Source organism: Lygodium microphyllum, chromosome 3 (genome assembly GCF_053477565.2).
Source record: "Lygodium microphyllum isolate KBCC chromosome 3, Lygodium_microphyllum_v1.1.10, whole genome shotgun sequence".
NCBI lineage: Eukaryota > Viridiplantae > Streptophyta > Polypodiopsida > Schizaeales > Lygodiaceae > Lygodium > Lygodium microphyllum.
In genome coordinates, this window is record NC_141137.1 from 79,528,581 (window position 1) to 79,600,669 (window position 72,089).

Below are 72,089 nucleotides of genomic sequence, written 5' to 3' on the forward strand. Positions count from 1 at the left end.
CATTCATTCATTGGTGTTGAGATTGATAGAGGCAGAGACGGAGTGAGGAGCAAGCATGCTCTTATCTTCTTCATTCGTTCATTCTATCATAACCACAACACAAAGAGTAAGTGTATACAATAGTACTAAGGTTTGTAGGACCATTCACACTGGGTCTAAGACCACCGACTTATTTTATGTCCCACACTTGTTGATACAGGTGGACAAGACTAATGTCGGTCACACATACTATGAGCTTGATATTCTAACACTCCCCCTCAAGCTCAAATCATCTGATGAACTCCAAGTAGCTATCTAAAACTACTAAACTTATCTTTACCCAAAGACTTGGTAAAGATATCTGCAACCTGTTCATCAGTCTTCACATGCATAAGTTCTACTCTCCCTGCAGCAAGAATGATCTCTATGATAAAATGGTAGTGTACCTCTATGTGTTTTGTCCTGGCATGGTAAACTGGATTCGTTGCCAGGAGTACACTACTGAGATTGTCACATAATAAGGTCACTGGAGCATCCACCTGAATATCCAAATGAGCCATAAGCTTGAGCAGCCATGAAATCTCACATGTTGCCAATGCAGCACCCCTGTACTCTGCCTCAGTGCTAGACAATGCAACCGTTGGTTGCTTCTTGCTGCTCTAGTTGATCATGCCACTTCCAAAGCCAAAAGCATAACCACTTATAGATCTGCGATCGTATGAGCATCCTGCCCAATCCGCATCTGTGTATCCAACCAGTTTCAAGAGCTTATCTCTCATATAGAACAACCCATAATATACAGTGGACTTAACATATCTCATAATCCGCCTAACAGCATCCAAATGTGGCTTCCTGGGCTTCTACATAAACTGACTTATGAGCCCACAACTGCATAACTCAAATTCAGCCTAGTGATGGTCAAGTAGATCAGACTTCCAACCATCTGCCTGTACATAGTCACATCCTGAATTTCAGCTGCAGTGCTAATGTCCAGCTTGACATTCTGATCAAGGGGTGTATCTAATGGTTTGCATTCAGCCATGCCATACTTCTTCAGCATTTCCATGGCATAATGTTTCTGCATCAGCCATAAACCATTTTCAGCCTTGATTACCTCAATACCCAAAAAGTACTTCAATTCACCTAGATCTTTCATGTCAAATTCAGATTTCAGCATCTTCATTACATGCTGTATGCCCAAGTCATCATCACCAGTGATTATCAAATCATCAAAATATATGACCAACACTACCAAGCCACTGTCAGTTTTCTTTGTAAATAGGCTGTGATCAGCCCTACCAACAATAAATTCCAACTTCTGCAAGTAGTTACTGATCCTAGCATGCCAAGCTCTCGGAGCCTGCTTCAGCCCATACAATGCCTTTTTCAACTTGCATACATAATGCTGAAAATTAGGGTGAACATACCCTTCTAGCTAAACCATATAGACATCCTCTGCTAAGTCATCATTAAGAAATGCATTCTTAATGTCCATCTGCTGTAATTTCCACCCTCTAGCAGTAGCCAAGGCAATCACAGTGTGTATGGTTGCCATCTTGGCAACATGGCTGAATGTTTCCTCATAATCAAGTCCATACTGTTGGGCATACCCCTTAACAACCAACCTGGCTTTGTACATTTTCACACTGCCATCCAACTTACATTTGATTTTGTAAACCCATTTGCAGCCAATGGTCTTTTTCCCTTCAGGCAGTGGCACAAGATCCCATGGCTTATTTTCAGCCAAGGCATTCATTTCTTCATCCATGGCTGCACACCAGTTCTCATTTTCCACTGCTTCAACATATGTACCTGGTTCTTTGATCTCCATCACTTTTGTCATGTAAGAATAATGCTTTGCAGTGTAGCCACTATATGTCGACCTGTCAATAGGGTATTTGACCCTCTGTGAGGGTCTAATCTGTATAGACAGTCGGAATACCAAGTTCACTGTCTAAAGTGTCAGTAGACTCATATCCAGAAATCATTCTACCAGGTGTCATCATCCCAGATACATCCTCAGTAACTTTTTCTTTTCCTTTGTCCGTGACATCATATCTCCCCCTCATTGACATACTGGTGTCAGTGGACGGTGAGCTCCTCAATCTCCCTGTCCATGGGGATACTGTCTGACTACTAGGTCCTATCATAGCAGTGCTCTGCTGCATATCAAATGTAGATACATGAGTGGAAGGCATATCCGATGGCACTGTTGCTGGTGATACATACCAAGAACCCATCTCATAAAAATAACATCCTTGCTCACCAAGGTCTCCCTGGTAGAGGGATCATAGCATTTGTACGCCTTCTTCTCCTGCGAATATCCAATGAAAACACACTTATGCACTTTTGGATCCAGATTCTTCCTTTTTTAATCTGGAATATGCACATAAGGAAGACAGCAAAGACTTTCATGTGACTTAAATCCGGCTTATAGCCATACAGCTTCTCAAACGGTGTCATCTCATGAATACCTGCAGTGGGAGTCTGATTCAAGATATACATGGCTATCATAACTGCCTCAGCCCAATAATAGAGCGGCATCTTCTTCTCATTCATCATGGCACGAGCAGCTTCCATCAAAACCCTGTTCTTTCTTTCAGCTACTCCATTGTGCTGAGGAGTGTAGCTACAGGTAAGCTGCCTGCGTATGCCATTTTGAGCCAAAAAATTGTCAAACTCATTTGATACATACTCCCCACCGCTATCTGATCTCAAGCAAGAGATATAACAGTCAAATTCCTTTTCAACCTGCTTTTTAAACTATTGAAAAACAACAAACACCTCATCCTTTGTCTTCAGAATGTAAACCCAAGTATAGCGACTGTAATCATCAATGAATGTCACGTAATACTTTGAGCCTCCCATGGATGCATTATGGGCTGGCCCTCAAACATCAGAGTGCACTAACTGCAGTGGACGTGTACTCTGCCTTACATGCCTGACAAATGGCAATCTCGACTGCTTACCAAATTGGCAAGCATCACATACATGACCAATATCTGAATATTGGAACTTGGGTAAACCTGTAACAAGCTGTTTTTTTTGCATAATTTGTAGCCTTTGCAAATTTACATTCCCCACTCTCTTGTGCCAAATTTCCAAGTCTCTGATAGTGCCAAAACCATGAGCAAACATAGCTGAATTCAGCTCTGGCAAGGTAGCATCAAGAGTAAACATTCTGCCATTCCTGTGATTGTGAGCTGTCAACTTGCATCCATTACCAAACTCTTCAATAAAGCAACCATGCTTGTTGAATCTAACCTGCAAGTTCTGCTCCATCATCTGACCAACAGACAGTAGGTTCTTCATAATTGAAGAAACATGCAATACATCATGCAAATTTTTCTTTTTTCCATCATGAACCACAAGAGGCACTTTGCCTTTATGTTCAAGGCTATGCTGCATGTCATCACCTGTACAGACATATCCATTTTTTTTCAGCCACCATATCAGTGAACCAATCACCATGAGGAGTCATATGGCTCGGTGCCCCTGAATCAATGTACCAAACTGCATCATCAGTGCATTTTTCAGCAACTCTGTCTTTTACATACTTGATGGCAAACAATCTATCTCCTGAAGTATCATCTGCCTGACTAGATGTAGCAAAATGCCCATGTTGTTTGCCTTTCTGATTGCCCTGCTTCTTCCAGCACTCCTTGGCAATATGCCCATACTTCCTGCAGTAATGAAAATCCTTGTCCTTGTTCGGATTGTTAGATGGACGCTGCTGTTGCCAGGAGACTCTACCTCTAGGGCTAGATCTCCCCCTGCCTCTAAAGTTTCTACCACTTCTTGCATTTGATACCTGCTGGTAACAATTGCCATAGGATGCATTTTGCTGGCCTCCTCTGCCAAATCCATAGCCTCTACCACGGTTTCCACGGCCACGTTGATTGGAATAGAAAACTACATCCTTGTTTTTAGAACTGCTAGATCCTGTAGCCAAACCAAGCTTAACCTCTTCATGGATAAGGAATGCAACCAGCTCATTGAAATCAGGCATTTCAGCCCGCACAGACACAGAAGTGTCAAAAGACTTATACTCAGGCCCTAAGCCATTCAAAGTCATAGCAACCATGTCTTCATCTTCAACTTGTGAACCAACAGATGCCAACTGATCCGTAATGGTCTTAACCTCTATGAAATAATTGTGTATAGATCTGCTCTTCCTCTCCATGTTGTTGAACTTCTGCTTCAACTGTATCTTCCTGGCACTTGTGGTTGTGCCATAATACTTGACCAAAATGTCCCATGCATCCTTAGGAGAGATGCAGTTCATTATTTGCATTATCATGGCATCTGAGATACATAAAGAGAGCCAATGCAAGACTCTACAAGCTCTTTCTGTCCAAGCTCGATGTAATCGTCCTTGATCAGCCGTAGGTCGATTTGGGAGCTCAAGTTTAGCTTCCGCTCCAGTTACCAACTCCCAATAGCCTTTCCCTATTAAGAAGTTCTCCATGCGGAACTTCCATATGGCATAATTATTACTGTCAAGCTTTTCCCCCACTATCTGGGCTATGTTGTCAGTCCTTTCTGCATTTGCCATATTGTACCAGACACTATTTAGTCACTGCCTGACGTCCTGCAAGCCAACAAGTATGAATGACCAAGTTCAATCCTCAACTATTTATGATAGTTTTCTACAAGTAATTGCAGTAAAAAACTAGGGTATTTCAGCCCAGTGACAGCTCAAAATAGTCCACAAATCAGTGGTCTAACTCATAAGTATACCACTCAAGACATATGCTTTGGAGTTGCTTCAGCTTAAACTCCTGCAACCTCATTGCCAGGATAAATACATACAGTCTGAAAAATTGTAAAATGTTAGTGACCAGTAGCTTATTCAAAGCCAAAACTGAGTCATATCCATGTCATACATGTCTTAAACCTTCATAGACAGCTACTAGTACATGTAGCAGTCCAAGCATAACCATACGGCACAAAATAGTGCATATCCAGCAAGTACAAGTGACATAAATCTGCTCACAGATTGTATACAACCAATAAACTATCAAACCAAGATGTATTTTAGTCCCCAAGAGAACCTCAAACCACTTCATACATATGCCACTGTGTGTACAGGTCAATACATGACCAAACAAGCATCCGCAGACACTCTATTTGTAAGAGGCAATGTCATATAATGCATTCACTATTTATGACCAGCCAATACCCTATGAATACATTTGTTTCCAGATTTAGAACCAAAATGTGGGAGCCTTCTTCTGCCATAGTCGTGTTGTCGTGCTCCGCCAAGTTGTCGATCAGGTTGAGTGGATTTGTCAGATCTGCATCGTTGACGCCACCTACTTGGTCCTACTTCGCATGTTGATGGTTTGTCTACGTCTTGGGTCCTCTCCTACTGGTGGGTTCCTTGAGTGGTTTATCTAAGTGAGTCCCTTCAGTTATTGAATACAATCCTCAATTTATGGTCACTTAGTGTGCGTGTCGCTCCTAGTGCACTTGTGCTCAACCAGGCTTTCAATTTCTTTAAGTGCATTCGAGTGCGAAAATTCAAGGTGAGTGCAGTAAACAAGCTCAAAGCATCTTATGCTCTCCCGCTTTGTTTCGGGCCTGATAGGCTTGTTGGTCAATTTTCTGGCCGCCTTGACAGGGTTCAGGGTCTTTCTAGTATGTTGCCTCGTTTGTTCTTGGCCAAACAGGTTTTAACTACTCAACGCTTTGCGTCTAGGTCTCTAGGTCTTGCTGCTCCCTACTTCAAGCTGCCAAGCGGCTGCTCCCTACAATTCCATCTATTCCACATGCCAGAATCAAGTTCTGAGCATCAGAAGGACTTTCGACAGTTTGCGTTGCTGCGGGTCAGGTCAAATTTATGAGAATGTGATAAAAATTTTCACTCGGCCTAGATGGTCCGAAATTGCGGGGTCCGAGTGGGTCACTCGGACGGGCTGAGGCGCACGGGCCGAGGGCCGAATTCGGGACTCGGATAGGGTAGTTTTGAATGGGACAAGGCGCAGACTCGGACAAAGTCGCTTGGACGAGGTCACTCAGATGAGGTCACTCGGACGACGTCACTCTAACGTGGTCACTCGGACAGGGTCACTTGGACGGGGTCACTCGGACGGTTTGGCTCGGACGGCCGAGGGCCGAATGGTCCGAATGGTTGACTTGGACGAGCCGAGTAGGTCTGGGCCAAGTGGACTGAATACAAAAGGGTTGAGGGCCGATTCTGGGACTCGGCCCTGAAGTGACTGCTCGGATGGGCCGAACGCGGTGCAAGGTCGACAACGAGAGTTTGATTTCTCTCGTTTCTTGTGATTCACTCAATTGTAGCAAGCACCAACCTCCAGATCCTATCTAGGGATATGGAAAGGGGTTCATATACCTGAATAGAGTGGTAGGCTTGTCAATGGTGCGATTGGATCGAATCGTGCATGACTCTCTCTCTCTCTCTCTCTCTCTCATTGAAATGGTCACAAATGAGCTCTACCTTGGCCTCTTGGCTTTTATGCCCCTTTTTGGGTATGGTGTTGATTCCCCCAATCGCTCATTTGCCAATCTTAGGCATCACAAGCGAGCTTTTTGCCAAGTTTTGCACGATTTTTGCCCTGTTTTGCCCTGCTTTGCAACAATAAACCCTACCCTTCTCCGGTGCAATTTCCTAATTCTAACCTACTCTAAATGCAACAATAATCGAAAGAAAAAAATCAAAATAATTTCTCCACGTTTCCCAATCATCAAACAAACAAAATATACCAAAATACTTACTTGTTTTGAAGATAAAAAACACCCAAACTTCCTACCTATCTCAAGCTCCGTTTCGGGGACGAATTCCTTACTTCGATGCTCGATGTGAGGCGCGCAAGTGCTCAAGCTTGAATTTGTTTGTCCCGACAACGGAACCAAAATGTGGGAGCCTTTGCTCAACCACTAAGACCCACGGACCACTTATTGCTTCAAGCGTTTCAAGCAAGCTCTAATGGCTATCTCTCACCTAGCCGACGCGCCGTCGATCCTATGAGTGTAGTGAGCTTACCTTGATGCCGATATGAGTTGCCTCCTCTCTTACACTCCCCGGTAGCTCTACAATCCTAGATGCGAGCTCAAGCATCCTCAAGCCTCCTCCATCTCCAAGCTCCATCCTCCATAGTCGCAAGCGCAAGTAAAGAGAAGAGAGGAGAAGAAGCGAAGAGGAGATGGTAAAGAGCTTCACCCTCTTGATCCCTCACCCTCACACACTCACTCCCTCACACTCTCACATACTCTCTCTCAAGAGCACACACAAGCAAGAAGATGAGGAGAAGAGAAGAAGAAGAAGACTCTTGTTAGCCACACACCAAAGAATGAGCTCTCATTCACTTTTTGAACTTTATATATACAAACCCTAAAATCCCATGGGCACCAATTCCTTTTTTACATGACCGGCCCTTGTGGCAAGGTCTTTTTTCCATTTCCCTCTTCTAGCCTTATGCCTCTAGCCTACACCCATCTAGTATTTTACAATTGGCACAGGAGGGAGCCTGGCGCTCTTTTACAAGAGTTTTTTGAGTTTTTTGAGGCGCCCTTCATTTAAAATTGCACTTTTTGTCCCGGCTTAGCTTTGGAGGTCGCGTGCATGTCTTTGCTCTTTTTCCATGTTTTTTCTGCTTTTTCCTTCCTTTTTCCGCCATCTCGACTTGGGGTTAACAAGCGGGGATACGATAGCCCACAATGTGCTGCAATCTCAGTTGTGGTGGTCCACCCTATTTCGGGATGCTGATAAGTTCGTAAAGCATTGCGATGAGTGCCAAAGGACTAAAGTTCTTGCATGAAAGGATAAGATGAAGTTGACCCTTGTCATTGCATGACAACCCTTTAAGAAATGGGGAATCAACTTCATTGGACCCATTAGTCTTGCAACAGAATACTTACAAGCTAGATACATCATTGTAGCAATTGACTATCTTACGAAATGGGCTGAGGCACAAGCCACGAGGAATAATGATGCTAGGACCATAGCAAAGTTCTTGTGGGAGCAGGTTATCTCACGATTTGGTTGCCTTATCAAATTAATAAGCGACCAAGACACTCACTTTATCAATGAGGTGATTGCCCATCTGCTCTCAACCTTCTTAGTCATCCATAGGAAATCCTTACCCTACTACCCTCAAGCAAATGGTCAAATAGAAGCCATGAACAAGATCTTAGTCAATGTCCTTATGAAGGTAGTTTTTACCTCGTGAAGTGACTGGGACAAAAAACTTATGCCATCATTATGGTCTTATCAGACAACCTATAAAACGGCTGTGGGATAGACACCCTTTAGGTTGACCTATGGGATAGAGGCAACCTTGCCATTATAATTCTTTGTCCCTAGCTTGAGTATAGCAGTATAGGAGAGATGGGAAGGGAAGGAAGCTTGGACCGACTGTCTCATGAAATTGGAATGACTCTCTAAGACTCGTGACTCATAGCTACCCACACTACAAGATATAGGCCTTATACCGACATTAAAAGTGACGAAAATGTAAATAGCAAAATTTGCCCCCGTCATCACAAAAAGCGTCGTTATTAGCGACTCCATAGAATAGTCGGTATCAGCATCATTATTGGTGTCGGTATCAGCGTCACATTTGCGACGCTGATACCGATGCCAATAACAACACTGATACCGACGTTCTGCGACAATAATAACAACGCCAATAATGACACGAGCAGTAAATTTGCGACGCTAATAGTGACGTTAATAGGGAAAAAAAAATTGTGGCAGGGTAGCAAGCTGCCTTGCCACATATAGCACTGTGTGCTTTATTTGGGCCATACAAAATAGTTTTTGCACTGTGTACAATGCTCGTGCAAACAAAAACAAAGTATATTGAAATCATAACACTGATACATGAAATAAATACATGATCACATAATGAAAGTGACTAGTACAATCATGACAAGATATCACTAATACATAGAAAATGTCTACACAGATCAGGTGATAAAAAAAGAGAGGTGTGTGAGCTCCAAGGATCCAAGGGTGAGCTACATATCCTCGCCATCCGAAAGCTTGTCTCGCCGCAAAGGAGTATCGAACGGACTGTGCAAAAAAAAAAAAAAACAACACATCAATCCACCATACAATAATGCATTCTAATTAAACATGGTAACTACAGACAAGAAAGATGAGTGACTTATAGGGCCGCCACGTCTATACAATCAGTCGATCAATGCAGTGCGACTGTGCCTCTCTTCAAGGCCGGTCAGATCACGATTTGTAATGGAGTGTTGCAAAGAAAACAAAATACTAATTGTTAGAAACATGATTGTCAGTACAAATGATATTGCAAAAAAAAAAACAAGCAAAAAAAAAGAAAAACTTACAAAGTCCTCCAAATATGTCATGTGGCCGCCCGCCACTCCCAAGATGATGGACCACTCCAGCCTCGAGTCGTGCCCTCGCCACCTCATGCTGCTGACTCCAACGTTCTGGAGAATCTATAGCCTCCTCCCTCAGTCGGCACCAGTCATCCGCATCTAACCACTCGTGCTTTGCACCCCCACTCTTGAGTGCCTTGTGTGCTTCTGATCGTCTGTATGATATATATGCACGCATGCAATCCGTCATCCAGCCCGTAGAAAATCTATCTACTGAGGCTGGAACCGGAAACTCCTCATGCAAGGATGCTACTATGTAGTCCTTGCTCCCCTCCGGTATGTACTTCCAATGATCTAAGTTGTGTCCTTGATATACCATCTTCTTCATGGTTCGTGACCTTCGGGAGTCTAACTGTGGCCCGCACAATGGACATGCATGATAACTTGAGGTAATCAGACCTGTTCCAACACCATGACCCAGTGAATACAAGCTTGAACGAGATAAAATATAGATATTACCAACGAGAACGGAAGATTATTTACCTGAGCACTCTCCGAATCCTAGAAAGTCATGTATTGTTCACATGAGAATGGCTTGAATATTGGCAGACCGCCGACCATCGCGCTTGCTCATATCTTGCATGGTGACCCCCTTGTCCCACAAAATCTTAAGCTCATCGACTAATGGACGAAGATACACGTCCATATTTTTGACTTTGTAGTGGTGGCCGGGGACGAGTAAGCTAAGGATGAGATGTCATTTCTTCGTAGAAAGCCATGGAGGGATATTATAGTTGACAAGGACTATAGGCTACACACTGTAAGAAGTTGACCGCAGACCGAATGGGTTCATGCCATCCATTGCAAGATCGAGCCGAAGATTCCTTGGCTCTCGAGCAAAGCCTGGGAAGGTAGAGTCAATGTGGCTCCATGCACGTGAATCCGCTGATATTCGTTGAACTCCATCCGTGGATCTATTCTGCGCATGCCACGTTGTCAAGCTCGCCATGCCGGACGTACAAAACATGTGGTTTATGCGGGGGATAAGCGAAAAGTGTCTGAGAACTTTTTGAGGGATGGTTTACCCTTGCAAGTCCCATCGATACCTGTGAGCACCACACTTTGGACATGTCTCCATAGTCTGGTATTCTCCTCGAAACAGTATATAATCGTTGATACATGCATGGATGTTGTTGTAGTCCATGCCAAGCTTTCGTAAAACATATCATGCGTCATCACGAGACTCAAGCATGGTATTTGTAGGTGGTAATATATGATATTTCAATAACTTGAAAAAAAATCATAAAACACCTTGAAAAAGCACAAATGTTTTTAATAATAGTGTCGAAAAAAAATCAACGAAGCGTATGTACAAGGTACCTGAACAACTCGGTCACACTTGCATCGCTCCACCCGTATTTTGCTTGCACACTTAAGAGTGCAAGAAGTGTCTTTAGGCGAGATACTCGACACCCATCATATAATGGTATGGATGCTTCCTCTCTAAGCAGATCATAAGTCTCGACATCCATGGGAATCAATGCATCGATCATTGCCTCCATCTCAGGCTCCAAGATTGTAGGTAGGTCTGGAAGGCTGCGTGTCTCCTCTGGCATTGACAGTATAGATTGGCCTTGCAAGTGGTGGATTGGCTCATGCACTCCATCCATCGCATGCCCATGAACTCTTCTAATTGGCTGCAAAGGTGCACTCCTCCTTGGGACGAGACGTCACCTCCTTGGATAGAAAATTTGCCAGCCATACCCAATCTTATTGTATATGGTATTCAATTAGCTTGCGAGTACAATGCATGAATGATATTAAATTTTCTTATCGTTTGCTGAAAATCTGCAATCGCCTGATCAATGATCTCAAATTGAAACTTGCCAAATTGTCGTACGTGTTCTATAGACAATCGATGTTTTCATCTAATTGCCAGCTTGCATTGAGAGCAAGGACATGGGATATGCTGATTAAGATACACCTCGCGATCTTGAACAACAGGGCCTTCATCGTTTTCCATTTTGTTTATGTTACGACAAACAAATTGTTTTTGTTATCATTCTTTTTTTCTTTCTTAAATTGTTCTCCTCTCCTTCCATCTCTCTTTTTTTTTTTCTTTCTTAAATTGTTATCCTCTCCTTCCATCTCTCTCTCTTTTTCTATGTTATGACTATGACCATGACCACGACCACGACCACGACCATGACCACGACCACGACCACGACTATGACCACTGCCATGACCATGACTACGACTACGATGACCACGACCATGACCATGATTACGATGACCACGACCACGACCACGATTATGACTATGACTACGACCACGACCACGACTATGACTATGATCACGACCACAACCATGACTACGACTTCGATGACGATGACCACGACTATGACGACGACCACGACTATGACCACGACTACGACTATGACTACGATCACGACCATGACCACGACTACGACTACGACTACGACTACGACTACGACTACGACTACGACTACGACTACGACTACGACTATGACTACTTATATAGAGATAAAGAGAGAGACAAGAGTTGAGAGAAGAGAGAGGAGAAAGAGAGAGAGATCTGACTAGAGCATTTGACACCCATAGTCAACACACAGTGGAAAACACAAGCACAAATTGACATTGAATTATGGCAAGAAAATCCACCACAAAACAATAGTTATAATACTTGAGGTAGGATTTCAAAGCCTTATTGATTTCAATCGGTCATGGATGCCATACTATGGGTAGGTTGCACTCACTAAGAATAGAATTGGCGATTCACCTCATCTTCTCTCCATCGTCAATAGAATCCTCCTTTACCATTTACAACTCACCTACCTTCTCTCCACACTATTGCACACCACAATCTCTATGAGGGCATGAGATTGGGATCTCCACAAATACCAAATCATGATCTCTAGCTTGATGGTTGCATATATACTACTACTACTCGTGGAATAAACCTTAAAATAGTTATTATGCTCAAATATATGCTTGTTAGAGCAAAAATTTGTTCCTAAGACTATTGTAAGGAAGAAAGAGGGTTAATGATAAAAGAGTATCCTTCCTTGCAAGTGATTTTATATTATATTTATTAATTAAAATTGATAGTTGAGGGTGAGTTTCCTAAGAGATCTTGTGGTGATGTTGTTTTAGTTTTGCGAAGCATATGAATGATGATGTTTTAGTTTTTTGTATTTGTCTTTTTAAGAAGAGATTGATTTTTATGGAATATCCAAAGTTATTTTTGGATTTACATTATAAAAAATGAATGTTTTTCATACTGATTGGTTGATTGCTTTCGTTGTATACTTGCATGGTGGAGGCTAGGACAAACCCCATGTATGAGAGGTCTCTTTGCAAGAAGAACATTATGCTAGGAGGCACAAGTATGCTAGTGCTCTCTAGCCATATATCCCTTAGGTTTGTTGAGGATCGGCCTAACCCCTATGAGCCTAGGATGAGCTTATTGTAAGGTCTTATTTACTTTTCTCTCTTTCTCTTCCTCTCTCATTTCCTCACCTTTCCTCACCCTCACCCTCTCTTTCTCTCTTTCCCTATTAGGTTTAATGATTTTTCTCTCATTTTTTCTCTCTCACCTCCCTCTCTCATTTTTTCTCTCTCCTCTCCCTCTCTCATTTCCTTTTCTCTCTTTCTCTCTCTCTCTCTCTCATTTTCTCTCCCTCCCTCACCCTCACCCTCTCTCTCTCTTTCTCTATTAGGTTTAATGATTTTTTCTATTTTTCTCTCTCCTCTCTCCTCTCTCCTCTCTCATTTTTTCTCTCTCCTCTCTCTCTCATTCTCTTTCTCTATTAGGTTTAATGATTTTTTTCTCTTTTTCTCTCTCCTATCTCATTTTTTCTCTCTCCTCTCCCTCTCTCATTTCCTTTTCTCTCTTTCTCTCCCTCTCCCTCCCTCACCCTCACCCTCTCTTTCTCTCTTTCCCTATTAGGTTTAATGATTTTTCTCTCCTTTTCTCTCTCCTCTCTCTCTCTCATTTCTTTTTATCTCTCCTCTCCCTCTTTCATTTCCTTTTCTCTCTTCCTCTCCCTCTCTCATTTCCTCTCCCTCCCTCACCCTCACCCTCATCCACACCCTCTCTTTCTCTCTTTTCCTATTATGTTTAACATCTTTTCTCTCTTTTTCTCTCTCCTCTCCCTCTCTCATTTCCTTTTGCTCTCTTCCTCTCCTTCTCTCATTTCTTCTCCCTCCCTCTCCCTCTCCCTCTCTCATTTTCCTATTATGTTTAATGTCTCCCTCCCTCTCTCTCTCTCTCCCTCTCTCATTTCCCTATTATGTTTAATGTCTCCCTCTCCCTCTCTCATTTCCTCTCCCTCCCTCTCCCTCTTCCTTTCCCATTTCCTCTCCCTCTCCCTCTCCCTCTCTCTCATTTTCCTATTATGTTTAATGTCTCCCTCCCTCTCCCTCTCCCTCTCTCATTTCCCTATTATGTTTAATGTCTCCCTCTCCCTCTCTCATTTTCTCTCCCTCTCCCTCTCCCTCTCTTTCTCTCTCTCTCCCTCCCTCTCCCTCTCCCATTTCCTCCCCCTCCCTCTCCCTCTCTTTCTCTCTCATTTCCTCTCCGTCTTTCAATATACACAAATTATACAAAAAAAAGTAAAAGAGAGAGAGAATGTACTCTCCCTCCCTCTCCTTCTCTCATTTCATCCCCCTCCCTCTTCCATTTCCTCCCTCTCCCTCTCCCTCTCTTTCTCTCCCTCTCCCTCCCTCTCCCTCCCTCTCTCATTTCCTCCCCCTCTCTCTCCCTCTCCCTCTCCCTCTCCCTCTCCCTCTCCCTCTCCCTCTCTTTCTCTCTCATTTCCTCTCCCTCTCTCAATATACACAAATTATATAAAAAAAGTAAAAGAGAGAGAGAATGCACACTCTCTCCCTCTCCCTCTCTCATTTCCTCCCCCTCCCTCTCCCATTTCCTCCCTCCCCCTCTCCCTCCCTTTCTCTCTCATTTCCTCTCCCTCTCTCAATATACACAAATTAAACCCTAAACAAGTAAAAGAGAGAGAGAATGGACTCACCGTAAAGATTTGAAGAAGGGTTTGGCGGCTCCTCTTCGCGACGGCGGCTCCTTCTCTTCTTTGCGAACGACGGCAGTGGTGGTGGCGAGAAGCATTCTTTCTCTCTTTCTCTCCCTCTAAGCAAAATAGTCACTCTCTCTCTCTCGCTCTCCCTCTCAAAAACTTTCATGAATGTGCGAAATGAAACGCGCTCGGGTTTCGGCCCACATTTTTTTTCTCTGTGGAGCATCCCTATTAGCGTTGTATTTGTGACGTTAATAGCGATGCCGCTATTTCTCGTCGCTAATCGGCATCACTATGGCCTGATATCCTTGTAGTGCCACACCTTAATTTGTGAGAAAGCATGACGGAATATGTGGTTTGACAAGCACATCAAACAACACGACTTTGGGCAAGGAGACCTTGTTTTGCTCTACTTGGTAAAGGACCATAAGCAAAAATTGAAATTTCGAGGATTAGGATCTTTCCGAGTGTGCACCATTAGTAGGACGGGAAACATAGAGCTTGAAACCCTTGAAGGCGAGGGCACAAGCTTATTTAATGGCAGTCCCATGAAGAAGTACTACTCTCCCACACATCCATTGCATGAGCCCCTATGCTAGAAGCTCCTGTCAATGTCCACGTAGCCACCATCACCAAACTAGAGGACGAGGATGAGGAGGTAGTAGCACCAATATACTTGCACATCACAACCATCGCTCGGTGCATGCACACATTTGATGCCTTGATCGATGAGGGAGCTGGCTTCAATGTCTTGACGCATGCTCATTGGACCCTCATTGGTCAACCATAGTTACATCCCACCAACACTAAACTTAGCCCATTCGAGGGCAAGTCATATGCACTTCTCGGGAAGTGCAAGATTGCAGTCTCTATCGAGTCTCTGAGAGCCTATTAGTCATCTTCTATGTATTGCCAAATATGAAGGATGCAGGTTAAGAATTGCTATTAGGACGCACTTTCAATAAGCAAGCACATTACAACGTAGATTATGATATGAAGTGTATTTACCTTGCCCCACTGGCAATGTTCGAATCATGACAGCTTTCAGCAAGGGCAGCACAACAAGGCTCCACCAAAGCCTGTTATGCCATTGATAGAGCTACCTAGGACCAAGCCTAGGGAGGGGGGTTGTGACTCATCACAACCCACCTAGACTACAAAACCACCACCAACTAAGGCCATTCCCAAAGCTGTAGAGCTGAAGCTTAAATGGGTGCCAAAGCACCAAAAGTGACCTACTCCTAGCCAATTACTCGTAGCCAATAAACATAGTCCCATAAGACTAACAACTGTCATTCGAAACCTAAGAGGCCGACCCAACCCTATCGACGTAGGCACATAATCAAGCCGTGATGGATCCCCAAAGATCTATTGCAAGGCCAAGGATGCTATGAAGGCAACACCTGGATATGGGTGCCCAAGAAGGGAAATCCTAGAAGCATAGCCCCAACCATGATCATCGCTTGCCACCCCATCTCCAGGAAGCCACACTCTTGCTAAGGCAGCAAACACCTAGGAAACCTGAGCTGAAAAGCCTAAAAAACCATGAAGGTTTCCGTTAAAAAAACCCAACCAATCTTTTAACCAAAATAGTAGTTTGATACCCCGGAATCATCTAAGTCCAAAGAGCTCGGCATCCTAGTGGCTGCGCAAGAGGAAAGCAATGCACCATCTATGTCATTGGAACCACCCTCAGTACCCTAAAGCAGCACTAGACACATGGATTAGACTACGAATCTACCCTTAGAAACACCAATGTTGAGTATGCTGCCATTAGAACCATCACTGTCTAGCTCAATTCCACCCCGATCACCAGCATGTCTTATGGCTTCCTATGAGTGATGTTCATTTCTATCGGTCCTCGCCAAGGACCTTGTTGAGAATAAGGGAGATGACTTGGTGACTTGCATCAAGCTCTTGGACAAAACTTTCACCATGTTTGCTAGGAGCTATGAAAGACTGGATTGCTTGATGAACCCCTTGCCTCTGATGCTCGTTCCTTATCCTGCACTTGGGGAGGAATATGAGTTCATGACTGTAAAACTCCTCAAGGTCGCAAAGGAGTTGATCGATAATGGTGAAATCTCAAAAGAGCACATGCTCGTCAGATGGCTAATAACATCATACCACAAGCCCCAAAGGCTCGTGTCACCCCACTGAGCTTGAGGAACTCACTCACCTCACTGACTCTTATCCATTATTCTTACAAAAATGGTGTAACCTATGTCTCCAATGGGAGAAATACGGTCTCCAAGTAATGACTAATGCTGAGCAGGGAGGTGCGATTAAAACAATCGAGTATGACCCAACTTACGTAGCACAACCTCTTTTAAGGTCTTGGCCATCACTTAAAACACACACCTAGACGACCAGGTCTTGGCCCACCCTTACATTGATCGCATCCTTACGGAAGAGGAGCTACATGTGGCTAGCTACATTAACTCGGGTGATTTTCTAACCGATGTCCTAACTTACATTACCCAAGTATGCAATCGTCAGGCCCACTTGGAATACAACCCTAATTTCTATGATTGGCTTATGCCAAAGTAGATAGCACCATACTATGCTCAACTGCCCTTGCCTCTCCCATGTCCAATCCTAAGAAGGATTCTCATCATTTTCCGAGGGGGGAGGAGGTAAGGTGATTAGGTGACTAAGAAAACATAGGCAAGAAGGAAACAAAAAGACTTAATCAAAGGAGGAAAGAATAAAAAAGGGTTGGAAAGAAAATGTTGATTTTTTTTTGGAATGAATAGGCTATTGCTTTAGAGATTTCATGTCTTTAATTCACCTTGTTCATTCTCTTGATGGAAGAAAAATCAATTTCCTGCTCACCAAAAAGTCATATGAGGAATACTAATGTTGGATTATGATAAATGACAGGTACCCATAATGGCAGGGCAAGATAAAGGTGGCAAGCTCCCTTTTACGGAAGAAGAGTAGACTAGGTATGGCTTGAGTGTCGAGACAAGGGGCTTTAGCCATTTCACCTTCAAACACACACTGAACCTAGACGAAGCCATCCTAGAGGAGCCGATTGTAAAGTAGCTGGTGGACAAATTTTCCCTCCAGAAGTACGTGGAGAAAGTAGGGCAAGCAGTTGACTACAACATATGCATAGAGTTCCTGAGAAGCTTTGATGATGCAAGGAACTGCGGCATAGTAATAGTCAGGACATGAGAAGAATAACGCCAAGTGGAGATGCCCCTAAGTGTTGCGATGGTGGAGAAGGCCCTAGGTTTGGCCCCCAATAAAGAAAAATGTCCTCGGAGAGTGTATATGCCATGTTGGGGGTGAACAAGCATGATGTGCACTGTGGATGGGATAAGTCTGTTAGACATCCCAAACCCAGAAGTGAGGATGCAAGCGAAGATGGCCCATGCCCTCTTCTTGGGATAGAGATACAATGCATTGACGAATAGGATTGACGTGCCACTATTGGAGAGCATAGCTGCAGGGTCCCTTGAAGAAGTGGATTGGAATGGGTTTTACCTTAAAAACCATCAAGACCTCACCCACCGTCCTAGCCACAAGTGTACCAAGCCTCAACGACTAAATCAACGTGAAAGAAGCCTCCTTCTAAGGCATCCATGATTAGATTTGGTGGAGTCTTAATGGCCATCATCCAAGAGGCCATAAAGGAGGTAGAAGGAGTTGAAGAGGAGGTAGGAGAGACACCCCAATAGTCATCATGCTCTAATATAAAGCAATCTAGCGAGAGAACCATTAGCAATCTAGGAGAGTAGGAAGTGCAAGCTACCCACAAGGAGGCCAAGGCACAAGAGAAGAAGGCCACGAAGTCCCAACAACAAAAGAGAGAGAAGATGGCGGAGCTGAAAAGAGCCCAAAAAGAATCCAAAAGGACGGAAAAAGAACGAAGAAGAAAAGAGGAGGAAGAAATGAAGAAAGTGAGAGAAGAATAATGGAGGGCTGAGGAGGAGAGGAGAAGGAGAGTGGAAGAAGAGGATAAGGAGCTAAGGAGAAAGGAGGATGAAGACATGGAAAAGGCCATGCACATGTCTATAGAGGAGACCCACGGTGCCGACACCTTTAGCCCATGGCACAAAGGTGAACCAAGCGGCAACACTGAAGCAACCCTAGTTGTTGCAGGAAAGGGCAAAGCCCCATTGTACCCCCTCCCTTTGACTCTCACACCTCAAACTGCCACCACCACCTCCACAACATAGGACCCAACACCTGCCATGAACATCACTCAGCTCATGTCCATGATGCAATCCCTTGTCACAAAAGTACAAGAGATGGTGCCAGGGGGTAGGAGCCAAAAGGCCAGTTGCAGCACCAGACACGGAGTCTATGCAAGACCCAAAAAGGCAAAGATTGGAAGCATCCACCACCATAGCACCACCTACAGTCCCCCCAGCTGCGGACTACAATGCCTATGTAGCTAAACTCCTAACATAGCTAGAGAAGTTTAAGGAGGAAAAGAAGGCTGCGATTGTAGAATTAGAGGCCGAAAGAGAATTTTCCATGGTGCTAAGGCTAGAGATAACATGACAAGCCGCAGAATATCAAAAAGAAATTCAAAACCTGAAAGAGCAACTCAGTGCCAAGGAAAAGGAGGCACAAGAGAATGAAGATTGCCTAAGGCAAAGGCTAGAGGATGAAAACCAAGACCTAGTGGTGGAGCAACGGGGCCACAAGTTGCTCATCCAACAATATGCTAAGCTCTAGCAACAAATGGCAAGGGTGGAAGCGATGAATATGGAACTACGGGAGAGCTTCTGGGAAGGAGACTAGGCATAAGAAGAACAATGCCAAGAATAGGAGGATGCCCTGGTATTCAGGCTGTGGTTAGCAATGGAGGAGCAAGGAGGGCTAGAGAGAGAGATAGGAGTTGTGTCGAAGGAGAAGGAAGAGGCCATAGAAGAAGCCACTAGGAGCCTACAGGACATCCTGCGGAATGCCCATCAGGAAGTGGAGGGACTAATGGCCATGGCCATGACCGAAAGAAAACTACACCTGGCAGAGCTAGAAAGCCACACACAAATTATTGAAGATCTATCAGAAAGACTCACAGAAGCCCACCAGTAGTTCTTTTGGCTGATCAAGGTAGAAAAATAGCTAAAGAGAAGCTGAACCACCAAGATAAAGAGAAGATCCAAATGCTAGAAGTGTGGAATGAGCAGCAGGTGGTAATGATGTTGTCGTAGGAGATGGAAAGGGGTAAGGAAGATCTAGAAGAGAAGGCACAACAATGGGAGAGGTGCAACTTTGAAAGAGTGCAAGGATTGGTATAGTGCTTGGCAGTGGTGGAGTGCGAGAGGGTGCTCATAGACCACCAAGTTCCGCAGCTTATCGGTGGAGAGGCTGACTTGTTGCAAGTAGCTCCATTGCTACCTCGGTTATTCATGTGTCGGTTGGGAGAGTGTGCTCTTGCAGGCCAAACCTTAAAGCTGGAGTTGAAAACCAGAGCTTTAAGGTTTGGCCTGCAAGAGCACACTCTCCCAACCGACACATGAATAACCAAGGAGTAGCAATGGAGCTACTTGCAACAAGTCAGCCTCTCCACCGATAAGCTCAGGGAACTTGGATTTGAGGAACAAGAGTAGCCCCATCCACCCCCAGTCCAACCCACAATGGAACAAGACACCGGGGAAGGGCTTTGAACATGAATTCAAAGAAGATCTGCAAATCAGAGAGCCCAGCAATCTGCCCTTGCCTGATCTACCCCAGAAGAGCTAGAGGGTGCCTAGGTTTGTGAGTGCATTATTGTTGCAAAGAAGATGGGAACTCATGGAGCAAGCCCAGTAAAGAGCGTGAGCACAACCACAATAGCTTCCTGAGACAAGCCCATGCTACTATGGAAGGATCACCATCCCGTCAAACTGGCTGCACAAGTTGACTATCTGGCAACAACAAGAGCTCCAATCCCAACCCTTCGAGATCTCCTTCCTCTACCCATGAGCCTTTGACCAAGTCTTACACACTAGATGTAGTGGAAAGTATAATTTGTTTGGGCAATACTATGGCGAACCGATGGGTCGAGGAGTGGAGCATGATAATCACACAATGGAGGCGGGAACCCATCGACTACCATTAGGATAAGGTCTACCAAGTTCCCAAAACCATCCAAGGAGGTTATGAGGCATAGCCAAAGTGGCAAAAGAGGATTTGGGACACCAAATTTGATGCATGGATAGCTTTTTTTCGGTATGCTACCTGAAGAAAGAAATGATCCTATCTATATGCCCTACCCTCACAAACATGGAGTGGATTACAATAGGGGAGTGCATGGCATGTATGACTTTCCAAAGATCTACAATGTCAACGTAGCAAATCCCAAGGAATGCATGACCTTTAAAGTAGGGGACTTGTGCCCATCCATCAATTGCTTCCTCGAGGATTTCTCTTCCTACCTGGACCCAGCCTTCATAACTACTTGTAATTACCTTAGGACCATTAGGTTTTTGCTTAAACAAAAGCCAGTCGGCTGAGGAAGCCCACCTTCCCCCACTCTTTTTTGGCATTAACCTAGGAATAGATAGTTACGCTATGGCTAGGCTCATGATGAGGGCAACCTTGCTTCCCTCTTTTTATATGAGGATCCTTGAGGACGTGAGCAATAGCCACTTTATGAGGTGCAATTATCCTTTCTTGTCAACCACACCTCTTAATGCAAAGGCTAGTATCAATGAATACTTATAGAGCCATGCCTTTTTGACTAAGTCCCTAAGATCACCTCGTGGATCATCCGAGGAAGATTAGGGTAGAGTCTAAGAGCATCCCTTGCATCAAAATTCCGGCTATAATCATCTACTATTTAAAAAAAAGACAAAGAAAGAAAAAATGGAAACATTGGACCCCCAAAAAGCATCTTGAGTGCCAGAATCACTGCACCTAGGGTTTCCATACCTAGCCTCGTCCCCCACTGCACATGCTTAGGGCACATCAAGGGCAGGACATTCTCTTAGACCTGTCTCCCTAAGTGATGCACCACACATACAATGACACACGAACTGGGTCCTCAAGTGTGGGACACCAACAAGGGCTTGTTGGACCCATCTCCCAATTCCACAAGCATGTGCACCACACATCACACGGCAAAGCAAACACCCCTAGGTAGTGCACCTTCTTTTCTTTCTAGGTACAAATAAAGGCCCCAACCACCGGCGTCGAAGCCCCATCATCCATGCAATATGCCCCTGACCCCCACCACCTTAATTGGATGATCCATTTCTTCCTAAACCCAATTCCTCTATAGCCACATCATCATCAACTCACACATTTTCCCTTTCTCATCAAACCTTCATTAGCTCAAAACCACAATGTCTCGAGCCTAGCACACACCCAAGAAAGGGGCCATCTTATGTGACAACGTTTCAATGTAGGCAAACCACGGCATAGGTAGACTAAGGCATCCCTAGTCAAAAAGTGAATGAAGAAGCTCATTTGAAACACTGCAGGAGAAGACAACCATAGAGGGCCAAAAGATGGATCCGTCTAACACCATCTTGAATTTCAAAGATGGATTCACCCATCCGTCTCTCTCCATGCAAGGATCCGTCCAACTTTATCTTCAATTTCAAAGGACGAATCCCCTCAACACCAGTAGTAAAAGAGGACCCACCCCAACTACATCTTCAAGGGCCAGTCCATCCAACACCATCCCCTGCAAGGGCTTGTATAGGAACTCAAAAAAGCCATCTAGCTACACCCATCCCACCTTTCAACTTCTACACATCAGTGCCATGGGACTGGCACTAAACTAGGAGGGGGGTAATGTTAATCTCAGCACAAGAAGAAAGCATGAAAAAGTGGAAAAGTGCAAGTCGGGACCTAAAAGAGGTGGCGGAGGAGGAAATCGAACACAATGAAAGAGGCAAAAAGGAGAACGACTAAAAGCACAAGGGCGGCCTCAAAAATCAAGTCAAAAGCAAAAACACAATTTAAAATACAAGGTGCCCCTAAAATTGTTGTAAAAGAGTGCTAGGCTCCCTCTTGTGAAAATTGTAAAGGCAGATGGGTGGTAGGACTAAGCTAAGAAGTTAGAGCAAAGGGAAAAAAGGGCCTAGGCCACGGTCGGTAGTAGCCATGTAAAAAGGGGATGACTGTCCAAGGGAAAGAGGGCATGTAAAAAAGGGCCTAGGCTACGGCCATGTAAAAAGGGGATGGCCTCCCAAGGGAAAGAGGGCATGAATATAAGCCAAAAAGTTAATGGAAACTCTCATTCTTGGTGTGTGGCACCCTATATATGGGTCTCAAACCAAACTCAACTAACTAAGGTGGCATACTAACTGAACCACGAACTAGAGTAGATAAGGATAGCTGCCATCTAGCTATTATTCATGGGTGGTGTACCAACCGCATCTGCAACTAACAAGTCGGTGACATAAATACACAACAATCACCCTAGCATATCATGAGTGGAGCTCGATATCTCAACAGATATAACTTGGGAATAGGAATAGGAACATGTGATATGACCACTTGTAATACCCTCTCATAGTCATAGAGTATAGGTGAATAAAACATGAACAAGAATACCCAATATGTACCATAGATACTTTAGCATGCACTCATGTTGATATGCCTTGGTAAGGAAGCCTTTGAAAGCAAAGTACTTGATGAGTTGTTAAAAACAACCCCATGTCATGGCAATGGACCAACTTGCACCAAGTCTTGTTTGATTTCCATAATAGCCTCTTTATTTCATTATCAAAGGAATAAGGTTTAGATACTGAGAAGTGAGTGACTTTGAGGAGGATGACCAATCAATTCAAGGACAATGATTCTAATTTTAATTCAGTTGATTACAACATAGCTGGCCATACCATTGAGAAAAATTGTATAGACCCTAAACCCTTTGAGACTGAGAGCTTGCTCATTGTCGTGGGTATCGTGAGCCTAAAATCAAATTTGAAATGGCTAAAATATCTTGAGGTCTTGTACTATGAACAAATGGGACACTAGCTCAACGATTGTTTTCTAGGTCCTAAAGTGTTTATAGTCAAAGATGACCTAGTAAAAGTCTCGAAGAATACCATAACAAGTACTAACTATAACATAGATGAACCCAGTCTACTAAGTCTAAGACCAAACTTCCAATCCATTTGAGGAAAAAATAATTAAAATGCAATACTCACAATAGTGAGTCAAAAACTAAAATTTAGAAGAAGACATAAGACCTCCCATCAAGATTTACAAAGTTCAAAAATAGTGATTTGGTAGTTGTCTTGCTTGATGCAAAATGAGAAGGCACATCTAACAAAAATCATTGAGGGACTAGAAAAGGTCAAAGAAGTAAACATAGCATCATCTCGAAAATCCCCTAAGCTTGTTTACATTGTCAAGGGCCTTAGTGTGGAGGATGAATAATAGTTAATTAACTTGCTAAAAGAATACCAAGGCATTTGCACTCAAAAATATTTTGACCTTAAGGGTATTTTGCTACAAGGTCTCACCTACATGATTCCTCTCAAAGACAATGCGAAGCTTTTCAAGCTGATAAGAATAGAGAAGGATGCATAGTTGAAGGAGTAATGGCACAAGATATGGAGGTTCAAGAGTTTTTTCTTCTTCTTTAACTTCATTAATTTTCTTCCTTCATTCTCAATTGATATATACACAAGTATCCTCTAAAGTGATAGATACCATTTGTCATTTAGGACTCTTCACACATAGACTCTACTTTATTTATACATACATAGGATATGACTTATCCTATGAATTATCCCCCTCAAGCTTAGAATGATATTGCAAATAAAATACCCTAAGTGCACTTCTAAAGTACTCAAACTTATCCTTACCTAATGCTTTGGTAAAGATATCCAACTTGCTCATTGGTTTTAACATGTACCAAGTCTATCTTTCCATCCATAACCTTCTCTCTCTAATGAAGTGGTAGTGCACTTTGATGTGCTTCATCCTTGCATGGTAGATTGGGTTCTTTGCCAACGTAATGTTGCTAATATTATTACAATACATGACAACTCCACCATCTATCTCTATCCCCATATCACATAGTAACAACGTCAGTCATGTTTACTCACATGGCACTACCAATGCAATACCTCTATACTTTGCTTCTATGCTAGATAGAGCAACTATAGGTTGCTTCTTGTTGCAACTTACCATGGCTAAACCAAATGAGAATGCATAGCCACTATTGGATCTCCTATCCAAGATACTTCTATCCTAGTCTTTGCACCTTTGTGCAACAAAACAATGTAGGTTTGATCCCTTTGTCATAGAATAAACCAAAGCTAAATATCTTCTTCACATATCTCAAGGCTCTCCTTAGTACATCCAACTTACCATGGCTAAATCAAATGAGAATGCATAGCCACTATTGGATCTCCTATCCAAGATGCTTCTACCCTAGTCTTTGCACCTTTGCTGCTCCAACTTACCATGGCTAAACCAAATGAGAATGCATAGCCACTATTGGATCTCCTATCCAAGATACTTCTAGGCTAGTCTTTGCACCTTTGTGCAAAAAAACAATGTAGGCTTGATCCCTTTGTCATAGAATAAACCAAAGCTAAATATCTTCTTCACATATCTCAAGACTCTCCTTAGTACATCCAAATGTGATTTGCATGGTTTCTACATACACTGATTAAAGACTCCCATTGAGTAACTCAAGTTATATCTAGTAATGGTTATATAGATTAGGCTACTAACCATCTTCCTAAACATAGTGACATCTTTCACATATCCACCATCTTAATATTTTGATTCAATGGTATATCCATTGGCTTACATCCTATCATTCCATACTTGTCTAGCATCTCCAATGAGTATTGTCTCTACACTAACCAAACTCCATGTGGAATATCAGTCACCTCAATGCTAAGAAAGTACTTCAATAAGCCAAGGTCTTTAATGTCAAGCTCCTTGTGCAACCCATGCTTTATTTTAGCAATCTCTCTATCTAGAGTACTTGTAATGATGAGATCATCAACATAGATGACTACAACAACCATTCCATCTTTTGTATGTCTAACATTAAGTGAATTATCAACCATGCTACATAAGAACTTATTGATCGTCTCACACCAAGCTCTTGGTGCTTGCTTCAATCCATACAATGTCTCCCTCAATTTGCACAAATAATGTGGAAATGTATGGTGAATATACCCTTCTAGTTGATCCATGTATAAGTCTTCCTCCAATGTACCATTCAAGAAAGCATTAAGCATTTTTTACATCCATCTAATATAATTTCTAGCTATAGATAGAAGGCAATGCAATGACTAATCTCACTATAGTCATCTTAGCCATTGGACTAAATGTCTCTTCATAATACAAACCATATGTTTGGGGGTATAACCTTTTACAACTAGCTTTGCCTTGTAACTCTCCAATGAGCCATGCGGTTTGCACTTGACTTTGTATATCCACTTGCAACTAATTGACTTCTTGCCATAAGACAACTCAACTAGATCCCATGTCTTTTTCTTTGTCAGTTCATCCATTTCTTCATCCATAGCATTCTTCCAATATTTCTTTCCCAACTACCTCTTCAAAACAAGTGGGCTCAACATGATGAACAAATGATACCATGTTTGCATAATGCATCTTCATGAAGCCAATCTATCCCATGGATGCACTAGATGGTATCTCAATTGTTCTTGCATGTGGCGGAACATAGTTTCTTGCACTATTTGTCCATGGAGTTCTTACATATGGTATGCCAAACTCATCATCCATAGACTCATCCTTTGAAGTTTCACCCATAGGCTTCTTCCCTTGTGTAATATCTGCCCTCTTTTATGCACTCCTTAACCTACCACTTCATGGTATATAATTTCCATTGATTTCTTCATGGACTTGAGGTCTACATATATCCTCAATATGCTAATTTATTTAACCATTATTTACTACAATTTTATTCATGTTCCCATCATCATCATTGATCTCATAGACGTCCATGTCAAGTGCAGATTTTGGTTGATACCAAGACCCACACTCATTGAATCTCACAACCCTACTTATGTAAACCTCTTTGTTGATAGGATTATAACATTTATAGCCCTTCTTCTCATTTGGATATCCAAGGAAAACACATTTAATAGCTTTTGATTGTATATTATTCCTCAACTCATCGAGGATATGTACATAACATACATAACCAAACACCCTAAGGTATGCAACTATAGATGTCCTAACGCCATACATATTCTCATATGGAGACATATGATATGTCAAAGATGTAGGTGTCATCTTCATGATATGGACTATAATATGTACTGTCTCAACCCAATAGGTCAAGGGAACTTGCATTCGAATAATCATTTCTCTTGCTACTTCCACAATAATCCTATTCTTCCTTTTTGCCAATACCATTCTGCTGTGGTATATACATGTAACCTGTCTTTTGATCCCATGGTCTCTCTCAAATAGTAAGACAATTGGTTGCTCTTTAGGTTCTTGTCTTCCTTTTAGTAGTGGGGTGGCACTACATGGAATCCTATGATGATGCCCATATGAGTGGTTATGAGGTGAGATAGTATATTACTACAATTAATAATGTTGTATTATATTGTAGAAGTGGTTGAATGCATGCTCTTTTTGGCCTAGTAATAGTGTCTTGGGGAGAGGGTTTAGCCCATTCTTTCCTCATGAGATTTTCCCTCCTATCAAATTCTTCTTTGGATTGGTAAAGGGTGTTTTCAAGAAAATTCATGTCCTCTAATTCCTCATCATTGCCATATTCTCTACTCCTTTTGCATTGCTCTAGTTGCTCTTTAGTTCTTGTCTTCCTTTTGGTAGTGGGGTGGCACTATATGGAATCCTATGATGATGCCCATATGAGTGGTTATGAGGTGAGATAGTATATTACTACATTTAATAATGTTACATTTTGCATTCATGCAGTTCAATTTGTTGGTTGTCTCCCTAGATTATGTAGAAATCACACAATGCAACGGGCAGAATCTGAGCAAGGAGTTGATAACACATAGAAAATATGAAAAGAACAGAAACTACTTTAATATCAAATGTACTTATATAACGTTGTATTTTTCCACCCATGTGCTTCCACTGTGAAGCTTAGATGGAAATCTAGGTAGATGATAGGCAAAGAGCTTAAGGGTACCTAGAATAACTTTGACTAGGTGAAATATAGATTTTCGATGGCTTTGGACTTTGCCTAGGAAGGTAGTCTAATTAGCATGTTTGACCATATTATGAACCTTCCCTAGTCAGCCAAGGAATATTCCAAGAAATATTCCCTTTATCGTCAGGTCCCTGATAACCCCCACAACTCGATGGATTGTGCCTTAAGTTGCTACTAGCATAGCTACTCTATCTAACCCAAAGGCTAGATCACAAAAGTCACATTTTTGCCATCCGGTCACATAGACCTCATCTAACATACGAAGTAGGATCCAACCGTGTTGCTCACACATGGCTTCTCCTCATAATGGGGATATTACAACTTAGAGAACCATGGATCATTGGTGGCACCTTATGAGGGTGGGCCATTGAGCATATCTAACATAGTAGACCTTGTGGGCCTTAGCTAGGAATGGGTATTTTGGTTTGGCTAGTCAAGGGCTTATTATAGGTAAAAGGTGATGAAACACCTGTGTGGTGACTCTCAACTCCTCATCCTACATGTTAGGTACTAGCACTCCCTTTTCGCCAAGAATTGGACCCTTCCAATGTTGTGGCACTTCCACCAACTTCTGAGTTTTTATGTATCTTCTTGATTTTGCCCTTATCTCGAAAGTTTTTTCTACCCGAGGAGTCCACCTTATAGAAAATGTAAGACACCACGTGAATTCAAAAGAAAGGGTATTATATTTAGTAAAACTTACAAGATTATATTTACAAAAGAGGTTTTTAATTGCAATTTGAAAAAAAAATGTAAGTTTAGTAAAGTAAAATGGGTCATTTTAAGGCCTTGTAGCATGTAAGAAAGGGTATTTCCTAATATCCTTTAAATGCATGTTACATAGATGATTTTTGATAGGTGGACTCCTCGGGTTTTTCTACCACCTCTAAAGTAATCTCAATTATAAACTCATGGGTCTTTGCCATTGGTCTATGTTTTAAATGTTGAATGTGAGCTTGAAGGCTTTCCTTTCAACATAGCAGTAGTAGTAAATGGTAGCTTCACATGCTAGAAAATGGATGGTGCTAGCTATAGCTCTAAGATGGGCTCCAAATTCACACATTGATATCAATTATTTGAGTGTTTGGTGATTTACAAGTTTTTCTATGCTACTTGTGGTATGAAATTGAATGTAGCCCATTTCATACATGCTCTTTGTTATGTCAAATTCAGCACACTGCTAGGTAGTGAAGATGGTTTTGTCATCATTTAGAGGGTCCTTGATGATAATATGATGATTACCCATCTTTGATTGTTATTGTTCAATGTTTTGACCTTGAAATTAGAAGGAATTTTATGAGTTCTTTCCATTAGGTCTTCAATAAAACTAATTACATATTTTCAAAAAAGCCAAGTTTTTATTCCTTGTCAAAAGGTACTCCTACATCTAAAGACTTGGATTATGACCTTGCATATCTTGAAAATCACAAATTTCTTATCCACATCTTCCTCTTTACCATATAACAATGTTTTTTATTTAAAAAATCTCGAGTTCTCAATTGTTTGGTACTTGGTAGCCCAAATCTATTGGTTGGAAGGTTGATTTTTGGGGGCTGGTTTCTTATTTTCCAAGGGCTTGAATGGTTAGAAGTCCTGGTTGTAGTCTTTGATCTTGGTCTTGTCCATTGGAACATTGATTGTGGTCATTGGCTTAGATGTTGATTGCAGTTGTTGGCTTTGTCTTGGTCACTATGGTCTTTCTTGTCTCCCCCTACAAATGTGGATTAAGCTTCCCACATTGGGAGGGTAGGTCATATGTGTGTATAAATTTTTCATGGTTTACAATTTTATTACTATCTACAAGGGAAATGGGCGATCTAAGGATGTATAATGAATGAAATTTCACAAATCCACTAGCCAAAAAAATCTAGCTTGTACTCAAATTTCCCTAGGGCATCCAAGGCATTGTGTCAAATTAGTAGTTCGTAGAGATGAGACATTATGTCATTGAGGAGTGATGCGCCATTGAACTAACTTGCAATGTGGAGCTCTTTTTCAATGAGTTCTTTGTCAATTAGTGGATGATGAAGCAATTTCTTTGGGGGTTTATCATGTGGGCCTCCATTCAAGGCCTATTTAGAAATATCATTATTTATGAATTTTCTTGAAATAAAACATATCCTTTTTTATTCAATATGTAATTGGCCCCTTTATATGGCACCCTTCTGTATATAAAAAATGTATGGAACTAGTATTTCAAAAATCTCTTCTTCTGAATCAACATCATATTCTTACACATATTTGAGCAACCCCCCTCTCATCCTCCCCCCACAAATCTCCAATGGAAATCTTGGAAGCATCAATATATACATGGAATGTTATTGTCCAATTTGGGGCTCGTAAAATAGAAGAAGTCACAATATATTTTTTCAATGCTTCATAGAAGCTTGGCATTCCTTAGTCCAAGTCCAAGTGATCAATAGCTTGTAGAGTAATCATGTAATAGTAGTGTAGCTAAGTGCAAAGTGGCGATAGTACCCCCTTTATGTTGGTGGGTGGAGAGAGATTCACGATGACTTTGATCTTAATAGTATGAGTTGCAATTCCATTTTCAGACACAACATGGCTGAAGATGATGCCATGGCTTACCTAAAATTGACATTTTAGATCAAGGACAGGTTGACATACTATCAACATCTCTCAAAAACAAGTCAATGTTTCTCAAGGTGGTCCTTCCAACTAGAATGGACTCAAAGGTCATCAAAAAACACCTCGAGCTACTTCTACAACATGTCTTTAAAGATAGTGCATATGAGTCATTACAAGGTTGCTAGAGCACTAGTTACCCCTGTTAGAATATCAAGCTCCCGTTACTCTTTAGTCACTCTATCTTTATGTGTGTGACTGACATTAGTTGGATACAACTATACACATGTGTGGCATTCAATAAGTCGGTGTAGTTAGTGACTTAACCACAGTTAGTCTTGGTTAGTCATACCTATGTGTGTAAGTTTCTTTTTTCAGTTAGTATGATGAAAGAATAATGAAAGAACAACAACAATGAGCTAAGGCTCATCTTCCACTCCACTCTGTCTCTCTCCCTCTCTTCCAACATGGTATCAAAGCTTGAATGCATGAATCCTGAAGGCTTGGCATTGGCCGTTTGACATCAAGACATCAGATCTGAAGAAAACATCATCAAAGGAGACTGTGCCTGTAGCCCGTTTTTTTGCAGAAGCTACATCTTGCTATAGAATCGGTTTTTGGAGAAACGACCCACCATTCTTGACCGTTTCGACGTGATCTACAACTTTGTAGAAGATATTTTTTTCAAATTCCTTACAGATTTTGAGATATTTAGCACAGACCTGTGCAGACCGGCTGTTTACTGCAGTAAATAGCAAGCGATTCTAGGGCATTGGTGGCTTTCATCCTAACAATGTATATGCCCTTATTATCATGAATTTAATCATGATATTGGAGTATTAAATGCTCAGTTTTGGATCTTATTTGCAGGTTGGAAATAGTTAACTGGTTGCTGTCCTGAATTTGGAAACAATATACCTACAAGGTTGAAGTATCTGTGATGCTTATTTGGTACTGACAAATACTTGGATCATACCACTTGAGTGGTAGATGCTTTTTGGGATATTGTGAGTGCTAAAAGTCCAAAGTTTGGACTAATTTTTTGCTGGTTATACCAGGGTATTGATTGATTATTGTATGTAGGAAGGATACCTATCATCTTCACTTGACACACATGCAATATATTCTGACCGGTTCGACATGTATCAACTCCTACATAGAGTGGCAATTGAATGAGATATTTTGGGAAGGTTTTGAGGTCTGAATAGTCATGTTTTAACATAGAAAATACTACTAGTTATAGCAGTGGGTTGGATATATTTAGTATTGCTACTTGCGTACAATACAAACATTGATACTTGTATGGACATAGTTTGTTGATGGGATGTTTTGACACTACCATAGAATGTTTTGAACTAATTTGAGCTTGGTTTATGCTCAATTGACTATGTTTTTTCATTGTTGGAATACAGTTTACAACAGGCAGATTCTCAGGAAAACTGTCCTGAATTGTAGGAAACTGTCTTGAATAGCAAGAAATTGGTCCTAAACTGTAGGGAGACTGTAGGAAAATGAGTCAGATACTTACAAGTTGTATACATCACTGAAAACCTAAGGTGCAACTATGGAAAATGCAATGGTTATATCAGATGCTATGGTTATACAGATTACTGGATGCAATTCTCCAAAGGATGCATGGGACATACTCATGAAGAATTATGGAAATGTAACACATGTAAGAAAGATTCAACTAAAGCAACAGTTCAATAACATGTTTAGGAATGGCAGAAGCATTCAAGCCTACACTACAGAGATCAAGAACATAGCGGATTAGCTTGCCACCATTGGATCTTCAGTGTTTGAGGATGATATGATTGCAGTGACATTGAATGGACTTGGCAAAGAGTATAAAGCATTTGATGCGTCTATTTCTGTAAGAGTTGAATCCCTTGATTGGGATGGGCTGATTACTTTACTACTGCATGAGGAAGTTAAGCTTGGGATGAATACAGGTTCTAGTATGTCTCAAAGCAGAGACATTGTTCTTTACTCTAGTCAGCGTGGTAGAGGCGGCAGAGGCCATGGCTCTTTTCAAGGTCAAGGAGACACTCGAAACACTTATGGAAAACATTAATAAAATTCTTGGCATGCACAAATACATAGGGACAACATGGATCTGGCGGGCAGGGGGAGATCACCCCATGGTAGACGTGGTGGATCTGGTTCATGGCAGTCAAATGATTAGTCAAATAGAGATAAGGTTTGTCATTATTGCGACAGATATGGACACATTGCAAAGGATTGTTACAAGAAACAAGGAGATATGAAGGCAAAGGGCAAACAACATGGGCACTATGCATCTTCTAGCGGTGCTCATGATGATCAAGGTGATAGGTTGTTTGCCATGCAGCATGTGTCTAAGAATGCATCTAGGTAGAATAGAGATGAGAGATGGTACATTGATTTAGGGGCTTCAAATCATATGACACCCCATGGAGAATGGTTTGATGAGATGGTTGTAGGTTCACTTGGTTATGTGTGTACTGGGGATGACACCCAACATGACATTCAACACATAGGAATTGTTCCCTTGGTGATGCTGCCTGATGGCAAGAAAAAGAGCTTGCATGATGTACTACATGTACCTACAATGCACCTACAATAACCAAGAATCTTTTGTTAGTTGGACAGATGGTAGAACAGAATCTGCAGGTGAGATTTAATAGAGATGGATGCTTTGTTGAAGAATATAGTAATGACTGCAAATTGATTACTAGAGGTTGAAGAGATGGAAAAATGTTTACTCTTGATGCATCAATTCCAGAATTGAAAGCAGCCATGTTTGCACATGATGATGGTGCTATACGGGATGTTGAGATATGGCATAAGCGGATTGGCCATGTAAATGTACAAAAGCTGAAATCTATGAAGCAAAAGGAGATTGTGCTTGGACTGCCTAAGTTCAAGTGTCATGACTTTGGACATGCATGTGATGCATGTCAGTTTGGAAAGCAAGAATAGTTTCCATTTATGAGACATGTACGGAATAGCTCACGACCCTTGCAGTTGGTACATTCAGATGTATAGGGTCTGTCTCATCATGCCTCATTTGGTGGTTCTCATTACTATGTATCCTTCATTGATGATTTCAGCACAAGTATACTTGGCTTTACATACTGAAACATAAGGATGATGTGTTTGATGCATTCAAGGACTTCAAGAAGCATGCTGAAAATTAGTTGAGCTGTGAAATTTCATGTCTTAGATTAGATGGAGGTGGAGAATATGTATCTAATTACTTTGACAGGTACCTTGCTAAACATGGGATCAGAAGACAGTTAACTTGCAGTTATACACCGCAGCAAAATGGTGTAGCAAAAAAAAAAGGGTACTAATGAAATCGGCAAGAGCTATGCTGAATGAGAAGAGTTTGCCAAATGGTTGTTGGGTTGAATCAGTAGTGACTATTGTTTATGTGCTGAATAGAACTCCTACAATAGGGATTCATGATGTAACTCCATATGAGAGGTTGTATGGTCATAAACCTGACATTTCACACTTGAAGGTATTTTGCATCATTGCATATGTGCATGTTCCTGATGAAAAGAGGAAGAAATTGGATCCTAAAGCTGTCAAGAGTGTGTTCCTTAGTTATGCACAAGACCGAAAAGCTTACAAGTGTTATGTACCATCTACACATGAGACATTGATTAGCAGAGATGTTGTGTTTGATGACCTGGCATTGTGGTATGGTAATCCTATTGTAGTGGCTACTGATGGATTAGCTAGCACTAGTAATGCTAAAAATACACCTACAATGAGTACATCTATGAGTGGTCCTACAGGTGATGGGTCACCTATAGTAAGTCCTTGGTCAGGACGCTTGCAGAGTTGTACTTCTACGTCCATTGACATAGATATGTCAATGAGGGGGAGATTGGATAATGGAAAAGAAAACATGCTTGAGGATGTGACAGGTCCACTTACAACAGGTTATGAGTCATCTAGCAGTGATAGTTTGAATAGTGAGTTGGGCGTTCCGTCTTTTATGATGCCGAGAGCAAGGCAAAGTCGTTATGTATCGCCTCATGAGAGGCAAGCTTAGAGTGAGCACAGTTACTGAGATCTGAGAGAGCCAGAAAACCAATTGACAAGTTTACATACACTAGTTATTATGCATGAATGGCTAGTGTGACGGGTTACAAAGAACCTAAAAGTTTGATGATGCAGTTACGGATGATAATTGGTATGCTACCATGGATGAGGAGTATGCAGCCCTAGCTAAAAATGAGACATGGAAATTGGTTGAGTTGCCTAAAGACAAAGTCCCCATTGGCTGCAAATGGGTGTACAAGGTTAAATGCAAGTCAGATGGTTTGTTAGAACGCTGTAAGGCTAGGTTGGGTGCAAAAGGGTATGCACAGCAATATGGCCTTGACTATGAGGATACTTTTAGTTCGGTGGCTAAAATGGCAATAGTCAGAACTGTCATTGCTTTGGTAGCATGCAAAGGCTGGAAATTATGGCAAATGGACGTCAAGAATGCTTTCTTGAATGGTGATTTGGTTGAGGAAGTATATATGGAGCATGCTGAAGGCTATGCTGACCTGAACTTTCCTACACATGTATGTAAGCTAAAAAAGGCATTATATGGGCTGAAACATGCACCTAGAGCATGGAATGCTCGGATCAGTAGTTATTTATAGCTACATGGATTTAGATTGGGTGATGTAGATCAGAATCTGTTCACGAAGAAGACAAATCATGGATATGTGTTTCTAGTGGTTTATGTAGATGATCTTATCATCATTGGAGATAATGAAGAGGGCATTGCTAAAATTAAATCATGTTTACAGGCTTAATTCAACATCAAAGACCTTGGTGAACTAAAGTATTTTCTTGGAATTGAGGTAGTCTCTATGCCTCAAGGTATATGGCTGCTATAGAAGCAGTATGCTCATAACATGTTACAGAAGTATGGCATGGTTGAATGCAAGCCTATGGAGACACCTCTTGATCATTTCAGGTTGCAAACAGTTGAAACTCATGGAAAACAATATCATAATGAACTTTCATCCCATATGAACAAGGTTTCATAAAGCAAATAGCATTAAAAAACATTTTTCTTTATAAAAATAGCATTATCGCTTATTTTCGGGTTTTGATTTTTTGTTCTTGGTTATGGGACTGATTTTCAACAAGCAATTTGTGCTCACGACAACCCACAATCAGCAATCTTCATCCCTCCTTAACCACGGAGCGATCCAAGCTGCAAATTGATGTTGGAAATGACATAGAGAATGTGACCATGTATCAACAGATGGTGGGTAGGTTGATATACTTGACTATTACCTGCCGTCCTGACTTATGTTATGTAATGGGCCTGATTAGTCAGTTCATGCAATAGCCTTGCAAACCACATTTAGATGTAGTCAGGAGGATCATGAGATATATAAAGGATACTATAGATTATGGGTTGTTTTATGCATATGGAAAATCCCTTGACTTAACAGGGTTTACTGATGCTGATTGGGCTGGTTGTGCCTATGACAGGAGGTCAACTAGTGGTTATGCATTTGGATTGGGCAATAGTATGATCAATTGGCAGAGTAAGAAACAGCCTATTGTTGCATTGTCTAGTACAGAAGCTGAGTATAGAGGAGCTGCCTTAGCGGCTTGCAAAGCAGTTTGGTTAATGAAACTGCTGAAAGACTTGGGAATACATCTGGAAAGCAGAGTGAGATTGCATTGTGATAACCTCAGCAGTGTTATGTTGGCTAGCAATCCTATCTACCATGCTAGGTCCAAACATATTGAGGTTCACTACCATTTCATTAGAGAAATGGTTCTTACAGGGCAGATTGACTTGATTCATGTGAAGATTGAAGACCAGGTAGCATATATATTTACCAAGTCTCTTGGTAAATAAAAGTTTATATATTTCAGATAGCTACTTGGAGTTTATTAGATGGTTTGATCTTGAGGGGGAATGTTAGAATATTAAGCTATCATGACTCTTCAGTCAGTCTATCTTTATGTGTGTGACTGACATTAGTTGGATACAGTTGTACACGTGTGTGACATTCAATGAGTCTGTGTAGTCAGAGACTTAACCACAATTTGTCTTGGTTAGTCATACCTATGTGTGTAAGTCTCTTTTCAATTAGTATGATGGGATAATAATGGAAGAAGAACAACAATGAGCTGAGACTCATCTTTCACTCCACTCTGTCTCTCTCACTCTCTTCCAACAACCCCAAATGGCATGAGATGTATGTGAAAACCCCTTATTCAATAGCAAACATATTTTTAGTCTATCATTCAAATGGAATTGTACTTGATTATATTGTAAGAACCCACCTAGAAATCTATAGGCTACCTTTCCTGCTACTCACTTGATCATATGATCTATGTATGGTAGGGGATAGTGATCTCTCTTAGTCATGGAATTTAATTTATTTATAATTGACGCATATCGAATCTTTCTATTCTTTTTAAGCACCATAACAATTGATGATATCCAATAAATATGCTTAATTTTATATATAAATCCTGATTTTTGTAACTTCTTGATTTCTTTCTTGAAATGGTAGACATATCAAGGATTCATAGGGTATGGTCTTTGCTTGAAAGGCTTGGCATCTGGCATTAAAGAAATTGTATGTATCAAGGCTTGTGGCGATATACCCTATTGAGATTCTCACCAATGTACATAGGCTTACAAGGCTCTGCAATATTCACCTCTTTGACTTTTTTTGGTCCCTCAAAGGGGTCATTGGATGTGGCTTCATGCTTTGTCCCAAGCAATATGACTACTTGATCACTCCTTTTGAACCTTGTGAATCATGGGTGAAGGTCAGCTAGTTTCTTTTGACTATGAGTTTTCAACTCATCATTGTGGTTAGCATGCTTTAAATGCTTTTTGCTCAGATGGACTACAAGTTTGGTTTTAGATTTAGCAACTTCAGTTGGTTGAGAAACCCTGGGTCAGAGTCGTTGTTTCCTTCTGTATCAGAGTCAAAATTGGTGGTATTCTCTTGGACTTGTCCTAACTTTGAAGTAGTGTCTCCAAGGGTTTCCACAAGGAGCACAACATGTTGCTCGGATCCTTCCTGAAATCTATTAATCCCTAAGGCACTTAGGATTGAAGATGTACTAAAGTCAAGTGGTGGAATGTGGTGGGATCACGTAGGATTTGTGCATTCTACCCATACTTTCAATCCTTGCCTATCTTTGAGTAGAGTCCTAAGTGGAATGGTAAATTTTGTTGATGCAAGGGCTACAATGATGGTAGGTTTGATATTTTCATAGATATCTTGTAAGTGACTTGCATTGGGAATGATAGAAATCTCTTGTTCCATGGGTTATGGATTGCTTAGTGGCTCAATTGTGATCTCATCTAGTTGCTACAGTTTTACTTGATAAGATCTATGGGGCAGGTGAGACAGTTTTGGGATGTTGAGCATCTCGTTAGCCTACTCTATCTATAACTTCTCTTACATTGCCTTCACCTATTCCTTGACCTTGTCATTTGCTATACTGGTTCGGGATATGAGTTGTCTTTGGTGAGGTTTCTTTTTACAATTTGTGGTGTCTTCATAGCACTTTCTACATCAGATTTTGGGCTTTCATGCTCATACTTGAATGTATTTGGGAAGCCAAAGGAGGCTAGAAATGATGTATTGCAGCAAGTTCAATTAGTTTTCATGTTCGGATTGGCTCATATCTTGATTTCCAAAAGCTAGGGGGTAGCTTAAGCTCAAGCCTAGCTTAATTAGGGGTCCTGCTTGTGGAAGAGAACATCAAGGCCTGCTTGCACAAGAACCATAGGGTTTGCTTATGGAAGAATCAAGGGGTTTATTATTGTAGATAGGGACATAGAAGAAAAAATCTTGTGACTCGATTATTGGTTGGGAAGAAGAGCTTAAAGCTCCAAAAGCTCATCACAATGTAAGTGAGTATGACTTGGACTAGATTGTTGATGGCACGAATAGCCCAAAGGCCCGGTGTAATTGATGGCCACAACATATGGCCATATATCAGCCATTTACTTCATATTAGAAAGCTTTTTAAAGCTTTATTAAAGCTAAGCTTAAGACTTAGCATAAAAACCCCTTAGAATAATAACCCCTTTAATAGTAGTTGTGGCTCTTGAACTAGTTTCAAACTATCTGTTCACATTGATAAGAGGTTATCTACTTAATTTGAAATTCTTTATTCATATTGGAAAGACACTGAACTAGTTTTTTCTTGCAAAGTGGTTTATTGTTGGACAATTCACATTGCAAAGAGTGAAGTAGCTTGGTTCAAGGCTTAAATGCTGATTTTATGCAATTTCGAGTGTTGATTCGGAAGGCAACAAGTGTCAAAAATTTTCTGAGAAAATTACTATGGGTTGAGCTTGTCTAGGACTTCATGTTGGCATAAATAATTACAAGAAAATTGCAAGGAAATCGATCAAATTTAGACTCTTATTTTGATGCTTTTTGGATCATATGGACACCATTTGAACCCCGTTTTCACTATTTTTTGATAGATAGCCAATGTTTGACATATGGGCATAATGTATGAGTATATATTATAATAGTTGGACACATTTATGATATATATTGTAATGGAACTCAATTCATATGTATTTACTTGGGGATCTTGAATGCTTTATGGTCTCTATTTTGCTCAATTGATGCTCTATCTTATTCACATGCTCAAATGTTGATTTGGCACATTACAACACATTAAAAAGGCAAGTACTTAAAAAGATGCCTAGAAAATCATTGAAAAGATATATGGCACATGCACAGAGGGTAGAAAAATATAGCTAAAGTAAACCCTACATAGTACATGGTGAGGAAATAGAAGCATTAGTGATTATGTGGCAGAAATAAAATAGGTTACAAAAGATCTTGCTTCAATAAATACACCAGATGATGATGATGACTTGGTATCTGTGACTCTAAATGGACTTGGACAAGCATACAAGTCCCTTGATACCTCCATTTCTACGAGGGGAGGCTATATGCTTTATTTTGAAGAGTTGATTTATTTGCTCCTTGTGGAAGAGATTAAGTTGCTTTGCTATTTATGAAAGAGATTAAGTTGGGCCTCAATGCATCTAGCAGTCGAAATAATGCAAATCAAGATAGTGTGTTTTATCATCTGTGAGGCCATGGTAGCTCATCTAGAGCTAAATAATCATCTTATGGCCATGGAGATACTTTTGCATGAGGTTGTAGTACCTTTGGACTTGGTGATTGTATGCTTGGAGGCAAGAGGAGATCATACGTTAGAGGTAGAGGATGCTCTAGTCCACAGAGAGATGGTGCATGTCATTATTATGGAAAGTTTAGTCACTTTGAGAGAGTGTGCTTTCATAAGAAAAATGCTATGTTTAGGGGTCAAGAAAGGGCCCACTTTGGGCACTATGTAGGTGGATATAGTGGTGGTGGCTATAGTTCTAGAGGTGGTTCATCATCTAGAGGTCATCTCTAGAGAGGATGTGCATGTCAGTATGATATAACCTCCTAGAGAGGATGACTAATTTTTAGATTTAGGTGCTACAAACTGTATGACTCACCATACAAAATGGTTTAGAAAATGAAAATTAAAGAGTATGTGGCCACAATAGGTGACACATTGCATAAGATAACTCATTTTGGGAGTGTGCCTTTTGTGACTAGAGATGGAACTAAAAACAAGCTTGGGGTTGTCTTATATGTGATCACTATCACTAAAAATTTGGCTTCAATTGGTCAAATGGATAATCAAGGATTGCAAGAGAGATTTAACAAGTATGGTTGTTTCTTTGAGGAGTTCAAGAATGGAAGACCTGGAAAACTTATGGTCAAAAGAATGGAAATGTATTTGCTTTGGATATAGAAACTCCCATCATGCAAAGCTCTATGTATGTGGATACAAGGCATGGACAAGATAAAGATTTAGAACTATGGTATAAAAGGATTGAACATGTGAATTTCCAAAGCTTTGAACACATGTGGTCTAGACAAGTGGTTCATGGACTTTCATAGTTTGGGTATGCAAATGATGATCATATATGTGAGGCTTGTCAGTTTGGCTAGCTATCTAAACTCTCATTTCTAAAGAGGAGGAGAGTAACTGGCTATCCTTTGGAAATGATACATTTTGATATTTGGGATCCATGTCAAAATGTCTCTTTGAGTGGAAAATGTAGGTTGTATATCACTCTCATTGATGACTTTAGCAGAATAACATGAATGTACTTTTTGCAACATGAAACTGAAGCATTCAAAAAGCTTTTGGAGCTTAAGGCTATGGCAAAAAAGAAGTTTGGGGGATACATAAAATTATTGAGATTAGATAATGGTGGAGAATATATGTCAAAGAGTATGCAAAAATGAATAATGGCCGATTCGTGTATGGGAATGATAGGTTGTAAAAGCAAAATTATCCAAGAGAAGGAAAAGATTAGGGCTATTATGTCAGATTGCAGTTTCAAGGCAAGAAAGATGCGTTCGCATGAGAACACATCCAATTCTCATAAAATTCTTCAAAAGTTAATAATTGAGGAAGTGTTGCTTGAAATAGAGGGCAGTAAAAGGAAAAAGTGTCGAATTTGAAGGGACAAACAAAGATCTAAGGTTAGATTTCAATTTCGATGAATGTAGGATACATTCAAATGGAAGATGAGCAAAATGAAAAAAAGAGCTAAAACACCAAAGAAAGACCCCGAGGATGGGGTAGAATAGGACAATTAGGTGGAAAAGGGACCGGAATAGGGCATAGGTAGAACATGACATCGTTTAAGTTCAAATAGCAATGTGTTCATGACTATATGTAGACAAAATGCGAAAGGATGCGTCTCCACACTTAAAACTGTTAACAGACCGATTTGGCTAATTAGTAGGGGTCTAGCACTTGACCATGATCTGAACCCTTGTATCCCCACACTTAAGACATGACACACATATATATAAATGCAAGAGGTAGGATTAGAAACACTTGGCCCATTTAGTTGGTTGAGATGGGCCGTTATTGATGTGTTGGGAGTCGGAGTCATCCACACAGGAGGTACCATGGCTTGCCACAATATGCATCTAGTATGGCAGGGACCATTTAGCAACACCCAAGAAGATAGTGTCATTGATGGAGAACGATTAAGTTACTGGTGCGGAAGAATATAGCACTCAACTCAACAAGCGCTCATGTGAGAATGATAGTCAATCTCTTGCCTCACGGATCACATTACTTGGAGAAGAAGGAAGGAGAACCCCTATCTCACACACGATTGAGAAATTGACAAGGGGAGTGATGCAGAAGGAGTATGCCAGCATGCACAATTGATGGTGCATTAGTGCTCCCCAACCCATCTAGCATAGGTTCAAGAAGGCAGGCCAGGGAGTCTTGCAGTGCATTGCATAGAATATAGTGATGTGTCCTATGGTGATAGTAGAGGCATGTCCCATGTGAGCATATGAAAAATCGAAATGTACCTAGTGCCAATTTCATAATGTCCTTCAATCCTCACCTCTCAGAGTTGGCTGAAGAGAAAATCAGCCATGCTCAGCCCCCCCTTTGGCTCACACTCTGTTGATGAATACAAAAGGGAATCCCATACTTACATCCCCATCTGGTGAGGATGAAAGCTCATATCACTCAAAGGGTTTGTCAATGAAGAGCGGCTTTATCTTGTCAATGATGTCAAATAGTGGTTGCTGATGAAGAGGCGTACCTAGGAAGATAGCAAACAAATCATGAACTTGAATTGCATGTAGAAGAAGTCGTTTGGTGCTATGGGGGTTAGACACAATTGTCTAAGCATAGGACACAACACACCATGGGAGGTGGCTTTGAAATTGCATCTTGGGCATTTCAACTAAGAAGTTAGCTATTCTAGACAGTGGGGTGTTACCACCTTTTCCATAGCCAACTTCTTGTCCAAGGGTATTTGCTATCTTTTCTAGGAATAAGGCCTGTTATGATAGGAAATTTCTTCATTTTCTCCCATAATAGTTTTTATGATTCTTTTAGTTTTCTCTTTTTTTTTTCCCTTTTTTCTTCTTTTATTGGTTTTTTTCTTTACCCTACTCTTGAGGGTGTTTTCACCTTTTCTCAAAGAGTAGGTCAGCATGACAGACTGAAGTCCTTTTCTCTCATGACCTATTTTTCTTTTCTTCATTTTATTATTTATTTTCTTTTCAAGTAAATAGTAGAGTACCATAGATTAGAACCAACCTTGCCACATCACTTAGATTGAATAGGAGGGTAATTTGAATAGAGACAAGAGGTGGAGGTGAGGGGATAAAAGAATGATGCCACTTCGTTAGGGTGAGAATGATAGCTATCAATAGCATCATGAGAACTAGGAAAGAGCAATGCCCAAGAGGGAGAGGGGTTGTTGACTCTGATTGTCAAGATCCCCAGGGAAGGTAATACTTCTTCAGGTGATAACCATTAATTAGGAAGGGATCATTAGAGGCATCAATGGCTTGCACTTGGATAGAGTCGTTAGGGTTGGCAGTGAGTATCTTATAGGGACCCATCTAGCATTGTTGGAGCTTTCTTGGAAACTTGCTAAAGCACAAATTATAGGCGAGGACTAGGTCACCTTCCTTGAATTCTTTATGCTTGATGAAGTTTTCATGGTAAGCTTTTCATTGATCTTGTGTGGCTTCTATACACTATAAGGCCATCCATTGTATTTCATCTAAAAATTTCAAGTGTAGGAGGTGGTGCTGTAGGGACTCATTACCTCCCAAGCACTCTGTGATAGCCACTCGCAAAGAGGGTAGTTCTAACTCAACAGGGAACATGACTTCTCTGTTGTACACTAGCTGGAAAGGTGTGTGCCTTGTAGTAGTCTTATGGGAGGTTCTATATACCTAGAGGGCCTCTATAAGTTGATCCTCCCAATCATAATGATGTGTAGCAATTGTCCTTGTCACGATCGAGTAAAGGATGTGATTGATAACTTTGACTTGGTCGTTAGCTCTAGGATAGTAGGGTATGGATTTGTGAGGCATATATTATAAAGCTTTGTCAGCTCTTCCATAATCTTATTTAGGAAATGAGTGCCTTTGTCACTAACCAACTCTAAGGGACTACCAAAGCGAGTGATAATATTCTTGTATAGGAATAGGGCCATGTATTACCATCATCTTATTTGAGAGATTTGGTCTTTTTTGGCTGTTACTTGTCTGCCAATAACTTGCGAGCAAGGCCTTTTTGGCTATTGCTTGTATCGCAAAGTGTCTACCATATGGCTTGTCATGGAAAGCTTTTAGCACGATCTCGATCTTATCTCCTACAATACATCTCTGTAGTACTTCATATTTATCTCTCTTGAACAAAGAGCCACATAGCATAGTGTAGGGGGCTGATTCTAAAAGAAGCTTCTTCTTCTCTCTCCTAAAGATGCCGGGGGAGATACTGTTGTATGGCTAAGATGTTGATAATGTCTACATACCATGGGGTTACTGTCTACATACCATGGGGTTACTGTTGGTATGGCTAAGATGTTGGTAATGTCTACATACCATGGGGTTATTGTTTTGACCAAAAAGAGGGAAGCATCAAGGAGGTCTGAATCATCCTGCCCCTCTTCTTCAATCTAAGGCATCCACGATAGATGATTGGCTAAAGCATGGGAGCGACGAAACTTAGTAGCCACTTCAAAATCAACATCTTGGAACAAGAGTAACCATCTCATCATTCTACCTTTAACGTCTACCTTATTAATTAGGAAGGATAGTGTTTGATGATCCACATAAAACTTGAAGTGCATCAATAGTAGGTAGTGTCGAAACTTGAAGTGCATCGACAATAGGTAGTGTTGAAACTTCTCCAAGGCAAATACCATTGCCAATCATTCTAGCTCTGCCATTGTGTAGTTCCTTTCTTGATTAGTGATCTTATAGCTTACATAGTAAATAGACTGATCAAGCTTGGGGAGCCTTTTTGGTATAAGAATGCACATAACCCTTCTATAAATGCATTAGTGTGCACATGGAACTCCTTTGTCCAATCAAGAGATTACAAGATGGGTGCTTCAATCACACACTGCTTCAAAGTGTTGAAAACTTCTTCACAATCATCTATTCAATTAAACTCTATATCTTTCCTTAGGAGCTTATGGAAGGGGCTCTCCTTTGTTGCAAAATGTGTGATGAACCTCTTGTGATAGCCCACATGACTAAGAAATCCTCTCAACTGTTTGAGGTTGGTTGGTGCTGTTAGAGTTGCAATCTTCTCAATCTTGGGAGGATCTGTTCTATTCCTTGTGTAGAGAACCTCTTGTGATAGCCCACATGGCTAAGAAATCATCTCAACTGTTTGAGGTTGGTTGGTGCTATTAGAGTTGCAATCTTCTCAATCTTGGGAGGATCTGTTCTATTCCTTGTGTAGAGACAATGTGGCCCAGAAGAACTCCTAAAGAGACTCCAAAGATGCATTTGTCAGGATTGAGGGAGATCTCATACTCCTAGCATTAATCAAAGCACTACTCTAAGTGTCCCCAATGCTTACAAATTAGGGTGAAAATACAAAATTCATCCAAGTATACCTCAATGAAATCATCAGGTGATTTGGAATGCAGCCATCATCACTCTTTGAAAGGTAGCAGGGGTGTTATAGAGCCCAAACAACATCACTCTATAAGGATAGGTTCTCCATTCTGTTTGTGAAGGTTGTTTTAGATCGATCTTCTTCTATGATTTGGAATTGGTTATATCCACTGAATCCATCTAGTAGGGAATAGAGCTTATGTCCCGCCACTATGTCTAAGAGTTGGTCTATAAAAGGGATAGGAAAATGATCTTTCTTTGTATTGGAGTTCAACTTGCGAAAGTCCACACATATTCATAGTTTTCCATTCTTCTTGGATACTACTATGATGGGCAAAACCCATTCATTATTGGCCACTGGATAGATGAACTTAGCTTCAAGGAGTTTCCACAACTTTGCTTTCATCAGGTGCTTGAGTAATTTGGATTCATGCACCTCTTTCTTTGCCTTACCAGCTTGGCATTGGGCTCTAGGTTGATGTGATGCTGAACACTATGGGATCAATCCCCTTCTTTAGATATTTATAAAACCATGTAAAGACATCCAAGTTCTCCTTTAATAGGTCATGCAGGGCTGACAACTCCTCTTTTGGAAGACTAGTACCTACCTTTAGGTGATGTTTAGTGCCATCTACATCCACAAAAGTTAATTTCTTTTCACCTTCCACTTTGTGGATGAAGGTCCTGCGGATTACTTCTAGATATAGATCCGACTCCTTCAAAGGAGTGGCCTCCTTGTCTAATGCTCCATTGAAAGTGACTTCTTCTTTCCATGGGGACTCGGCTAGCTCTTTGATATGCTGAAACATTATCATGGCAGTTTTAGATTTTATGGGAGAGTTAATTATCTCTCGACTCGAGGACTCATCTTCTCAGTATGCCTCCAAGAATATCACATAACAGGCACCATCTAAGTTCTGCTTGGGCTACATGATTGGTATTTGTTAGCAAAGTGCATCATCATCGTTCTTTCTTGAGAAGAGTAAATTAGGGTGACAAGAGCCACTGCTAAAAGAAGGCTTATTTTGCTTGCTCCATTCCCTATAGATGTTTTGCATATGATGCAATTCATTTACTAGTCCAAAGGGTACTAGAGTCATTCTGTCCCACAACATGGGATTTTCAGCTTCAAAAAATTCTGGGAGTTTCTCCTCGTAAGCATCCTCTTCTAGTTGTTTTCCATGTTGCTTTCATTATCTTCATCTTGACTTTCATCATTGCCCTCTTTAGACTTTGGCTTTGCTTGTAGGGGCTCTATAGGAGAAAAACAAACTCTTTGTTGTATCTTCTACTTCTGATTATGTCTCTGGCTTTGCTTCTATATCGGCTTCTATTTCTCTCTCTGACTTTACTTTTTTCTCTGACTCTATTGTGGCCATGTAACGAGGAGAATAGTACATCCATGCCTCTATCTCACTATTAGAAGTAATTTTGGTAGTCATTTTTGGTTCACGTAGAATATATTCACCCATTGATAAGGACTTTGCTTCTCTTGGGAGTTGGCTTATAGTGCCCACTGTCATGGGCTATGCATCTGTTTTCTTAAAAAATATATGTTTGATAGCTTCTTTATATGTTGATGTACCATCTGTAACTTTGTTGGAGGAGTCTGTTAAGACTTCGATAGAAGTGGATCCATTACCTTTTTGTGAGCCATACAATTTTAGTACCACCTTGATGGGTCCTCTGCCCAGGGTCAAGGTTCCCTTCTTAAACCAATCCATTCGTACTCTTGCTTCAAACAACCATGGTCTTCCCAACACCAGAGGATATGAGGTCTCGTAGGAATTTGGTTTCACCACCAAATAGGTTAGCCAATAGTCTCTTCCTACTAGGATTGTCTTCACATATAGGAGAATGTCCAAAGGCTTAATTCTACTTTGGCCTACTAGTCTAATAAGCCACTGTGTAGGTTGCATGCATTGTAGGCCTAGATCCTTTAAATGCCAATCTCTAGGGTACTGGGATCCAAGAAGGCGTTAGCCACATCTACTTCTTTCATAGGATTTGGGGCTTTATTGGACCTAGCGGTAGCTATAGGAGTAATCCTTAGGCTACATCTTCTTGTTAGTAAGCTTTTAATTTCTTTCAGAAAGCTAGGGAATAGCATCAACACAACTGTTAGAGAGTTAGGTTTGGTTTGAAGGTGTCTAGGTCTTTGACCAAGTCGTACTCTTTGATAGGATCAATGGGCTTCTCTAATCGGCTAGGGAATGGGGAAAATACCCACTTTTATCTTTCCTATTTCTTCTAGCAATGGCAATATCTAAACTTCACTATTCTCTTTCTCTTTTGGAAGATTGAACTTCACTATTTTGGCAAAGAGAACGTTCTCTTTTGGAACTGTGGGTTCTCTCTTCTTAGCACATGTTATCGCGATAACTTCCACGTTCGTAAAGTTGGAGGCAGGTTTTTGGATCTTCTATTGATTATCACTTGTGTTGGCTTTCATAAGAGTAAGACTGGGATAATATTTTGCAATGTGACCTTCTCCCTTGTATTGCCTACATAAGGGTTTGTAGTCCATGGATCTTCTAGGGTTTGGACAATTTGGTGAGATATATCCCTTTTTTCCACATCTGTAATACTCCACTTTTGATCTTTGGCCACCGTGCCAAACTATCTTCCTTTGTAACTTTGGGCCAAAAACCTTCGTGGTTTGAAATTAGGGCCAAAATCTCTAATCTTTGGTTCGATATCTTGGGTGGTCATCTTGGATTCCAACAAGTTGAATCTTGCTTTGTCATATTTCTTCCTTCTTTCATGCATTTTCTTCAGAGAACAAGTATCTTCTATATGATTCTTCTTACCTTAAATAATACGAATAGAAGGCTCCAAGAATAGTTGGTTTTTGGGTACATTTGGTGGCTAAATGTATCACCTGATGGCACTTTCCACACCATGTATTTAATTGCATCATATCTCTTCCACCTTCTACAGTACTGGATTTGTTGGTAGTATTTGCCTTTAGTGTCTACTGCAAATCTTCTATAAAATCACATCCGTTAGCTCTTCCTTGATACTTGCAACTGAATTAGATAAATAGTTTTTCAAATTTCCTCCTCTTGGAGTACTCGTAGTAGGGTTATGGGAAGTCTATGTCACTTCATAGATTGGTTGGGTTGGTCCAAAGGGTCCTTTGTTTTGATTATGATTTAGAGCTCCTGTTGAGATTGGTGGTTGTTGGTTCTAGTTGGTGGGGTTCCACTATGGTTTTTGAGTTTCCATTGGAAAAACTGTTTGAGGCCACTATTGTTATGGTTGAATCATCATTTGAGATACTGCTGTCTGTAGCCACTGTGGATTTGGTGCACTGTACTGTGATAGTGTTTGCATCTGAGGGTAGGGGTAGGGGACAGTCCATGGGATTTCATTTGGTGGATATACCATTCCTAGCATGGAAAGAGGTAAGACTCCTCTTTCTGAGGTTGTCGATAGCCTTACTTCAACTTTATCATGCAGTACCGCACCTTCCACTACAGCTTGCAAGTTGACTGGTCTTCTTAGCTTCAAAACCTTATGAACTTTTGGTTGTAGGCCTGTAACAAAAAATCCCCTCTCGATGCCTTCATCCGAGTGATGGTTGGTCCATCTCTTCAATATGGATTCCATTCTAGAGACATATGCTTCCACCCGTTCACCAGAGAATTGACTTAGGTTCATGAACTCCTCTTGTATCTGCTCTTCAAAACCTTCATGTTTGAATTTGGTGAGAAATGGCACCTTCAAATCACCCCATGTGCTAAAAGTTTCTACTTGTCTCTCATACCACTAACATACCATACCTTTGAAAGTATCGGGGAATATCACCAACCAATGCTGCTCAGAGGTTGTGGCATTATTGGCTACACATGCTACCATAAACTTGGCTACATGAAGATTAAGATCTTCATTATAATATAACTTTAAGATTGGCAATAGGACTCGCTGGCCTGTCATCAATATTTTCAAGATGGATTTGGTTACTAGGAAGGGGACCTTCATTTGCTATTGGGACTTCTGTAAAGAGTACCACAAGGGTGTCAAAGGAGGCTTCTGCTATGTTAGCTTATTCTCGGCTTTGATTTTTACCTTCTCTCTTCTCACGTACCTCTGGATTCGTTCTAATTCTTATCTCTTGATCACATCATTCATCATGGAGTTAGATCCACCTAGTTTGTCTGTACTCAACAAAAAGAAATCACAAGGGATTCGATCTTTGGAGGAATCTCTTGCCAATATTTCTTCTACTTCTTTTCATAGTCTTTGAATTTGGATTTAATTCCACTAAAGAGGAGAATATATTCAATTTTGAAGGTATCAAAATTCATTCTTCTAAGGAACGCCATAGTGCCATTGTCTTGATAATACCAACTTCATAGGATTTCAATAGCATAGGTTATGTTGAAGAACACTTTATCTACTAGCTTTGAATGGGTTGCCAATTGGACAAACAAAAGGTTATTAGTGTACCAAGCATCCTATGTATCTTGCTGTTGAGCATTCATGAACAAATTTCAACTCTTCTCCTTCTTATTCTTGTGAACTTCTATTGACCCACGACTCCTGAAGCTTCTTCACAATCTTCCACTTGATGATGTATTGAAATTATTCAATGAAGGCCAAATCTCCATGGATGGTCATTCTCTCTATTTTTACTTTGCTCTTCAGTTTTGTGTAAAACAATTGGCTATAGTGATATAACTTTCTGTAGCTTCAGAAGACAATGGGATCAATCTATCACATAGAGCCCGCATCAGGATAGTGACATACTTCTGCCATTGAGGAATGAACTTCCTCTAGAAAGTGGATTTGGCAATGAAGAGATCCAATTCTTCAATAGTAGCAGGAATTCTACAATCTTTCATTTCTTTTCTTCCTCTTCAATAGTGTCACTCCTTCCATTTTCAGCCTCTATTAGTGCTTCTTGATGGCAGTTTTTCTTAGCTGTGCATCAAAAACATGGAGCCCCAAGAGGAACACCAAGAAAAATGGAAAATATACTACATGAAAATATACCTTGTCATATCAACAAGCATATTCTTTATATTTTAATCAACCACAAGAAGAAAAACAACACCAATCTTCACAAATCTTCACGCAACATCATATAACAAATCTCCCATGGATTTATCACAACAAATCTTCAACATATTATTCATATAAACCATCAAAGAATCACAATGATACAAAAGAAAGATCAATTTAGAATCGAATTAATCACATAGAATTCATATTTCATCATCTTCATAGTCTTCATAGTCTTTCTCTCATGTAGATACAATGTTTCTTCATAAAAGATTGGCTATCTCTCATACTCCATCTCTCTCACATATTCTCTCTCTCAATAACACATTGGAATAACCAAAAATTACTCTCAATAATCCTCTCTTGGTCATAGATATCCCTTCCAAGAGGTATGCTTGATATGAAGAGTTACTAGAGCCACTACAGTGTCCCTTAGAAGCTCACTACAATCACAGTCATTGCAGTTTTCACTTCAAGTCTTCCTCAGCTACTCATTCTAAATTTTCAAGCTATTTCAAGCTTGTATTCTTCCTCTTCCAAGATTGAAAAATATTTTTCAAGCTAAACATCCATCCATTAGAACAGATATAGAAGCAAACAAAGGCTTACAGAATAGATATAGAGCTTCTACAGAAGGTCAATAGAAGGCATAAAAACCATACAGTTCAAACCAAAACCTCTTCAAACCATCAAAATCCTTCCAACATAATCTCAATAACTCAAAAGAATCATTCACAATCTCAACCTCAAAAATAGAAACAAACCCCATCAAAATCAAACAAATAGAAAGAAATTAGATCAAAATAGAGGTAAAATTGTTGTAAATTAGAGTTAAAGGCTTGAGAGAGTGTGCACAAGAGGGAGAGAGAGAGCTCAAGTATGAGACAAGATCTTGTTTACTTAGTTGCTCAAAGTACAACTAGTACACTCTCCTCTAGATTGAGTGTGTACTTTAGGCTGTTTATATAGCCATTGGAGGAGTTAGGGTTAGGGTTTCCCATCTCCTCCAACCCTTTTACACCTAGCTACCCTTATCCTCTCTAATGTAGGGAGAGTTCCTATGCTTATCTTTCAACACCCCCCCTCAATGCCAGGTGGCATTGGATACAAATAGGATGCCTCCCCTTAATTCTCAATCAGATGCCTTTATAAATCAGGCTACAAGAAAAGGTTATAGGTAGAGAGTGTTACAAGGCTCAAAAGAGTTGGTCACCTATGGATTGGGAGGCAAAGTTGGCCTCCAATTTCTTAGTTACCAGGATACTCACTGGTGATATGCCCGATCTTTTTGCATTTATTACACTTCATTTTGTTAGGGTATTTCTTCCAGTAGTTGCCTATAATATGCCCCTTTTTGTGATAGAAGGAGCACTTAATAGAAGTTTTATGAACTAACACTTGCTCACGGGAAGTAAATGCTAAAGATCCTTCAGTATGGTTTCTCTTCTCTTCATCTAGGCATGACTGGATGGTACTTGCTAAAGTTGGGTTTAGGATATTAGTTAGGGTAGTCACAAGGGTTGGAAAAGCCTTCTTCACAAACTTTAGCAAGATGGAAATGGCATCTTCATCATGAATAGGTGCATGAACGGAGGCAAGCTATGCCATAAGCCCCTTCATATGTGAAATGAACTTGCTTAGATCTTCTCCCTGTTTGTATTCCAAGCTAAAAAACTCAATCTTGAGAAATATTTTGGAGTTCTTCCCTATAGCACCGTAGAGCCATTTGAGCTCATCCCATTTTTCTTTTGTACTTAAGAGCTGGTCAATGTGATGAATTAAGGATTCATCTAAATGAAGCATGATGATGGCATGAGCCCATTCATCATCTTCTATATCAAGGGGATTAGAAGGGTCAATTATTTTGGTTCCTTGTATGAAGGGCCAATATCCTCTTTCCATCATTTTGTATTTGATCAAAAACTGCCAAGGATGGAAATCTTTTCCATTAAATTTCTGAATTTGAGGATAGACATCAGCATATGTTGTGGCCATTGGGAAGGTCTTACCACTTGTTAGAACAAGGGTAGTGTCTAGTCCCTTACAACCTTGCCACTGAATGCGAAAGAAAATCAAACAAGTGATATCAAATTTGTAATGAGGAAAAAGGCTAAAAAACATACATATTTAATATTTCAAAATATGACTTGGGTGGTCCTTTCTTATGTGCGGTCTTCTTCTGAGGTTTAATGGTCTTTTTAGGCTTCAATGATGTGAACCTAGAATGGACTTCTGGCTCCTTCTTGTGGTATGGCTTAGTGGATGAACCTTGTGTTGGACAAGGATGGTCTATGATTTCAATGCTTGTAGCTGATGATTCTGAGGAGAGTACAATGACACTCATCCTTCTAATTTCATTGACCAGTTTACTTGAAAAAAGTCACACAAGATATGCAATACAAATTTAGTGTATGTTAGTCTATGTGTTAATAATTGTACACATAGCCTTACAACATGAAGTAAAGTACTCAATTGTTTTAATTTTATGATGAAAAACATTCAGATTTTGTAAATACTAGCAGCAACATTGATTGAGCAGCAATGTGCCTCATTTTTTATAAGCACTCATCTGTAGCTCATGTTGCTAGAGATGATAGATGTCAGCCTTGATGAGCTTGATGATGACTTTCTAAGTGCAATGACCTCTGAGATAAAGTTCCCAGATTTCCAGATTCCTTTGCTTCCTCAAGAATAGTTAACCGACTCAGAAAAAGTTGACTTAGTGATTAAAATCATTGTTAATGACCAAACATTGAAAATTTTGAAAGTTGAAGAAGCTTGAAGCTTCCTGGCTATGGCTACCAAGAAACTGACAGTTAGGGTTTGGCTTCTAGTAGCCAGCAGAGATGGAATTTTCCCAAGCCCTCTTAGGGAGAGATGGCCCACTAGGGGGGCTATAAAAGCCCTATGGTGGCCACAAAGATTGAGCCGCCTGTTGCTGCCCACACCAAGCCTGGAACCTTCACGTTGCCAAAAATTGTGCCGATTTTGTGTTTCAAACAATGCTGTCCTTCTATGTGGATTATGTGGAGGTGAGAAAGAGTTCCTTGGAAGGGGCCTTGAGTTGAAACCTCCTCCTTTATTCTCTCCAAGTCCTTCATGAGAGGTAGGTCTGGTTTGGCTATGGAGGTAAGAGGTAAAAGATGAAGACGATGGAAAATCATGTGCACTTAGTGAAGTTGAGGGTATAGGAAGCTAAAAGGATCAGAGAAGGCTCTGATTCCATGCTGCAAGTCAGAGTTGAAGGCTTGAGAGAGTGTGCACAAGAGGGAGAGAGAGAGCTCAAGTGCAAGACAAGATCTTGTTTAGTTAGTTGCTCAAAGTACAACTAGTACACTCTTCTCCAGATTGAGTGTGTACTTTAGGCTATTTATATAGCCACTGGAGGAGTTAGGGTTAGGGTTTTCCCTATCCTCCACCCCTTTACACCTAGCTACCCTTATCCTCTCTAATGTAGGGAGAGTTCCTATGCTTACCTTTCAACAAAAATAAACATTATCAGAACCAAACAAACACATTATAGAACCTATTAGAACATCATATCTCAATAAAAAAATCATCATGAGCTTCTCAAACATACTTAACCCATCGCAACACATTTCAAAACCTTCCAAACTCAACAAAAATCAATCAATTTATCGCAAAATCAACTAGTCATCTCATAAAAATAACAACAATTAGCACAAAATACAAGTCAATCTAGCCTTCAACAACATATTAGGATATATAGGGCCCACTTCATTTAACTTTAAAGGGACAATAGCATATATTAGTTAGGTGTTGTTTCCAAGTAGTGAAACAATACGTGAGAAAGAAAATCATTGCAAGAATAGTTTTTTTCACACGACATGTTGACTAATTTGTGGTTAATTTTTTTGAGCACTATATGTCATTATACCTTGCATTTGCATTCTTTTACATGGTATCAAGAAAGAGGAAGTCTCCTGGATGCATTGCAATTGGTTGCTAAAACTATTGACCAATGATGAGAGTGTGAGGATCCTTGAGCTATAGAATAGAATGATTTTCTTTGGGGAATGATTGAGGAAATAAAAATATCTATTGGAACGGTTTATCAAAAGAGTGGACAATGTTACAATTGTGTTTTAAGTTTTAGACGAAGCATCTTGGGGTTGATCCCTAGGGTTTAGAATGTCAAGATTGTGGGAGAGAAGGAAGGAGTCTCACTTGTAGCTTTCTTGCTTGCACAATGGGGAAATACACACAAAGGTGGAGGCTGAAAACAGTTTTCCTCTTCTTAGTTGTGTAAGCCAAAAAAAGAACTCTCATACAAAGAAATAGAAGAACCCTATATATGGGTCTCAAACCAAACTCAACTAACTAAGGTGGCATATTAACTGAGCCACGAACTAAACTAGATAAGGATAGCTGTCATGTAGCTATTATTCATGGGCGGTGTGCCAACCGCGTCTGCAACTGACAAGTCGGTGACATAAATACACAACGGTCACCCTGGCGTATCACGAGTGGAGCTCGATATCTCAACACTCCCCCTCGAGCTCAATCCCAATTCCTGCACACCAAGCAGGTCTCTGAACTTGCGCAGCTTCTCTGCGCCCAATGCCTTCGTGAATATGTCAGCTACCTGATCCTCTGTGCTGACATAAACTAGATCAATAAGACCTAGTAAAACCCTCTCTCGCACATAGTGATAATGCACCTCAATGTGCTTTGCTCTAGCATGATAGACTGGGTTATTTGCCAAGTGTATACTACTCATGTTGTCACAGTAAATGAAAACTGGCCCATCTGTAGACTGATGCATATCATAAAGTAGCTTATGCAACCAAGCTACCTCACATGTAGCCATTGCTGCACCCCTGTACTCAGCCTCTGTGCTTGACAAGGTAACTGTAGGCTATTTCTTGCTGCTCCAAGTGACTGCAGCACTCCCAAAAGAGAACACATATCCATTGGTAGATCGTTTATCAAAAATACTACCAGCCCAATCAGCATCAGTGTATCCATGCAACTGTATCTGAACCCCAGTCTCATAAAATAGTCCATACTGCAATGTGGACTTCACATACCTGAGTATGCGTCTAGCCGCATCCAAATGTGGTTTCCTTGGAGCCTGCATAAACTGACTTACCAATCCAACAGCATAGCTCAAATCTGGCCTGGTAATAGTCATATAAATCAAACTTCCTACTATGCGTTTGTACATAGTAGGGTCTTCTAGAAGCTCACCTGCATCTGTGCTAAGCTTCACATTTTGCTCCAAAGGAACTGAAATAGGCTTACAGCTTGTCATCCCATATTTGGACAGCATGTCCAATCCATACTGCCTCTGCAAGAGCTGTATCCCACTTGGTGATCTAATCACCTCAATGCCCAAGAAATAACGCAGCTCTCCCAAATCCTTCATCTCAAACTTCTACTTCAATAGCATTTTCACATGAAGGATATCTTCATCACTGTCACCTGTAATCAAATCATCAACATAAATGACAAGTAGCATAATACCTTTCTCTGTTTTTCTCACATAAAGTGAGAAATCTGCCTTGGAAATTTGAGAGCCAATACTGACAAGATACTGTCCTATCTTGTCAGACCATGCTCTAGGTGCTTGCTTCAAGCCATACAAGGCTTTCTTCAACCTGCAAACAAACTCAGGATGAACAGCATGCACATAACCTGGTGGCTACTCCATATAGACCTCTTCTTGCAAATCACCATGCAAGAAGGCATTCTTTACATCCATCTGATGTAAAGACCATCCCTTTGATGCAGCCATAGCAATGACTGCTCTTATCGTTGCCATCCTTACAACCGGACTGAATGTTTCTTCATAGTCAATGCCATATGTTTGTGCATACCCCTTGACTACTAATCTTGCCTTGTATCTGTTCACAGAACCATCTGCATTATGCTTCACCTTATAAACCCACTTACAGCCAATTGCATTTTTACCTTTAGGCAAAGGTACCAATTCCCATGTAGCATTTGCTTCCAAGGCATCCATTTCTTCATCCATGGCTTTCTCCCATTTTTCTTTTCCCATGGCTTGCTCAAAAGAAGTGGGTTCTGGTTCCTGTATCACTTTGACCATATATGCATAGTGAATGGCTGTAAATCCATCATATTTCAGCCTATCCATAGGATACCTAGCTCTCGTAGACCTGCGCAAAGTAGATTCACTCCCAAGTGCTCTCAAAACATCCTCGGTCTTCCTTACTCCAGGTGTAACAATAGAAGGAATACCCAACTCATCATCAATGCTCTGTTCTGAGCCACTGGATTCACCATCCACATAAGAGTGACTTGCATTCACATCAAACATGGGCTGATCAACCTTCTCTTTTCCTTTTCGTGATACCTGCATACCACTATCTGCATCACTTTGAGAAGATTCTCCTGATCTCAATCTGCCTGTCCATGGTGAAGAATGTGAACCACTGCTAGAGGACGCTCCAGGTCCACTAATATTTTGTGACTGCTGCTGTGAATTCTGTGCAGCATTACCATTTTGTGCATCTACATCATCAATCACATTTACTGGTTTATACCAGCTACTCATCTCATAAAAAACAACATCTCTGCTCACTGTAAACTTACGAGTAGAAGGGTTATAGTATCTATACCCTTTTTGCTGCAGAGAGTAACCAATAAAGATGCACTTCTCAGCTTTTGGATCCAACTTGGATCTCAACTCATCTGGCACATGTACATAGGCAATGCAACCAAAAATTTTCAAATGAGAAATATCTGGTTTCCTACTAGTATACCTCTCCTCTGGAGTCATTCCATGTATTGCTGTAGTGGGAGTCCTGTTCATTATGTAGACTACTGTAGCAACTGCTTCAGCCCAATAAAAATCTGGCAAGTCTTTTTCATTGAGCATGGCACGAGATACCTCTCCAATATGCCTGTTTTTCCTTTCTGCAATTCCATTTTGTTGTGGGGTATGACTGCATGAATATTGCTGCTTTATGCCATGCTCCTGCAGGAACCTTGCAAACTCATTTGAGAGGTACTCTCCCCCTCCATCTGACCTTAGGCATTTTATTTGCAGGCCTGTTTCTTTTTCAACCATAGCTTTAGGGGCTTTGAAATGCCCAAAAACTTCACTTTTCTTTTTCATAAAATACACCCAAAGTTTTCTGCTATAGTCATCAATAAAAGTGACAAAATAATGACAGCCTCCAAGAGATGCAGCTTTAGTAGTCCACACACCAGAGTGGATTAATTCCAATGGCTTCTCACTCTCTTGAACATGTCTCGGAAATGGTTTCCTTGCCTGTTTTCCAAACTGACAGGCTTCACATACCTTATGCATTTCTGCAACCTTGAATTTAGGCAAACCTGCAACAATATTTTGGGCCTGCATTGATTTAAGTCGCTGTACATTAACATGACCAATGCGTTTATGCCAGATATCAATATCTGCAACTACACTAGTCCCATGTGCAAACATTGCTGCACTCAATTCAGACATGTCTGCATCCAATGTAAACATTCTGCCCTTCTTCTTTCCTTTTGCTATCAAGCGACCTTTATTTTTCATATCCTCAACAAAGCATCCATGAGGATTAATTCTGACTTGCAAGCCTTGCTCAACCATTTGACCAACAGAAACTAGATTCTTGGTGATATTCGGGACATGAAATACATCGGACAGGCATTTCTTTTTCCCATCCTGCATAGACAAAGGAAATTTTCCAATCTGCACAATAGGATGTGCAGTATCATCACCAGTCTCCACAAATCCTGGTTTTTTCATTTTTCTTGCATCCTCCATGCATTCTGCATGACCTATCATGTGGTTTGATGCACCTGAGTCAACATACCATACATCATTGCTTTCTTCTGCACTTGTCACAGAATTATTCATGTGCTGCACCATAAACAAGTGCTCATTTCTGTCATCACCCTGTCTACTAGAAGATGCATAATTCCCTTGTTGCAGTTTTCCATTCATGATGTCATTCTGCTTTTTATAGCAGTCTTTAGCTATATGACCCATTTTACCACAGTAGTAGCATTCAACATTACTGTTTGCATTTTGGCCTCTTTGCCATCCACCACGACCTCTTTGGCTGCCCCTGCCTCTAGAGTTACCACGTCCTCCTCCATAGGACTGGTTTTCTTGAGTTTGCTGCATGTTCTGATTTCTACCACGGCCTCCATATCGGCCTCCTCTACCTCTGCCTCTACCTCTTCCAGCATTTGAGTAGAAGACAGCTTCTTTTGAAGTTCCTCCTGAAGAAGATGCACCACCATTTCTCAGCTCCTCAGAAATTAGAAGAGCAATCAACTCCTCAAAATCAGGAAATCTTTCACGGACAGAAATGGATGTTCGGAATTGTGCATAATCCTTTCCTAGACCATTCAAGGTCACATAAACTAAATCATCATCTTCCACTGGCGACCCAATGGAAGCAAGTGCATCTGCAATCTTCTTCATCTTCATGTGGTAGTCATTGATGCTCATATTTTCTCTTTGCACATTATGCAACACTTGCTTGAGCTACATTTTCCTGGCTTGCGTATTTGTGCTATATATTTTTAACAAAGTATTCCATGCCTCCTTTGGCGTACTTGCATCTTGAATATGCACAATCATAGAGTCTGAAATGCTGATAGACAGCCAGTACATAAATTTCCTGGCTCTCTCATGCCATGCTTTAAATGCCTGCATTTGCTGTTGATTGGGAACATCAGGAAGAACTGGTTCTTCTTCATTTCATGCAACAAATTCCCAATATCCTTTTCCCATAAGGAAATTCGTCATTCTAAACTTCCATGCTTGGAAGTTGTTCTTGTCAAGCTTTTCTGTGACAATATGTGAGAGAGAATCAGACGCCATTACAGAACACTGCAAAAAATTTCTGTCACTGCAAAGAACACAGCTTCAACCTCACAAAGGCAAATCTGCAAAACTGACGAAAGTGGTATTTGACCACATAGTCACTTCCTAGTGACGATTTTGCATCAATAGGCAACAGGGATGATTCTGTAACTCCCAATGTCTCTGTGCAGAAGCATACGATGCAATTCTACAGTAACTTTTCACCGACCTGTAGAACAGTGGTTGCACAGCATAAAACTGGGCCTTTTCCTGAGTGCGTGCAGAAAAATTCCGCCTCCAAAACAGGCCCCGAAATGGCCTCAAATCAAAAAAACTTCACCGCGAAGGGCGTCTCAATCTGAGACAATGCACTCCTGCACTTTCCGGCTATGCTACCTGCTGCAGAGATCTGCTTCCAAAACAGAAAATGAAAGCAACACTGCTCCTCTTACCAGAACACCGCGAGCTTGGCTTGCTTTCTTGAGCTCCTTACCACGAACAAGGCTCTGATACCATGTCAAGATTGTGGGAGAGAAGGAAGGAGTCTCACTTGTATCTTTCTTGCTTGCACAATGGGGGAATACACACAAAGGTGGAGGCTGAAAACAATTTTCCTCTTCTTAGTTGTGTAAGCCAAAAAAAGAACTCTCATACAAAGAAATAGAAGAACCCTATATATGGGTCTCAAACCAAACTCAACTAACTAAGGTGGCATACTAACTGAGCCACGAACTAAACTAGATAAGGATAGCTGTCATGTAGCTATTATTCATGGGCAGTGTACCAACCGCGTCTGCAACTGACAAGTCGGTGACATAAATACACAACGTTCACCCTGGCGTATCACAAGTGGAGCTCGATATCTCAACATAGAAGAGTTGTAAGAGTCATAGAGTTGGGCTAGGAGTGCTTTGTGTGTGTGTACAATGAGGTGGTAGCCACCTATATGTGTGGTATACTCCCTCTGCTAGAGTTAGGAAGGGGTAGAATCATTGGACTACAAATCGATACAAATACATGATTTAATTAGATTAGTATATAGCCTCCAAATGTTCTTGGTCGTGAAACTATGGAGGCAGTTTGGTAAGCATAGGAGGCCTATCTAGAGTCCTAGAGCCAGCGTGGAACCAATTTTTGATCTTGACACAACAGGTGGTGCATTTATCGGGGCGTGCTACTAAAAGTGGCAATTTTTGAATATTAGTTAATAGGGGCTAGTTGTTCATTATTGTATGCCAAAGAGCAAAGAAATAGAGATATTATTTCTTGATAGACACCATCAAGTCAAGATTCAATGTCAAGAAAGAGATGAAAGGGCTAGACGGCAAAGTTGGAGATCCTTAAGAGATATTCTCCTAAGCATAGTAGTCTGATATCCTTGTGAAAAAGAGAGGTCTTGTTGACCCTACTATCCCAGCTAACCCATTAGGGGAAGTTGGAAGCTCTAGCATGCCTCTTACCGGATAAGTCAGCTAACTTCAAGTGGGGATGTAGTTCCACCAACATAGATTCCTATAGCAAATCTGGTCATTCTTATGGCACAACCCATTACAATACTTATAGGAATGCCAGATTTTCCAGCCCTAGAATTCTCTCTACCCATTTTTAATGGGTTAATAGAGGAAGATGTGGAGCTCCATATCAGTGAGTTCCAAAAATTAATGTTCAATTGTTGAATCTAGGATGAAGGAAATCTTATTATATTCTTTAAAATATGACTTTGAAAAGAAGAGATCTGGTGTGGTATCATGGCTTGCAAGCTGATAACCATGATTGGCTTATTCTTTATGGCCTTTCAAAGAGAGTTTGCCCCTAAGAGAGGTGGTTAGTATTGGCTGTGTGTTGTGAATGTGACACGTCAAGAGCCCCATGAGAATGCTTGAGTGTACACCAAGAAACTGAAAGAGGTGCTTTGCAAATTGCAAACCTTTATTCCTATTCCATCTCTCATCCAAATACACTACGTTTTACATGGATTAGACTTTAATTTCCAAGTGCAATTGAAAATTGTTGATCTTACTAATATAGACATTACTATTATATGAGTAGAGGAGGTAGAGTCACACTTACAAAGTGGCCCACGCATCTAGGGCTAACCTAAATTTGAGTCTAGGGTATTGCAAATAATTTGGCATTGATCAGTGGATGTTAAGGTGTGATTTGTAGACCCCTGAACAATTCAAATAGAAGAGAAAGCATAATGCAGAATGTGCCCATGCTACCAACTCCTCCTAATATTGCTATGTCGAAGGCTAGCCAGATGGTTCCACTAAATAATGGAAGCCAAATGATGAACCCTAATGTCATGCCAACAAATCAATGGTCACTCCTTAATCAGGTGGTCAGGTCAACTGAACGACAGGAAGATGATCACATGGCTATGAGTCTAGTAGATCAAATGTTCTTAGCAAAGTCAAGGACATGATGAAGCATTATATTGATATGATAACAAAACATGATGGGACCAAAAATGGGCCGGCACTAGCTATGGCACTAGCTGGACCTCATGCACACAACAGACACCTCCACCACCATAAGGCCTCGTGGGCCAGGAGCAACTGTAATAACTAAATGTAGACTAGATACATCTAATATTGCATTTGTAGCTGGATAAGAGTCCAACAACACCTTCCCCAAAACCCCTCAAAGGGGTATCCCACACATATTGGCAATAAGTGCCATGTATCATAGACATAGGAGGCACCCCATCGACTGATTGCCATGGCCCCACTGCAGCTCTCCTACATCTTGGGGATTGACCCCTAGATGCACTGCTTTTACATATAAATACATTTGCACAAGACTCCTCTTTTTTCAGCGAGATCCAGGAGACACCATGTTTCCTCACCAATAATTTTTCCCAAGAAACGAAGGACTAACTTACGGCAAGGGGAATCTCACCCTCTCAAGCGTGGGTCAAGTATGATTCAAACAATTGCTATGCATTTCTAGGAGTTGATACCATAAGTATGATCAATGCAATAGTGGATGTCTCATCGTGCATAAATAGTTATGTTTCGAAATCAGCCTATGTGCTAGTATGCAAACAATCTTTTCATGAATTCCAACTAATACGCATATGCTTCATTGCAAGAATCTAGCATCAAGGCGAACCTTGTGCTACTAGATCCCTTATTTCCAAATAGGCTGTTTCCTAAATCCTATGCATAGAAAAACCAATTAGAATTTGTATTATTTCAGCCCTCAAATTGTTGCACAAAATCCTCCTTCCCCTCACTGTTTAAGTTTTGCTTCGTTACATAGTTGTATAGAGGTTGTTTTGTCATGGTTCAATATATAAAAAGAAATAAATCACATACTGTGCAAAAAAATAAGACAAATTGAGGCCAAACGTCATGCTTTGCCACTATCATACATCCACAACCACTTATCATATTTTTTCATATTTTTCTAAGGCATATTCCTATCTTTTCTCTTATTTTTTTCCAAATTTCTCTATTTTTCTAATAAAAATAATGATATATTTTTAGAGCTGTGACTCTTGATTCTTAGAATAGCAAAGATATAGATTTTATTGGCATTTTATCCCATGTGTATTGGCTTATCCCACCCGAAAACACCAAAACCCCCATTTTTCTTATAAAAACCGTGCTTTACGGGTTTCTAAAATTATTTCCAGCATTTTGACTTTAGGTTTTCTGATTTTTTTCATCATACAAGCATAGAACAGACAATAAACAATATGTCTACCAATTTTCACTCCATAAGAACAACATTGACTCAATCAAATGTCAAAATCAAGCAATTTTCCTTTTGTAAAATAGAAATACCAGTTTTTTCCTTCTTTGCGGGTTTTAAAAACTGATGCAGGACTGTAGATCAGCCCTCATTCACGGCTCAGCCCACCTCCGAACAGCCAACTCTAGCCCTCCATCAATCCGGGAGTGATTCGGTACCATGCCGGACAAGCATCCTTCAACGGATTCTCTTCTTGATTCTCCCCACATGAATTGCCTCTTGGAAGAGAGAGAGGGAGGAGAGAGAAAGACTAATTTTTTATCTCTGAGCATAGTACATCATTTCTCGATCAGATTTTGGCAATGGAGAGCGAAGATTGGAAGCATGTCAGGCCCAAGAGGATTCTCTCTCTCTCTCTCTCTCTCTCTCTCTCTCTCTCTCTCTCTCTCTCTCTCTCTCTCTCTGTGTGTCTCTCTCGGATCAGAAATGGCCAATCATTGCCAAGATTGGAAGCGCCGAAAAAAATGCGTACGTGCCTCCCCCCCCCCCAATGGAGTTTCATTTATTGGGTTTTAAGCTCTTTGTTAAGAGCTTTTAAGCTTTTAACCCAATTATCTAGTTCTTGGCTTGTGCTTTCACACTGCTGCAAATGGTTTTTTTAGTTTTAAGGGGGCAAACAACATCAGAATTGAGATCTGTCTAGATGGATGGCTTCGTGACGTCGAAATCTACAAATCTGGGCCCCATCACTCTCTTCCTGACTTTCAGACCCAGTAGAAGCTGCTTCATAACCCTGAACCTTGCGGGGATTCAATGGGGGGTCAAACAGGCTCAGATCGATGAACCAAGACTTGCGTTGGATTCTTGATGTCGAAATGCATCTAGGAAAATTTCAGCTTGGCCATTCGCCATCGTTTGATCTTTCATGAAAATTGGCTCTAACGCCTCTCGAGCACTACCATTCAACTGTTTGGTGTCCGATTTGAGGTCTCGAAATCTTTGGCAGTCCGTCTTGGAGTCCCCCACTACCAGGAGTCTCATCTAACATGCTGAGAAATTATATAAACTCCCCAACCATCGCTCGGTGGGTCTTTAAAGCACTTTTGGACATTACCGCTTAAAATTGTACTGATTGTAGCTGCTGCCTTTGACCAAGTCTATTTTTTCCCTGAAATTTAGAAAACTTGGCTATTTTTAAGCACTTCTTGGCATAAAAAATCATTTGTCATTGGCGACCATGGGATAAGGCAACTTAACGTGTCGAATCCCACGAACAAATCTGCATAAAAACAGCCAAAGGAAGCATCAAAAGCTTATACAAAATAGAGACGCATCGAAACACATCACAGTTCTCACCCTACCGCGTGACAAAACCAAGGCATGAAATCCACAAGGAGTATGCCTAGCATAATCTGACAAAAAGCCTAAAGCTAGTCACTAACCAACTGTTCCAACACAACCAAGCTAAAAAGAACTATCAGACATGTCATCCTAAGTGGTGGTCTGAACTACCTACCTAACTAAGGACAACTCAACTAGGAGCTCCTACTAGGCTCATATAGCCTGATCAACAAATATTATCTTTTAGCACATTGGTCCTTTAGCCTCTTATTTTCCATACTCAGGCATGTAAAAAGGAGGGACCTGAGTGTAGTGACCTAAGGAGAACAAGGCATCGGTCTGAGGTCCTGTCTTGGTATCCAAGAACCTCCCAAGCCCTCGCAAGGCAACACTTAATCCTTTTCTAATGCTCACTTTTATTTTCCCTCCAACCTTCTTTTATTTGCTGTTCCTTTCAGGTAGTTGCCACCCCTAGGAAGATAAGGCAACGATCGTGAGTCTGACTCGTCCCCAGGAACTTACCAGGCCTTCGCAAGGTGATAAACAAATGCTCAAGGATTTTTCTTTCTTTCCTTTTCTATTTTTTTAACAGGGGTTAGATCCTTTTTACACACCTCTGTATATGTAATTTTTTAGCTAGATTCAGAACTTGTTCTTCTCTTGATATTTAAGTGCATGATTCTTTAACTACCTCACAACTAATAGAAACTCCTAGAGTGGCCACCTAGCAGATCAACAAGACAGGGTCACTAGGATTGCCATCTAAAACATGGCTTTCAGTGCCCGACAATGCCTTTACAGGAGGCAATGACTACTCAGACCTCCCACAGACATACATAACCTAAACCTGGAAGTTCATGCCTCGATTACGAGTCCCCAACAAAAAAAAGGAAGTACCCCCCTTACACAAGTATCGTTATTTGCTTAAGGGAAAAAAACTTGGGATGGGGATGAAACCACCTGGAATGGCCACAAGAAGCTCCTCCACAGCAAAGGCTCCCTCGAGAGACTTCATCAACCTGGATGGTGCGATCACTAAAACAACAAACCATTAAACGTACTTGCACCAAAGAGACATAGGGACCTCTTGGCCTAAAGAAATAGCACATTTGTACTACAAACTAACTGGCCATCTTGGCCTAAAGAAATCAAACATTAAAACCTTAAAATAACTAGCCCTCTTGGCCTAAAGAAATCAATCAAACTAGCTCATATAGATCCCTCCTTGGAAGAAGGTAGATATACAAAAATATACTCTATTTCAAGGGGAAAAATAGGGCTCTCAGCCCTAAACTAAATTCATCAAGTTGTGATTAGATAACATTTTCACAACTAGGATTTAGGGTCCCCATATCCCTTGCATATATGGCAAGAGGTGTACGTATAACATGTCATCTGACGAACCTATGGGTCCAAGATAATAGTGGTAGATGGATCTCAGCTACTGTTTTCATTACCCATATCAACCATCACCTGCCATATAATGTGTGGTCTGATAACATTCCCCACAAATGACCAGGTCTTGTCTCGTTATCAAGAGCAACATCCAGACTAGGACCACAGTTGAAGAAGAGGTCCTCTTCATAAGCAAAATTGGCTAGTGAATCCGCAAACTGATTCCAAGAATGTGGAATCAATTGAAGAGATACGCTCTCAAATTCATCAAGTAGGGTTATAGTAGTTTGATGATACATATGAAGGATAGGATTCCAGATTGTATATGTCTAGTTGAGTTTATTTAAGATTAAATAGGAATCCCTTTTTACTAACAACTGCCGAATACCACCTTTCTTGGCAATATTCAGTCCCATAATCAAGGCTTTATACTCCACCATGTTGTTAGTGAATCCTACCCCGAGACAAGCAGCTAATTCATTATAACTCTACGTCGGGGATCTCGAATACCTACTCCAACACTCCCTTTCTTATTAGGGCCCCTTGATGCCCCATCAAAATATGATGTGTACATCCACAATGGGTTTATATAGCCAACCATCGAAACCTCCCCTATTCGTAATTATGATAGTCAAAATTCAACATATTGAGAGGATGAACTGACGGCTCCATCCCACCTTCATCATTAAAGACTATAGGGACATTTGTCAAAATTTGCAAATAGTGATGACAGAAGACCTTAATCCCCCAAAAGAATGTCCCCTCATCTTGCTTAGTCACTTTATAACCTTTACTCCACCAGATGAGCTTTCCCTAATGATATCGTTGCTCGAAGTATGGGTGCTCCAAATAAGGGATCAGTCGATCCATCAACCTCTATCGTTGTTTTCTTGTAGATGTCTGATCAATTGCACACAAAACTGGGCACTTACATCATTAGCACAATTAGAAATAATAAGATTTAATCTTATTAAGATTAACCTTATTCTTAAACTCCACACCCTCAAGATCTACCAATAATGCTGTGGATTTATTCTTCCCGATCCTGACAATCCTATAAGACCATCCCATTTGGGCTCCAGCTTTCCTGGAAATAAATCTCTATGCGCATCATAGTATAACACTAGCTGTCCTTTCTTAAAAGTGTATTTCTTTGCTTTTAGGTCATGGAGCTACTTCATCCGATGCTTGGTCACCTCTTGATGTAGCAAGCTCTACAATCTAATCTCATCGAGATGTGCCAAAGTCATAAAGTGCTCTAAAAGGGCATCCCCATCACCCAATGAATGATTGATTGTGAATCTTATCATCGGCAACTCGATCTCTAGAGGCAGGACACACTCCTCTCCATATACTAACTTGAATGGGGTGTGAGCAGTGGCTTGTTTGAATGTCGTATTGTATGCCCACACTACCTCATACAACTTTTTGTCCCAATCTCGTTTCTTTTCCGATACTACCTTAGACAAAATGCCCACAAGCTGCTTGTTGGTACTCTCTGTTGAGATATCGAGCTCCACTCGTGATACGCCAGGGTGACCGTTGTATATTTATGTCACCGACTTGTCAGTTGCAGACGCGGTTGGTACACCGCCCATGAATAATAGCTACATGATAGCTATCCTTATCTATTCTAGTTCGTGGCTCAGTTAGTATGCCACCTTAGTTAGTTGAGTTTGGTTGAGACCCATATATAGGGTTCTTCTATTTCTTTGTAATAGAGTTCTTTTGGCTTACACAACTAAGAAGAGGAAAACTGTTTTCAGCCTCCACCCTTGTGTGTCTTCCCCCATTGTGCAAGCAAGAAAGCTTCAAGCGAGACTCCTTCCTTCTCTCCCACAATCTTGACATGGTATCAGAGCCTTGTTCGTGGTAAGGAGCTCAAGAAAGCAAGCCAAGCTCGCGGTGGTCTGGTAAGAGGAGCAGTGTTGCTTTCATTTCCTGTTTTGGGAGCAGATCTCTGCAGGTAGCACAGCCGGAAATTGCAGGAGTGCATTGTCTCAGGTTGAGACGCCCTTCGCGGTGAAGCAAGAGGGCAGTATATGCTGCGGGAAAGGGCTTTAGCCCTTGGCGACCTTGTTTTTTTGATTTGAGGCCATTTCGGGGCCTGTTTTGCAGACGGAAGTTTTCTGCACGCACTCAAGAAAAGGCTCAGTTTTATGCTGTGCGACCACTGTTCTACAGGTCGGTGAAAAGTTACTGTAGAAATTGCATCGTATGCTTGTGCGCAGAGACATTGGGAGTTTCAGAATCATCCTTGGTTCCTGTTTATGCAAAATCGTCACTAGGAAGTGACTGTGTGGTCAAATACCACTTTCGCCAGTTTTGCAGATTTGCCCTTGTGAGGGTGAAGCTGTGTTTTTTGCAGTGACAGAATTTCTTGCAGTATTCTGTAATGGCGTCTGATTCTCTTTCACAGATTGTCACTGAAAAGCTTGACAAGAACAACTTCCAGGCATGGAAGTTTAGAATGACGAATTTCCTTATGGGAAAAGGATATTGGGAATTTGTTGCAGGAAATGAAGAAGAACCAGTTCTTCCTGATGTTCCCAATCAACAGCAAATGCAGGCATTTAAAGCATGGCATGAGAGAGCCAGGAAAGTTATGTATTGGCTGTCTATCAGCATTTCAGACTCTATGATTGTGCATATTCAGGATGCAAGTACGCCAAAGGAGGCATGGGATACTTTGTCAAAAATGTATAGCACAAATACGCAAGCTAGGAAAATGCAGCTCAAGCAAGAGTTGCACAATGTGCAAAGAGAAAATATGAGCATCAACGACTACCACATGAAGGTGAAGAAGATTGCAGATGCACTTGCTTCCATTGGGTCGCCAGTGGAAGATGATGATTTAGTTTCCGTGACCTTGAATGGTCTAGGAAAGGATTATGCACAGTTTCGGACATCCATTTCAGTTCGTGAAAGATTTCCTGATTTTGAGGAGTTGATTGCTCTTCTAATTTCTGAGGAGCAGAGAAATGGTGGTGCATCTTCTTCAGGAGGAACTTCAAAAGAAGCTGTCTTCTACTCAAATGCTGGAAGAGGTAGAGGCAGAGGTAGAGGAGGCCGATTTGGAGGCCGTGGTAGAAATCAGAATATGCAGCAAACTCAAGAAAACCAGTCCTATGGAGGAGGACGTGGTAACTCTAGAGGCAGGGGGAGCCAAAGAGGTCGTGGTGGATGGCAAAGAGGTCAAAATGCAAACAGTAATGTTGAATGCTACTATTGTGGTAAAATGGGTCATATGGCTAAAGACTGCTATAAAAAGCAGAATGACATTATGAATGGAAAACTGCAACAAGGGAATTATGCATCTTCTAGCAGACAGGGTGATGACAGAAATGAGCATTTGTTCATGGTGCAGCACATGAACAACTCTGTGACAAGTGCAGAAGAAAGCAATGATGTATGGTATGTTGACTCAGGTGCATCAAACCACATGACAGGTCATGCAGAATGGATGGAGGATGCAAGGAAAATGGAAAAACCAGGATTTGTGGAGACTGGTGATGATACTGCACATCCGATTGTGCAGATTGGAAAAATTCCTTTGTCTATGCAGGATGGGAAAAAGAAATACCTGTCCGATGTATTTCATGTCCCCAATATCACCAAGAATCTGGTTTCTGTTGGTCAAATGGTTGAACAGGGCTTGCAGGTCAGATTTAATCCTCATGGATGCTTTGTTGAGGATATGAAAAATAAAGGTCGCTTGATAGCAAAAGGAAAGAAGAAGGGCAGAATGTTTACGTTGGATGCAGACACGTCTGAATTGAGTGCAGCAATGTTTGCACATGGGACCGGTGTAGTTGCAGATATTGATATCTGGCATAAACGCATTGGTCATGTTAATGTACAGCGACTTAAATCAATGCAGGCCCAAAATATTGTTGCAGGATTGCCTAAATTCAAGGTTGCAGAAATGCATAAGGTATGTGAAGCCTGTCAGTTTGGAAAACAGGCAAGGAAACCATTTCCTAGACATGTTCAAGAGAGTAAGAAGCCATTGGAATTAATCCACTCTGATGTGTGGACTACTAAAGCTGCATCTCTTGGAGGCTGTCATTATTTTGTCAGTTTTATTGATGACTATAGCAGAAAAGTTTGGGTGTATTTTATGAAAAAGAAAAGTGAAGTTTTTGGGCATTTCAAAACTCTTAAAGCTATGGTTGAAAAAGAAACAGGCTTGCAAGTAAAATGCCTAAGGTCAGATGGAGGGGGAGAGTACCTCTCAAATGAGTTTGCAAGGTTCCTGCAGGAGCATGGCATAAAGCAGCAATATTCATGCAGTCATACCCCACAGCAAAATGGAATTGCAGAAAGAAAAAACAGACATATTGGAGAGGTATCTCGTGCCATGCTCAATGAAAAAGACTTGCCAGATTTTTATTGGGCTGAAGCAGTTGCTACAGCAGTCTACATAATGAACAGGACTCCCACTGCAGCAATACATGGAATGACTCCAGAGGAGAGGTATACTGGTAGGAAACCAGATATTTCTCATTTGAAAATTTTTGGTTGCATTGCCTATGTACATGTGCCAGATGAGCTGAGATCCAAGTTGGATCCAAAAGCTGAGAAGTGCATCTTTATTGGTTACTCTCTGCAGCAAAAAGGGTATAGATGCTATAACCCTTCTACTCGTAAGTTTACAGTGAGCAGAGATGTTGTTTTTGATGAGATGAGTAGCTGGTATAAACCAGTAAATGTGATTGATGATGTAGATGCACAAAATGGTAATGCTGCACAAAATTCACAGCAGCAGTCACAAAATATTAGTGGACCTGGAGCGTCCTCTAGCAGTGGTTCACATTCTTCGCCATGGACAGGCAGATTGAGATCAGGAGATTCTTCTCAAAGCAATGCAGATAGTGGTATGCAGGTATCACGAAAAGGAAAAGAGAAAGTTGATCAGCCCATGTTTGATGTGAATGCAGGTCACTCTTATGTGGATGGTGAATCCAGTGGCTCAGAGCAGAGCATTGATGATGAGTTGGGTATTCCTTCTATTGTTACACCTGGAGTAAGGAAGACCAGGGATGTTTTGAGAGCACCTGGGAGTGAACCTACTTTGCGCAGGTCTACGAGAGCTAGGTATCCTGTGGATAGGCTGAAATATGATGGATTTACAGCCATTCACTATGCATATATGGTCAAGGTGATACAGGAACCAGAACCCACTTCTTTTGAGCAAGCCATGGGAAAAGAAAAATGGGAGAAAGCCATGGATGAAGAAATGGATGCCTTGGAAGCAAATGCTACATGGGAGTTAGTACCTTTGCCTAAAGGTAAGAATGCAATTGGCTGTAAGTGGGTTTATAAGGTGAAGCACAATGCTGATGGTTCTGTGAACAGATACAAGGCAAGATTAGTAGTCAAGGGGTATGCACAAACATATGGCATTGACTATGAAGAAACATTTAGTCCGGTTGCAAGGATGGCAACCGTAAGAGCAGTCATTGCTATGGCTGCATCAAAGGGATGGTCTTTACATCAGATGGATGTAAAGAATGCCTTCTTGCATGGTGATTTGCAAGAAGAGGTCTATATGGAGCAGCCACCAGGTTATGTGCATGCTGTTCATCCTGAGTTTGTTTGCAGGTTGAAGAAAGCCTTGTATGGCTTGAAGCAAGCACCTAGAGCATGGTCTGACAAGATAGGACAGTATCTTGTCACTATTGGCTTTCAGATTTCCAAGGCAGATTTCTCACTTTATGTGAGAAAAACAGAGAAAGGTATTATGCTGCTTGTCATTTATGTTGATGATTTGATTATGACAGGTGACAGTGATGAAGATATCCTTCATGTGAAAATGCTATTGAAGCAGAAGTTTGAGATGAAGGATTTGGGAGAGCTGCGTTATTTCTTGGGCATTGAGGTGATTAGATCACCAAGCGGGATACAGCTCTTGCAGAGGCAGTATGGATTGGACATGCTGTCCAAATATGGGATGACAGGTTGTAAGCCTATTTCAGTTCCTTTGGAGCAAAATGTGAAGCTGAGCACAGATGCAGGTGAGCTTCTAGAAGACCCTACTATGTATAGACGCATAGTAGGAAGTTTGATTTATATGACTATTACCAGGCCAGATTTGAGCTATGCTGTTGGATTGGTAAGTCAGTTTATGCAGGCTCCAAGGAAACCACATTTGGATGCGGCTAGACGCATACTTAGGTATGTGAAGTCCACATTGCAGTATGGACTATTTTATGAGACTGGGGTTCAGATACAGTTGCATGGATACACTGATGCTGATTGGGCTGGTAGTATTTCTGATAGACGATCTACCAGTGGATATGTATTCTCTTTTGGGAGTGCTGCAGTCACTTGGAGCAGCAAGAAACAGCCTACAGTTGCCTTGTCGAGCACAGAGGCTGAGTACAGGGGTGCAGCAATGGCTGCATGTGAGGTAGCTTGGTTGCATAAGCTACTTTATGATATGCATCAGTCTACAGATGGGCCAGTTGTCATTTATTGTGACAACATGAGTAGTATACACTTGGCAAATAACCCAATCTATCATGCTAGAACAAAGCACATTGAGGTGCATTATCACTATGTGCGAGAGAGGGTTTTACTAGGTCTTATTGATCTAGTTTATGTCAGCACAGAGGATCAGGTAGCTGACATATTCACGAAGGCATTGGGCGCAGAGAAGCTGCGCAAGTTCAGAGACTTGCTTGGTGTGCAGAAATTGGGATTGAGCTCGAGGGGGAGTGTTGAGATATCGAGCTCCACTCGTGATACGCCAGGGTGACCGTTGTATATTTATGTCACCGACTTGTCAGTTGCAGACGCGGTTGGTACACCGCCCATGAATAATAGCTACATGATAGCTATCCTTATCTATTCTAGTTCGTGGCTCAGTTAGTATGCCACCTTAGTTAGTTGAGTTTGGTTGAGACCCATATATAGGGTTCTTCTATTTCTTTGTAATAGAGTTCTTTTGGCTTACACAACTAAGAAGAGGAAAACTGTTTTCAGCCTCCACCCTTGTGTGTCTTCCCCCATTGTGCAAGCAAGAAAGCTTCAAGCGAGACTCCTTCCTTCTCTCCCACAATCTTGACACTCTCAACCTGCCCATTGGCTTGTGGGTTATAGGTGGTTGTTTTATTGTGCTCGATGTGCCAAGCCTCAATCAGGTTTTTTATCATTTTGTTCAAAAAATGAGTCCCCCGGTCCGATACTATTTCTTTTGGCGGACCAAACCAACAAAATATTTGCTCTAATAGGAAACTGGCTATTTCCTTTGCATCATCTTTTCGTGTTGCACGTGCTTCCAACCACTTAGTAAAATAATCAGTCACTACAATAATATATCTTTTCTGTGCAGTGGACAA